General features: G+C 32.5%; 1 protein-coding gene across 1 annotated transcript; it reads right to left on the bottom strand.

The window, feature by feature from the left end:
- Positions 1–918: 918 nt before the first annotated feature.
- Positions 919–26,358, bottom strand: LOC134262628 (uncharacterized). The gene is made up of 9 exons (XM_062745002.1): positions 26,287–26,358; positions 25,959–26,130; positions 3,533–4,774; positions 3,304–3,443; positions 3,003–3,204; positions 2,608–2,712; positions 2,268–2,452; positions 1,981–2,122; positions 919–1,832 (listed from the first exon to the last, which is right to left on the bottom strand). The coding sequence occupies exons 1-9, from the start codon at positions 26,356–26,358 to the stop codon at positions 919–921; spliced, it is 3,174 nt and encodes a 1,057-aa protein (XP_062600986.1).
- Positions 26,359–60,948: the final 34,590 nt, after the last annotated feature.

Here is a 60,948-nt window from a genome sequence, read left to right as displayed (position 1 = left end):
TTATATAACAAAAAAGCTAAACACATTTTAATTTCACACGTTTGTTTCATTTTATAAAATTTTGAAGGTTGCAAAATATCCTTTGTATATTAAATATATTTATTAATATCATTTGTATTTTGTGAATACCTTATGAGAATAAAGCAAACATTTGTAAACATAAAGTAACCCCATTTCAAAGTAATTTTATGATAAGTTGAAAATTTACCTTATCCATATCAGTTTCCTCAGATGTTTTAAAAACAAAATGGACTGCCCCTGGTGTTTCGCAGTTTTCACGAACAATGAGTCCCATTTCTTCCGTATCCAAGTATCTTGGCTGCGATTTCTTCGAGTCCATTAACAAAACCCCCCCCCACTTATTTCCTTGACTGATATCCAGTGTTGTTGGTCAGAGGGTTTGATAATCGTTCTAACGTTCCCGTAAGAATTTCGCAAAGTGTTTCCAACAAGCAGTCCAATATCGGTTGATGTTAGTCCATAAATGCTTTGTGGGTTGAGTGCGATCATTTCGAACCCCTTACTATCCATAGCTGATCGAAGGACTTCCACACTGTAGAACCCTTCTCTGTCACGCATAGGTTCTCCCCTTTGACTAACGCCGTAAGAGGGGTTAAGCAACATGTTCATCCATAGTGTGTCAGCCATTTTATTCAAATCATCAATGATGAAAGATACTGAAAAATCTCGAATTACATTGTTCACCGGACACAAACCGCAAAAGTTTGAAAATCCTTGTATTTCAAAAGGACCATATTTCGTGTGTACTGTTCGCACTTCAGATTTTCGTGTGTTAGATGGTTCTTTAAATAAAACATCTTTTACATATTTTAAATTTGCGACCAATGCATTCTTCTCACTATCTTGCAACTCTTCAATAATGTGTAATCCAGTCTGTAATAAATCACAGAGCTCTCGTCATTGTGGAAGCAGTTCATAAGGACAAACCTTCATCTGCAAAATTTCCATTGCTTCATCTAGAGGGTTTCTTGGTTGTTGTGAAATCGGTGTTATTACAAGCCCACCCGTAGAGGTCTGGATTTCTGGATCATTATAGGCCATATCATTATTGTCTGCAACATCTAAAATGCTTGACACATTGCAAATGACTGGCGAATCTGCGATATCAACTTGACTGATTTCTACTGATATTGGTCCAGAGTTGTAGCTGGAATTTGATGCAACATCAACTCCTCCGCAAACTTGTCCATACATATTCTGATGGAGTGTCCCAAATACTTCAAGTTGTCTCTTCTTAACTAGGGAGTTCTTTTTTTGATTGCGGAGGTGACAAATAAGTCTAAAAACAAATAAATGATTAGTTGGACTCAAGTTGTTCATGAAGTAAATGTCCTTCTTGCAAGAGCTAAAAAGTTGTTCCACAGCTTGAGTGTCAATCAGTCCAGCAATCTCAGACACAAGCGAAGATTTTCTCAGCACCTCTTCCTCTTTCCGACAGTTATCCTGATGAAACCAGTCAAAAAGTGAGAAATGTGACTTAGAACCCGTGATTGGATTACTGCTGGAATCCTCTGTTCTATAATCATCTTCCTTCTCTGCCAAACATGAAATGTTGAACATGCGTTTTTCTTCTGCCTGTTTGATATTTCCTTCTGTGACAGGGGCAATTCTGCCTTCGTTTGGGTGATAAAACGAAGGTATCATTTTGTTCCCATGCTTGGCCATTAAATGGGCAACATCTGAGATGGAAACTGTTGGCCTGTGTTTAAGTCCTCTCTCCATGTCGACATAATCTCTCGGAGATTCACAACGAAGCAAATTTTTAATACAATACACAACTCCGTGTCTACAGCTTCCAACTGCCCAACCGCCTGTAAAAATAAGTTTCGTTTTGTAAGTTGAAAAGTTATGGTTGCTAAATACCGGTATGTTCAACGGAGAGCTGACATGAAGTATTGATACAACAATCCAAAATGATTCAACAAAAATAACTCATAACATCCTCCTGATTTTATTTACCTGTACAGCCAAAAACTTTTTCATATGCCAGATCAAATTGTGATCTGTTTATAGAGAGGTCTCTGAGTTTTAGAATCATGTCGACAGATGAATTCCCTTGCTTCACTCCTAGTTCTCTGCACATCCTTTTAATTGCTGATGTCTAAATCAAAAAGCAATATTGAGAAATTAGAAATTTCATTATTTTCATGTTTTTTTCACGCTTTACAAAATTGTGATTTTTTTTATTCATAAAAAAACTCGCAGTGGGTCCAAGGTAGTTAACAAAATGTATGATAAAAAAAAACCTTTTCGTGCATCAGTAAATGAAAAAGGGTTTCTTCTGGTATACATTCATCTATGTCATCATGAGCATACGGTGGGCATTTTTTAAACTCGGTGTTGTACACAACATCGTCTTTTCTAGTATATTTCCCAATCCATGGACTCCAGAAACCATAATTGGGTATTACCTCATCCTGTTTTGCAAGATCTGAAATTAAGAATCATTTAAATGCTGTAGAAAGCAAGGAATTATATACGAAATTAATTTCTTATTTTATTTTATAAATTACAAATGTATAAATCAAACATATCAATGACTAAAACTTTGTATGTATTAAAACTAGTACAGATTTTCTTTCTAACCCTTTTCTATCCCTCGTTTCACAATACAGCTCTCTACTTGTTGCCAGAAGTTTTTCATATTCACTGTCTCATTGACTTCCTCATTAGGTAGTGGCAAATCTGACACTAAAGACAAAAATATGGGGTTTTATTAATTTTTTTTGCTTAAATTAAAACCACGGTTCATATAAAGTGTACATAAGGTTTCCACCCAAATGAGAAAAAAAAATAATGTTTGCTGACCCACTGTTTTGTAATTAATTATATATCTTTCTTTTTTTCTGATTTCTGTATACATTAAAATGTTTTTATTCAATATACAATGTCTAATGCAATAGGATTTTTTCCCTTTTAACTACACATATATAAGCATATACCATGGATATTAAAATTCAAATGACTTAAAGTGTACTAACCTACATGCCTAAATGATGCCTTTCGAAAAGTGTCCCAAATGATAATTGCTGGAGAGTATCCACAAAGTACGCAATGGAATTCGTACTCTCTGTCAGTCATTGCTTCAAAATGTAGATAAGCTTTTTCAATTTCCATCACATTCAGATTTGTTCCTATCATCTCTTGTAGAATGGCTAGCGTACGACCCATAGCAACATGGTTCTTAAAAAGGTAAGTTTTTGTTACAATATATAACATAATGGAATATTTTAATTTCATATCATTGCCTTGGTACATCATTTCATTAACATTTTTACTTACTAGTAAACCATCTCTTATAAAAAGACAAACGTCTAATCCTAGGAACAAACTATCATTATAGTTATGGATTCCATTACTCCATTCTTGATATCGGTATTTCGTATTACAGCGAGGACAAATTTTGTGGTAGACAGCAACATCTGTAATTATTAATCATTAAAATTAGCTTTACGCCAAATTTTGTCGTAAAATAAAACAATATTTTTCAATTAAATTATAATAAATTTACCTGGAATGATCTTGTTTAAATGTACTATTTTTGATTTGTGTTTCGCCAGTTCAGATGCCAACCCACCATTGCAGCGGTGACACATATCTTCTGATGGATAAAGTTTTCGACTGGAGGAACCGATCAAATCATTTTGTTGACTGGTTTCTTCGTATACCTCTTTTGGTATCAGTTCTGGGATTTTTTTAGTAGCAAAAATGTACTCAAATATGCGAAGCTGATTTTGGTTGCTGTTCGAAGACTCTTCATCAGGCTGCTCTGGAGTTTGGCATGAAGACATGAGATGTTGTACTTCTTGGCTAGCAAACCATTTTCCTACTGCCTTATGAATACAGTACTTGCTTTGCTCAGAGCACTGACATGTAAATGATTTCTGTTGTTTGTCGATGGTCACCACCGTTCTCCCTGTCTTGCACCAATATCGTTTTTGACCCGTTACAATCGATAAATAGATATATCTGTCAGACTGCAAATTTGGAGAAGGAAGCTCAACTAAAAATGGTGATTCATCGTTCGTTGTCTCCATAAATCTTCGCAACTGGTCGCATCTCTCTTTTGTCATGAAATTTTCTTTTTGAATTTTTGTAAGGGACTCCTCTCTGAGATCGATAGATTTTCCCTTTACGGCGTATGATGTAGATCTTACATGAGGGCATTCGAAAGCAGGATTCCCTCCTCTACTAGCCGTGTCCTTCATATCGATACATGTGTTGTTATCACAAAAGGAGTCTTGATGGACACCACTCGTCCTCTTGATAACGTGGACAGGATGTGGTGGTCCACTAAGATTTCTCGTCCTCTTGATAACGTGGACAGGATGTGGTGGTCCACTAAGATTTATGGCAGAACAAAATATTCCTCTCTCAGAATCAACCAAGACTGTAAAGTTGTGCCTGTTTTCAGTGATCTCATCTTTTTTCTTGTTGTGGATTTTTACATGTTTTTTCAACCAACGCGGGTGGCACAGCTTCTTGCAAATTGGACAAGGTTTTTTTGTAAAGGAATTTTTAGCCTGTTGTTGTTTTGTGGTTCTAGAGTAGGAATGTTCAGATTGGCCATTTTGGCTGTCTTGGGCAACATCGGCTTCTACATTCGGGCCACTATCATCTCGTTCCGTCTCCGAACATTTCGCTATATGTAATTTTGCATTTTCTTTCTTTTTGATAATCTTCTTACAGCTTGGGCAATGGAAATGGCCACCTGATGCTCCGTGGTTTTGATGACAAATCACGACAAATTTTCCTAAGATAATATTCTTAATATGTTGATGACAGATTTTCGAAAAAAAAAAACATATATGTTGGGTAATTTTTTTCCTTAATAGCCATACAAGATAAAAGAGAATGTTTTAAAGAAAAAACAAAGTTCTATCATTTGAAAATTCGTATAGGATAGGATGCGCGATTTTGAAATATTGAGATTTCTAATTCTCAAATTGTTCATTTTGACATTAAGAAGTTCAAACTTGAAGGACATTGTTTTTCATTTGTCTTTATCGTCCAAAATATTAAAATATTTCCAGTTGAACAGCGTATATCGATATGATTGAAACAGTCGTAATAAATAACAAGACCAAATTAAGTTATAATGGGGGTGTAGCTATAACGTAACACTGAAAACGGAACGGAACAGTATTGTAAAATGATACCATATACAAATAAAATGGATTGGATATGAATCAGACACAAATATTAGCTTTCTTAAAAAGGCTGTCTAACGTGAGCAGAATATTATTAAATTAATAACTTGAAAAGTTCGACTTATATGACTGATTAAAAAAAGATTTCTATGTAGTGCCCTCCCCCCTAAAATTTTTGGTTACAGTGCATCCCTTCCCCGTGAAATTTCTTCAGATTGACCTTTCTTCAAATATTAGATAAAACCAAGCTTAATTAAATTTTGAAATTAAAAGTTATACATCACATTTTACAAATACAAATCTAAACATTATTTCGCAAACAGTAGGGGGGGGGGGTCTGATTCTTTTTAAAATACATTGTAATAAACTTATTTTAATCTTTTCATATAAATGCAAAAAAAAAAAAACGTTTATCAACTAGTACCATCATCTTTTTCTTCAAATTTTAAAACTATGATTGATCAAATCAAACGTCTGCAAAGCTAGGCATATGTGTGATTTTAAAGGTATAAATGTCGTTTGTATTGAAAATAAACATCATGAATCTCTAAAAGACATATCGGTGAACTTGAAAACAAAAAAGTGTCCACAAATCTCGAATCTTTTAATTCTTAAAACGATTTTAATTTTATTGATTTTAAGGTAATGTTACGGAAGTTAATTATTGATCAAGTCTTATTATTTTTAAATTACCCTAAATTTAAAATTAAATTAAAATTTCGGTAAAAATATCGTTATAGAAGTTACAGAACTTACTTTACAAGGAATACACATGTGGAATGTGAAAGTCATAGCTCCACTAAATCAAAAGTTATGGGCAAGGTTAAAGTTTTTGTGACGGACAGACGGACATACGAATGAGATTTAATGTCCCCACGCTTTCGCGAAAGCGGGGGACAAAAACAAAATATAAAGTTCCGTGGGGGCCGTTCCGTGGTCACTTTCAGATAAGTTTCAGTTTCTTTTTAAAATCTGCATTCTTTTCGAGATTGTTTTTAAAACAGAATGGTTACGGAAGTTAATCGATTTCTTGCGACATGCAATGATTTCGCATGAAAGAAGATCCATGCATTTCGGTTTAATTCCTTTCTACATTGGATAACAATATTTTTTTTTACATTCATAACAATCTGTTTTGAACTCTTATACAGCTGAGAATTTTAACTTAAAAAATATAAACCTGCTAAAAGGTCTCACGGTTGTTGCGAAAGATCTAGAACTACTAGTATTCTATAATTTTATTACAACTCATGTTTTATATTCATGTGTATTCATGTGTACTTGTATATAAAAAGTATATATGTATCTTCCGTTCCGTTTTCCTACTCTTTTCTATGTTAGGAATTTTCGTGAATAAAAGACTGGGCATGACCAAGTGAAGTGATGTAATCTGATATCATATTCTATCCATTTTCCGTTCCACTATTTAGCAAAATCTAAATACATGGACATGTAATCATATCTTATCGCTGCGTTCAGTACAAAAATATTCCCTAAATTAATATCAAAAAAATAATTACCATCTTTTGTTTCCAATCTTGTTCGCCAATGGACTTGTAAATGCTGTTTAACTTTGGATACTTGGCGGGGCTTATATTTGCTGACTGGGCATAGGGGACAGTGGTATGACAAATAATCACAGCATTCTGAACATCTTCTGGTTTTCTCTTCTAATTCCTCGTAAGATCTATATACAGGCACATCCATATCCCTAAAATGAATGAATCGTACATGGAAACATTATGAAAAGCACACCACTATTCAGTATCAGTGTCCATTTATAACTACATGTATGTTTTCATTTCTAATTTTTCTCTCTGTGATAACTCTTTGAAAGTTAGCGGAGTTAATTTCTTGATAATTGTACCGGAATGTAAATTAGGCAGGTCAATAGGTCATGAGCTAAGGAGCCTAATATGAATGCAAATCTCGTGCGCATCTGTCTCCGAGTCTGAGGCTAAGGAGACCAAATATGCATGAAAATCTTATGCAGCTCCCGTCGTGTTTGACGTCAGTGGGCGAGGACTATTGAAATTGACATGGAAATCCTCATGTAATTCAAATCCTTGTCTACATGTTTGGAGTCTAAATTTACAATTTTATTTTAAACAAAATGGAAATATAAGGAATCACTGTCTAGTTAATATAGTATACCAGGGGCATCAATAGTAGTGGGAAACATTTGATAATTTATTCATAACGGGTTTCGCCCATTATGCAAATTATCCAATGTTTCCCACTATTGTTAATGCCCTGGCATACTATACTCACTAGAGAGTGATTCCTTAAATAATCTTTTCTCGAGAGTAAGAAGAAATTCCGAGATGAGAACTATTTAAATTCTTTACAGGGATTATCAAAAATCAGAATTTTTTTGCCTAGCTAGAATTTCTTGGTGGTTCGAATACATAAACTTTTATCCCCTCTCTCAGAAGAATTATTTCGCCTGTTGTTAGAGGCATGCATCTCCTGGTATTCATCTCATTACCATGGAGTCGAAACCTGTATTATTTTAAAATATTACATATCAAATTACATATGAGAATCATAATTTTCTAATATCGTGCAGTTTCACTAACATATCGAAGACGTATGTTATACGTAAACGAACTGAATTGGGTTTCAATAAACGTGATAGTCGATATACAAGCAGTGTGGCAAAGCACATTGAAAAAATTACGCACCTTGAAATAAAAAAAATTCTACGTGCCTTAAAATTAGGACGAACTCAAAGCTGAGAAAATCAATTTGTATTAATCATATTTTTCGAAAAACTTGTTAATTTACATGTACTTATTTAACTTCATTGGAAACAGGAAGAGTAGTAACAAAGCAGTCAGGGGCACTCTTAAGATATCGAACTACTAGTATCCAACCCATATTAGCCTCAGATTCAATGAAATTGAATGCAGAGCGAAAATGAATGAGCTGAATGTACTTCATATATCTAGACATATTTTTTTTATGTTTTAGTATTGGTAAATATAAGAGTGGAATGTGGCGTAGTTTAAGTCCTTGACCTGTCCTTGAATAGTTATCCCCCTTTGATTTTACTAAATAAAAATCGATTATTAAAAAACCTATTTGGTAGTATGTACATGTAAATGAGGAAATGCGTGAACAAAATATGTATCCCTTAGTTTGAATAGTGACAAAGTCCATGTTTTTGCTGTAGGAAACACTAAATATGAGCCTCGTCGGATAGAAATCGACCTTATGGCAAAATTTATCGAATTTGAGATTTTTGTGTTTTTTAATGGTCCATGTAAAAATATTACAAAAACTGAAAACGGAATCAAAATATCTTCATTTAAAACAAAGTTATTACATTTTGAAATTGGTATGTTTGCAAAATTAACTCTGAGCATATCGTGGTTTTTTTACGATTCAATTGTGACGTCATGGTTTATTCTACGTTGTTTGCTAGGGCACCTGTCAACGCGTAGCAATCCAAGCGGCCATCATGTCTAAGTTAAATGAATTGCTTAATAAATGACAAAAACAGATGATCATGATGTACAATCCCAAAAAACTGTGTTAACTGTATTTTAAATCCTTTAAAAAGCAAATACTCGACACCCCCCCCCCCCCCCCGATCTTTAATTTCTACTTTTCTGTCTTTCGTACCCAAGATTATTAATTTCTACTTTTCTGTCTTTCGTACCGACAGCTTTGTCTCTGTGAACAACTGAACTTCCAATAAACAAAATATAGATCTACACCATGCTGCTTTTACGTTTGATAAAGCCTGTATCTTCAAAGCATGCAAGTTAGTTAACACACTATGTTTGATTTTACGAAATCACCATGTAAAGGAAAAGGGAACCAGTGAGATCGAGTCGAAATTTACAGGGATTCGAATTCGATCTCAGAAATACCTAGTTTCTTACAGAAAATGCATGAACCATGCAGCCAATAAAATCACAACTTAAATCATGCTACAATAATTATTCTAAAGTTAAATTTAAAAAAAAATCCCATCCATCGGTATATATATAGTGATTACGTGAGATCAAACATGGTGTGATACTAGCTATGTGTCTAAAAGTAAGCTCATTTTATTAGGACCCCCCCCCTAAAACCGTTTCTACTGCAGCCACATTCACCTTCAAAAAGCTAGTTCATATATACACCCTCTTTTCCTCAACATCATTCTCGCTTGGTTGTAAATGGACGGATAGCTCGACAAAAAAATTATTGACTAAGTCTTTACTAGTAAAGAACCAATCGTCTTTTATCCATAATGTAGAAAAATAAATAGGTTAATAGAATATCATGTTAAACAATATACCTGTACAAATTATTGATTGGTTGAATTTTGCTTAACGCCGAGTTGGTAAGATTTCAGAAATTATCAGCGGGAAATTTTTATCTGTTGCATGCAAAATACATGTAGTTGATAACCTTAATATAGGGAACTATTTAATGTTCCATCCGACGGACTATAATTTCAAATACATTGTATATGTTAACCGTTAATAAAGATTTCTCTCTGTGTTCATCAACAAAATATCTCATAATGTACAAAATTTTACTTTAAAAATCAATTTGATGTAAATAATCTAAAATTCTCTTAAATCTAATATTGTAAAATAAAATAATAATCATGTCAACCCCAACTAATTGTAGAAGAATAAGATTTATAGTTACATGTAGCGGAAAGTCATGGGGAACATAGGGAGGTCAACATTACCGCTACAGTGATTGCCAATAAATTCAACTCATTACCGCTACATTTTTTCAGATTTTCGACCGATCATTCCCGCTACATTTTTCCGGCTTAAAACAATTCATTACCGCTACATATTGAATCAGCCAAAAATAACTCATTACCGCTACATATCGATTTAGCCAGGTATGGTTCGGTATATGAGTTCTAACCAACGGAATTCACTCACTATCTAATCAGAATAAGTATATATAAATAACTCTGCAGTCGAAATTTAATTATTTACTTAGCGTCATCTGAACCTTATGGCCACAATTGAGAAGTTTGTTACAAATATACAACAATATGTCAAGCAAAAGTCTTTCAAGGCTTTACCGATAGTGTAAAAACATTTGACAAAACTTAGGGTTTTTATCTATGAACAGTGCTTGATTTTATAATTTTATAATTTTAATTTTAAAACATCCTGCTCAAAGTCCCCGTGGTGAGCAGGGGAAACGGGTCTTATGCATATATATAAGTTGTACTGTAGACGCATAAGTGGCTGGCTAACGAAAGAGGTGATGTAGCGGTAATGTATACTTTTTATGTAGCGGTAATGTAACGTTTTTTGTAGCGGTAATGACTATGTAGCGGTAATGAAAATTTCGAAAATGTAGCGATAATGATACGCACCCGAAACGTATAGACATTGGCTGAAATTCTCGACTCAATAAGTATGCATGCATTATTTTTGGGCAATTTACGGAAGTCAGATGATTTTTTTTCTTCATAGCATATAGTTTATCATTACAGATACCCAAGGATGATCTCACTTAAAAAAAATAAATAATGCTATAAATTAGAAAGTTGGATCCAGCTTGGGTGCGTAGGATTCTAAAATTAATAAATATATAGCCAGCGAGGTAGCTTTATATACAGGTATGCTGACTATAAAAGAAGCCCCCCCCCCCCCCCCCAAAAAAAAATAACTCTCCATTAGAGAAAAATAATATGTATGAAGGCATGCGGCGTACGCATTGATAACATTCTGCTATCCGGTTCCTAACCCAGTCCAAAACAACACTTATAAAATAATAGACATTTTATAATTACTTGTTTTATGATTTTGTGAATAATAAAAATCAAATAAAAAATTGAGATTGATAATTAAGTTATCTGTTATGGGTATCCATCCTCTCTTTAAAAAAAGAGAATTGTAGAAGAATTTTATAATGTAGAGAACGTTTTGATGTTATAATTGAAAAACTTAGTACAAAACGAAACCATATTCCTATTATTCACGAACAGGTGAAATCCTGCTCAAGATGATTTTTGCAGAAAAGTTTGGTATTAACGGGGTTCAAAATACTTAACATTATGCTAAATATTTAAGAACACCTTTCACAAGACTATTGATTTTTTTTTTTTTTTTTTTTTTTTTTTACATCCGACTTTAGAGTACTTTTTTGGTTTACAACTCTTTAAAATATTAATGACGTAGAAGGATTTGTTTTACAAACCGGGCCCATCTTCTTACTTTTTTGCCAGCCAAGTTAAAGAAATTAAAAAAAAAATCATAGATTATCCATCGTCGGTATTTTTTATAAACTTGCAAAATAAGGAATGAAATATTTAAGAAAATTTAACTTAAAATCTGGTAATGGAAGAGAGACATAATTAAAGGTAGAGAGAAAAAAAACATCTTTTTTTTTTTAAAGGAAATGATCCCCCGTGTTGAGCCTCTTTTTGCGTCAAAGGGAAGCAACTTGCACAATTTATCGTATCCAGTCGCTTCGGACGCGTGTTTCCGTTTGAGAATTACTGATATATGTAGAAATTGCCTTAAACAATACCAGTATTACTTGTTTCTTTATATCTCTTAATATTGTAGTAAGAAAAATGCGTTTTAGAAGTTGTTGAATCGTGGCCTTTGTGCATTTTGTACTGAATCGATATGCCTAGCTGTTTGTTTTGTTTTGGTTTGTGGGTTAATTTCTGTGATAAATTTGAAAATACACGTAAATTTATTCAAAGACATGAAACTTTAAATTATATCTAATATAATATTGCGAATTTAATCGTGAATGAATGAATACACGTGCACACGATGATAGTAAATGAAGTTCACAGACCAAGATATTACTGCATCAGTAAGGTTACATGTGCGATTTTCTGTGACAGATTACGTCTCCTCTGGCTAAAATTTATACTCTTAACTATAATAAAAAATATATTCTGTACTTCCTCAGTAAATCACCATGCCAGTTTTCCTTCGCTATATGTCTACCAACTTATTATTTATCTGGTGTAAGATATGGCCTTACGTCTTCTGCTGTTTGAAAAAAAAATAAGTGTATATAGATCGGACTCGGCATTCCTCTGGCTTATGTTTACATTGATCCATGATAACAATAAAAAATAAGGCTCTATGAAGGGGAATACATTTAAAATTTGTTTATTTTATTAGTACATGTTTAAATTGATCCGATTTTTTGAAGAAAAAATCTTTGAACTGCAGTTGACGATGTCTTAAACATTTCTTAACGTGAAAACCATGTGCAGTAAAAATACCGGGAAATCTTTCTCAACTTTATTCGCTTTTTTCTCATTATGACGTTGCATACGATAAGGTCGATTTCTATCCGACGAGGCTCATATATTTCCGAAGGAAACATGAAAAAGTTTCTGTAAAGTGATGGACAGTCTTTAAGATGAAAAACTTTAATCAGTTTTCTCTTTCTGTTTGATACTTGCGTTAATCTGTATTGCTTATAAAGCAGAAAGGCAATATCCAATCATGCAAGATACCTCGTTCAAACAAGAATGTGAAGGAAAAGTGACATCTTTGTCCTTTACGTATTTTTTTAATTGAAAAAAAGGAAATAACTTTCAAATGCTAATTAATTTACATTCAAACTGAATATTAGCGTTATCTTATTAATAATAGAAGCCAATTTAATATATTTAACAATATTTTAATCGATTGAGTCCCTGTCATAGACATGATGGGATTCTATAATCCGTTTCCAGTTACACAAAACATTTTAGATCAAGTAGAATACAAGACTTAGTGTGAGGATGTCTTTAAAAAGTGCGGTTTATTTGATCAGAAATCATTGTCTTATGTATCTTTCTAACACTTAAGTAAACATTCGTTATTAATATTGCATGAAATAATTGTACTGAATATATTTTGTTGAAATTAACGCAGTTTCTATAACAAAACATAAGATCTTTTTTTAAAAAGAAGGGGGGGGGGGTAATATTCCTGATTAATTTTGCATTGTCAATTTAGATACCTGTAGCTTTCCTTTCACACACAAATTAGTATTTCTTTGAATATCAATAATTGATCTTTGAAAAAGAACATTACCAGCAAGTAAAATAAACGACTTATATACCCCCCTCTTTTCACTTTAATCGCAAGTTTAAAAAAAATTTGACTTGAGAAAACTCTACGATCGGGCGAAAATGTATGAGGAGGGATGTCTCTTTTATAAAATATAACTTTCAGCTGTAGGGTATGCCGGTGTAACGTTGAATATTGACCCGAGTTGAAAATTGACCCGGGGGTCATTTTTCAACGTTGAATATTGAACCGGGGTCATTTTTCAACGTTGAATATTGAGACTAAAAGTCGTTGAATTTATACCGGGGTCATTTTTCAACAGCTTGATAATTTTTTTTCTTACACCTGATGACGTCAACTAGTTGAAAATTGACCCTGTTGAATATTGACCCCACCTCAAAGTTTGAACATTTTTTTTTAGCTGGGAAGTTGTTTAACGGGATTTATCAGTATCAATTTATTAATATTTCGGTTTCAATTTTTTCCGTTTTGAAGAATAATAGAAATAAACATACAGTATCAACCCGTGTATATATGTACATTTTGATCAGTGCACGGTTTCAGTTATCTTTGCAGGGGCGTAGCAACAGGGGGGGGGGGGGGTGGCAGGGGGGCCTGCCCCCCCCCCCCACTTTTTTTCTCAACCTTACCTATACTATAGCAAATGTTAACTGAAAACCTGGTTGGCCCCCCAGTTTTAGTGATGTGTCGATAACGAAGTATTAGAATTGGTACTGAAAGTAGTTGACACTGAAAAAAGTTAGCCTCTACCCCCCTCCCCCCTCCCCCCACGAAATAGGATTTTCGACTTTGGGCAACTTTTAAGTTTTTCCCTTTTTTTTTGCTTGTCAAATTTTTCAGGTAAGTAAAAAAAAAAATTTTCTCCGGCTGCCCCCCCCCCTTTCAAAAACGATGCTACGCCACTGCTTCAAGCATGACAACTTTATTTTTGAAAATTCTTTCCAAAATCCATGGCATCCATAAATAACTACAAAACAACAAATAGATACGACGGCGTATGCCTGCCATTTTAACAATGTAGATTTTTTTTTTAAAATCGTTTGAACGATTTAAGAAAACGTTTGTACAATTTAATAAACTGTTTGTACAATTTGTTTGTTAAATCGTTTGTACAATTTATTAAATCGTTCATACGATTTATCAAAATAGTTTGTACGTTTTTTATAAATCGTTTGAACAATTTAGGAAACCGTTTTTACGATTTAAGAAAACGTTTGTACGATTTTGAAAAATTATAGTTTGTACGATTTGATAAATTGTACAAACTATTTAATAAACTGAACAAACGATTTAATAAACAAATTGTACAAACGATTAATTAAATTGTACAAACAATTTACTAAATTGTACAAACAATCTTTAAATCGTACAAACGACTTATTTAATCGTAAAAACGACTTATTAAATCGTACAAATGACTTATTAAATTGTACTTGTAAACGACTTATTAAATTGAACAAACGACTTATTAAATTGTACAAACGATTTATTAAATTGTACAAACAATTTGTTAAATCGTACAAACGTTTTTTAAAATCGTTCAAACGATTTTTTTAAAAAAAATTCTACATTGTTAAAATGACACGAATACGCCGTCGTACGTGCCTATTCGATGTCATTAATATTTAAAACAATCGGTTGCTAGTCGCTAATTTTGTCATTCCTATTCGATAATTTTATCTTTTTTAATCGATGATTATTTGGTTTATATGCAATAAAGTTTTGTTCGAAAACATGCTACCATCATTTCTATTCGAAAAAAATACAATTCCTATTCGTTAAACTTCTCATCTTATTACATAATTTTATCTCTAAGACCTCCTATGCGATGTTTTTTAATTCTTTTTCAATAATTGCCATGATTGCATTCTGGGAAATATGACAAATTAAACTAGAATTGGTTGTAAACTCAATTAAATAGGAATGTAAAGTTTAACAGTATTATCGAATATAAATCATTTTATCACATAGATTGACAAAACAAAATTTGAAAATATTGGGAATAAGGCAGAAGTTTTCTCTCTTCAAGACTTAGAGACTAGAGATCAGCATAAATTAAACTGTTGTTATTTAATATTAAATAAATGTGTTTCGTTTTATACATTGATGGAGTAATTATAGAGGATTTAGTTATTCAGAATACTAATTTATTTAATTGATTATGTCTTGTATCAATTTTTGACAAAGATATCCAATATGTTTTAATATAAAGTACATTTTGATCCTAATTCAAGACTTAAAGGCATTGATACGTCTCACCAATTACGGAACATGAAAAAATATTAATACAAGTTGTAGTAATTTTTTTTTTCAGAAACAGCAAGTCATACTCTGTATTATCTTTAATTGAGAAATCAATACTATTTCTGTTTTACAAAAAATTATCTCCAGGCAGGGAGGGGGAAGGGGGGGGGGGGTGATGTCACTCACTTTAATGAAATTTTCTAAAAGGACTCCTGCAATATAGTAAACTATATGATCACAAGAAAAAAACATGAAGTCAATATGCATTTCAGATTCTATAAATAGTAACTCAAGTCTTTATGCTGTTATATACTTAATCATGTGATCAAGTTTGAGCCAATCAGAGAGCTTAGAATTAAAGGTGATATCACCTTTTCATGCTAAATAGATGCTATCACCTATTTGAATAAGTGGTATCACCTATTCGAAAAGGTGATATTACCTATTTGAGTTTCTTATATCAGTCATTAATGAATGCTCCCTATAATATATATTATACTACACTGGAACCAAGAAAATTCGGACTACCCAGTTTTCATGCATTTTCTACGATTTTCTTGTTGTATACATGATATATAAGTGAAATAAATTAATTTGTAAGCAAAAAAAAAAAAAAAAAAAAACTACACCTGTTCGACGGGAAAAGGTGATATCACCCAATCGAATAAGTGATATCACCAATTCGAATAAGTGATATCACCGTTTCGAATTGGTGATATCACAAATTCAAATCAAATAGGTGATATCATCTATTGGAACAGGTGATATCACTTATTCAAATAGGGGATACTACTTTTTGCAGTAAGTACCAAAACGGGGCCTCATACCTATGAATTAAATCACAGTAGTGAAAACCCAATCATAAATATGTGTTTTTGAGCTGTTGAATTTTGAACCGGTTTCATGATCAAAATTCCACGACCCGGCTCAGTTTTCAACGGATTAATATTAGGGTCTAAATTCAACACCTTCGGTCTCAGTATTCAACGTTGAAAAATGACCCCCGGGTCAATTTTCAACCCGGGTCAATATTCAACGTTACACCGGTCCATTGAATTCGAAAACTAAGCATCTTTTTCTAGGATTGTCACTCCACTATATGGTGAATAAATGAAATAATATAATTTGTGAAAAAAATGTCAAAAAAAAAAAAAAACTGGGGTTGAATATTTAGGGGGGGGGGCTGTCCATAAGTACCCGTGGTAGCTCCGTAAAATCAAATATCATATTGTGCCAACTCAATGCTCTTTCTTGGAAAAGAAATTATGATTCTAATTTAACATATGTACAAATGAATGATCAATAACTAGAACCCGGTAAACCATGATTAAAAATTTCTAAAATGTATATATTAATCAAAAAGATAGAGAAATGAAATAGGTGATCTATACCTTCTGAGTTGTTTCTGAATAATCCATAAGAAATTAAAATAAACTGAAAGTAAAATGAATTCTTGAAAAAAAAAACAAGGTGTGTCCAGCAACTATTAAAACAAAAAGTAATTTAACTGAGGCTACTCAAGTCAAGATAAGATTTCAGTATACACTTCAATCTGATTGGATAATTAGTTAATTGGATTAACACTGGCTATTGCATACACAGTACGTGTCCCCGTCATGCCAGGTTGCAAATTCCATCTGTTATTGTGTAACTATTTACAGGTACCAGATGCCAGCAATAAATGCCCCCCCCCCCCCCCCCACCTGCAAGTCTGGTGGCTAATTTCAAGACCTTATTCATTATCGTTATCAACAATAAGTATATAATTATAACAATAGTATCTCATTACAAAAATTGCTACCAAAAATTAAATGTTTTTATTTAAAACAAAAAAGTCTGTTTTATACAAAGAACCATTCCATGGTGATTGAAAAATTATTTTGATAACAGCGCTAAATAGTAGATTATCTCTAATTCAGCTCATGAAAAAAAGGACAGACGGTATTTTCCATTGAAATCGGACTTTCAAGCATCACCATGTTTTTTAATAGTATTGGATATGATTAAAATGAATGTTCCTTATATCTTTTCTTATATTTTACGCAAATAAATTTAACACACATACATTTAAAAAAAAAAGCAATGCTTGAGTTTTAAATGCTTTGAAAATTGTGAAAAAAAATAAGTTTTACTAAAATTATATAGTTACATGTATCTCTACTTTTTTTCCCAAATACGTAATATTTTATGAAAATTCATACAGTGTTTGTAAATATCTATATATAGTAATACAATTATTAGTAATCATTCGAATATGTTACTTTTTAAAAATGTACTTGGAGGTATATAGCCGGGCGAACAATGCTGTCGTTTGCAGTTCTTTAAACTACCATTGTTTTTATTATATATGAAATAAATAAAATTAAAAAGTAAAATTTTAATTTCAGAGCTTGATGTTTGATTCCCCACACCTCTATAGATATGATACATATATATATATATGAGGCTCGGATGGCTTGTCCAGTGTGGATCTGCGCCTGATATACCCTGGTATACTGCCGAGTATCTATTTAGTAATTACCGAGTTGAATGAGATTACATGTATTTGACTTCATTAGATTCAAACCAAATGCGCGTAAAAAAGATCTGTCAAAGCTGATTCGTGGTGTTAAAAAAGTCGAAAGAATATATTAAGTGAGACAAAACATCTTCTGAGAAGTTGGTTAAAGAAAGAGTTCAATGCATAAACACACCGTTTTCTTCATATATCTTATTATGCAAAATTTTCAAATAACGATTCAATTTATTTATAAATATACATGTACATCCAGCACTTTTCTTCTACATCAGTATCATAAAGATCAGGACATCTTAAAGAAAATTTGTTTGATCTCTCTCGACTTCGGATTAAAAGATAGGGAGGATTAAGGGGGATTTTTATTTTACTGAAATGAATGTAAAATCGCTATATATCAATAATTAGATGCAAAACGTTCGGAATGAGTGAAGAAATAATAATTATGGCCTCCTAGAGGATGATTAGGTTTGAATAGAACCGTTTTGGACAGTTGGTCGGGAAAAGTCAAACAGACATTTTTTAATATAACCTAAATTATGAAAGAATAAGAATGCAAATGATACTTACCTAAAGATATTGCCAACAAACAAAGACTAGGCCTTGTCATGCATCTTGACTAAGAGTTGTAAGGCACACTTGAAGTTCTCGAAGAGAATGTTTCAAATACGATAACGAGACGTTCTTTGAAATTGGTGTATTTTTACTTCACCGCTAGATTTTGATACTTTTTTTCTAACTTTGATAAAGCGAAAACTGACAAAAACAACGAAACATCAGTAAATGGGGTATGAGATACAAGAAACGCGCTCAAAACAAGAAACGAATGATATTTAGCATAAAATAATTATTGACCTTAAAATGTCAAGAGATCGAGGAACTCAGCTTGCAGTGCTTTTGATTTCGTCTGATGCAGAGTGAAATGCAACTTATGTCTAACTTAGGTCAGATTTATTAACCTGCACAACAATCTTACATAGAAAAGTCATAAAAATAAATTAATACACAACTGTTACCAAAAAAGAAGTGCTTACTCAGTTTTTCCTTAAAATAATAAACTTAACGTCAAAGTAAAGTTTAGAATCTTATTTAGGTTTTTCTACGAAACATAGAAGTCGTATATTGTACATGTACAGTCAAGGATGTTGTTTATAAAGCACAGGTACAGTCAGGGATGTTGTATATAAAGCACAGGTACCGTCAGGGATGTAGTATAAAGTGTTTATATTCCAAAGGTACAGTAAGGGATGTAGTATAAAATGTGTATATTAAAAAGGTACAGTCAGGGATGTTGTTTATAAAACACAGGTACATTCAGGGATGTAGTATAAAGTGTGTATATTGCACAGGTACAGTCAGGGATGTTGTATATAAAGCACAGGTACCGTCAGGGATGTAGTATAAAATGTGTATATTGCACAGGTACAGTCAGGGATGTTGTTTATAAAGGACAGGTACAGTCAGGGATGTTGTTTATAAAGCACAGGTACAGTCAGGGATGTAGTATAAAGTGTGTATATTGCACAGGTACAGTCAGGGATGTTGTATATAAAGCACAGGTACAGTCAGGGATGTTGTTTATAAAGCACAGGTACATTCAGGGATGTAGTATAAAGTGTGTATATTGCACAGGTACAGTCAGGGATGTTGTATATAAAGCACAGGTACAGTCAGGGATGTCGTTTATAAAGCACAGGTACAGTCGGGGATGTTGTTTATAAAGCACAGGTACAGTCAGGGATGTAGTATAAAGTGTATATTGCACAGGTACAGTCAGGGATGTTGTTTATAAAAGACAGGTACAGTCAGGGATGTTGTTTATAAAGGACAGGTACAGTCAGGGATGTTGTTTATAAAGCACAGGTACAGTCAGGGATGTAGTATAAAATGTGTATATTGCACAGGTACAGTCAGGGATGCTGTATATAAAGCACAGGTACAGTCAGAGTGTAGTATAAAGTGTGTATATTGCACAGGTACAGTCAGGGGTGTTGTTCATAAAACACAGGTACACTCAGGAATGTTGTTTATAAAGCACAGGTACAGTCGGGGATGTTGTTTTTAAAGCACAGGTACAGTCAGGGATGTTGTATAAAGTGTGTATATTGCACAGGTACAGTCAGGGATGTAGTATAAAGTATGTATATTACACAGGTACAGTCAGGGATGTTGTTTATAAAACACAGGTGCAGTCAGGGATGTTGTTTATAAGGTACAGGTACAGTCAGGGATGTTGTTTATAAAGCACAGGTACAGTCGGTATGTTGTTTATAAAGCACAGGTACAGTCAGGGATGTAGTATTAAGTATATATATTACACAGGTACAGTCAGGGATGTTGTTTATAAAGCACAGGTACAGTCAGGGATGTTGTTTATAAAGCACAGGTACAGTCGGGGATGTTGTTTATAAAGCACAGGTACAGTCAGGGATGTAGTATAAAGTGTGTATATTGCACAGGTACAGTCAGGGATGTAGTACAAGGTATGTATATTACACAGGTACAGTCAGGGATGTTGTTTATAAACCACAGGTACAGTCAGGGATGTAGTATAAAGTGTGTATATTGCACAGGTACAGTCAGGGATGTTGTATATAAAGCACAGGTACCGTCAGGGATGTAGTATAAAATGTGTATATTGCACAGTTACGGTCAGGGATGTTGTTTATAAAGCACTGGTACAGTCAGGGATGTAGTATAAAGTGTGTATATTGCACAGGTACAGTCAGGGATGTTGTTTATAAAGCACAGGTACAGTCAGGGATGTTGTTTATAAAGCACAGGTACAGTCAGGGATGTAGTATAAAGTGTGTATATTGCACAGGTACAGTCAGGGATGTTGATTATAAAACACAGGTACAGTCAGGGATGTTGTTTATAAAGCACAGGTACAGTCAGGGATGTAGTATAAAGTGTGTATATTGCACAGGTACAGTCAGGGATGTTGTATATAAAGCACAGGTACCGTCAGGGATGTAGTATAAAATGTGTATATTGCACAGGTACAGTCAGGGATGTTGTTTATAAAAGACAGGTACAGTCAGGGACGTTGTTAACTTTATAAAGCACAGGTACAGTCAGGTATGTTGTTTATAAAAGACAGGTACAGTCAGGTATGTTGTTTATAAAAGACAGGTACAGTCAGGGATGTTGTTTATAAAAGACAGGTACAGTCAGGGATGTTGTTTATAAAGCACAGGTACAGTCAGGGATGTTGTTTATAAAAGACAGGTACAGTCAGGGATGTTGTTTATAAAACACAGGTACAGTCGGGGATGTTGTTTATAAAGCACAGGTACAGTCAGGGATGTAGTATAAAGTGTATATTGCACAGGTACAGTCAGGGATGTTGTTTATAAAAGACAGGTACAGTCAGGGATGTTATTTATAAAAGCACGGGTACAGTCAGGGATTTTGTTTATAAAGCACAGGTACACTCAGGGATGTTTTTTTTTTCTCTCTTTTATTAAAAGTATATGCAATATACAACATAGTTGATATAAAGTGTAACATACATCACAATCAATGTTTTTTTTATGTTCATATCAGAGAAGTTATAATACTTCTATATAGAAGAAAAATATATAAATATATTATACGTATCATAGGTATATAACAAGCATTTTGTTTCTTTTATAACATTCACAAATTTATATGTTCAATTTTATGCAATTATTTTAAGAGCACGTATAAACATAGAAAGTATAATACATAGGAAGAAATAAATAAATATTGAATCCGGGTAGCAAAGGGAGTCCTATTCAACACCAGCACTGTCCATAATGAGGACCCCTAGCTACCACACATGAAGACTGGTTTCTTCATGTGTTGGATATGTCTACACCATAATTTTTTTTTTCATAAACAATTTGCTAAGTCATTGTACATGTTGTTTCTTATTTTACCAGTTTTTTTCACAACAGAATTTTGTAAAACAAGCCAATTTTTAGCATAAGATTTCAAATTTTCTTCTGACATTTTTTCATTATTGAATCGACACTTCATTTTATATTTATAGATTGTAAAACAAATAAATGATATAAGATTATTCAAAATACATGTTTTCTCTGATAAATCACCAAAAAATCCCAACATAATACGTTTCCATGAAACGTTAAATCTTAAAAATATACTAATTTTCCTCCACAAATAGGTTGTAATTATACAAGAAAATAAAAGATGTTCACTATCTTCTGATACATTGCATAACTCACACAATGGTGATACATCCTTATTCCATTTACTTACACTTATATTAGTATTTAACAGACAATTAATCAGTTTATAATTGAATTCTGCAATCTTTTTGTCATACATTTTACAAATTTTTGAAATGTATATATTCTTCCATAATGATTTATCTTCTATGTTGAAATACTTATTCTCATATATTGAATTCTGAAATTTGGATTAAACTAAGACCGAATAATAAAAATCACTTTTTAAAGATTTGATCGATTTAAAACAATTATTTCTAAACAAAAACGAGTCATTATTATGAATGTTAATATAATTGGCATAAGAACAATCAAGCCTTGATTTAAAAGGTCTTAATGTCTTTTTTAGAATAATATATTCACAGTAAATATTGTTTTTACATTTTAATTTATCCCAAAAGTAATCTATTGCATGTATTTCACCGTTTTCATCAAAAAGATCTTTTACATATAATATACCACTCTTGATACATTGTTCAAAACATAGTGTTTTAGAATCATATCGGAATAAATTATTATGCCAGATAAATTGGGATAAAAATTCTTCCTTCAGAATTCTGTTGTTTTGTTTGTTTGTTTTTTTTTTTTTTACACTTATTAAACATTGAAAATACTTCCACATAAAATTGTGGGAAATTAGTCATTTCCCAGAATTTTGTATCATTTAAATTGCAACTCGTTGTTTTAATGATATCATTTATAGATAAATTACTATTTTCCAATAGACTATTTAAAGTAAAGTGTGTGATTGTATCTTTATCCAATATTCTTCTTACCCACGAAGCTTTCACAGCAGAAAATTTACTTTCAATATCAACGATTCATATTCCTCCTTCTTCAATTTTACCAATTAATGTATTTCGTTTAATTCTCTCTCTTTTTTTCCACAGAAAGTTAAAAATGATTTTTGAAACTCTTTTAAAGAATTCTTTATCTGGATTAGGTAAAATAAACGCATTATAAACAAGCTTTGATACCGCTAAAGTATTTATTATTGTACATTTTCCAAATATTGTTAAGTTGCGTTTTCGCCAAACACTTAAGATTTTTTCAAGTTTTTCAAGTTTACTTAGCCAGTTTTTTTCATAACACACGTCTTTATTAGGACCTAAATATATTCCAAGAGATTTAACACTTTCTGTTGCAATTTTTACACCGTATAGGTCGTTATTATTGCAATACTCATCAATTAAGGAACCAGTTAAGATGCATTCAGTTTTAGATAAATTAAGTTTCGGACCAGCAACTTCACTAAAATGGTGAATAATATTAAGAGTGGTTGCCAATGAATTGGTGTCTTTTAATGCATTTGTGCAGTCATCAGCATGTTGGACTATCTTAATATTTTTTTAGGCATTCTCATTAAATGATAGGCCATGTATATTTTCATTATTTCTAATTTGGATAGCAAGTATTTCTAATACGAAAATAAAGAGAAGCGCAGATACCGGACATCCTTGACGTATTCCCCTTTTCATTGAGCAAGATTTTGAAATCCAGCCGTTATTTTTAATTTTGAACGTAGGATTGATATAAAGAGTTTTTATCATATCAATGAAGTTTTCTCCAAAGTTGAATTTGCGTAATGTTTTAAACATGAAGTTATACTCAACAGAGTCAAATGCTTTTTCGAAATCTAAGAATAACAATATGCCATCAAGATCGTGATTCATACAGTGCTCGTATATATCAAGTATCAGTCTCGCATTTTCTCCAATATATCTTCCTTTAATATATGCACTTTGTTCTTTTCCTATCATTTTTTTTAGCAATAGGCTGTAATCGTAAAGCTAAAATTTGTGCGAAAATTTTATAATCCACATTTGTGAGACTTATTGGTCTGTAACTTTTTAATTTATCTTTTTCACCTTTCTTGTAAATAAGGGAGAGTATTGCGTCTCGTTGTGAGAATGGTAGAATTCCGATCTCAATACTTTTGATTAAACATGAGAAATATATATCTTTAATATCATTCCAAAATATTTTATAAAATTCTGCTGGAAGTCCATCAGAACCAGGAGATTTATTATTTTTCATATGATGAATGGCTTCCTTACACTCAGACATGGTCGGTAATTTATCGCAATTATTTCTATCATTTTCATTCACTTTAGGACATTCAATATTTTCAAGGTATTTTTCAATATCTTGATCACAGATTTTTTTTACTCTTATATAATGCATTATAAAAATCGACTAAAGCTTTTATAATATCTCCATTTTCCATAAAGACAATATCGTCGTCATTAGTAACTTTATTAATCGTATTGTCGCCCTGTTGCTTTTTCTCTAAATTTAAGAAATATGCAGTACTTTTTTCGCCCTTTTCCATCCAGATAGCTCTTGATCTTATGTAAGCCCCTTTACATTTTTGTGCATATAATTCATCAATTTCATTTTCAAGCTGTCTTTTATATCTCATATTTATATGCGAGTAAGGTTTATTTTCCAATATTTTAATTTGATTCTCAATGAAATCAATTCGCTTTCTTTTGGATACAGCATTTTCTTTAGAATAGGATATTGTGAAATTTTTCATTGATTTTTTCAAGCATTCCCATTTAGAAACCGGATCAGGATCATGAATTCTAGATATTTCTTGTTTAATAAAGTTTCTCATTTCATTGCAAAATTTTTCTTTGTTGAGAAGTGATGTATTCATTTTCCAATAACCACTCCCTCTGATATTTTCTGCGGTACAAAAATCAAAGTATAAACCTAAATGGTCACTAAATCTTGTCCCGTCATAATTAGGAGCTTTTCTTAATAAAATTATAGCAGAAACTTTCTGACATAAATACGTAGTCAATTCTAAATTTTGGATTATTTTCCCCATCACACCACGTGTACCCCTGTTCGTTATTTTTATCACTAAAGGACCAACAGTCGATCAAATTTAATGATTTCACAAAGTTTCTAAGAGCCTTTACATTTCTATTATTTTCAATGATATCTATCTGACAGTTAAAATCTCCACAAACTATTAAGTTATCTAAGCTTTTAGCATATTTATTTACCCATTTCAACATTTTATTTAGAAATATAATTTTGTCATTTTCTTTATTTGGCACATAAAAATTGGCCAAACTTAAAATTTGTTCAGATAATTTAACATTTACCAATAATTTTCTACCGTCAATTGAAGAATGTTTATCTAGTATTTCAATATCAAGATTTTCTTTAAACAAAATAGATACACCTCTACTATATACTGAATCAGAAAAACTATGAATTTTATACCCATACCAACGTGAATTATAAATTACTTCATTTGCTTCAATAAAATGCGTTTCTTGCAAGAAAATTATATCAAATTTTGCATCCTTAATCCATTCAAACAACAAAATTCTTTTACCATAAGTATTTAAACCACGAGCATTTATAGAATAGAATGTTAGTGAGTTTGTACTCATTTACATAAAGCTATATTTGCTAAATTACCCCTGGTCCTTTACATTTCTCTTCCTGTTTGAGTTTCTCCTGGCCTCCCGAATGAAGCCGTCCAGATTTGTTTGATTTTCGTCTGGGTTCTTGTTTTTCGGAAGTGAGCTACTTCTGAGTCTTTTTGTAAGTTTTGATGTTATCTTACCCAAAATTTGTCCTAGCCTGTTTTCACCCGGCCATTTTTCCGGTTTTGTATGGAGGGTAGCATCTGGATATAGCCCGGTTCCCCAGAATATATCGTTAGTTGCTTCGGCGAATAGAGTTTACGCATCTGAATTTTCCAGTTTCTCGCGAAGTTCCGGTACCTGAGTACGGTAGCTTTAGCATGTATGATCTCCTCCATTACCGTTTCTTTTTGATCTTGCCTTTTCTGGGATCTTCGCTTTATCTCCTATTCTCTTAGCCTCAAGAGCTGTGGGAGCAATGCGGATATTTTCGGTAGCGTTGAAGTCTCCAGATCGAATAGCTTTCGTAAGCTGGTAGGCGTGCTCAGCCGATTTGTGGGTTTCCCCGAAGACCTTAACATCACAGGGAAAGAAGTTGGATAGGGGGTTTTCTTTTCCTTGAAACACCACTAATCCATCAGCAGGTTCGCTATAGTGCTCACAATCTTTTGATCCCGGCTTATGTCCGGTTTGTTAATTTGCATACACGACATGCGATTTCTTTTGTACAGTCTTTGGCCCTGTGTCCTGTGTCCCAACAATTGTAGCATTGCACCTGAGATTCACCCTTTTCTTGTCCATAACGATACAGTCTACACTTGATATCTGCACATTTTACAAATCTGGGCAAGGATTTTCCTGGTTCCAGAGGCTTAATGTAAAGAAACCGGTTGCCATTAAGCACGCTTGTCATGCGGTGTGTCGTAGGATGTCTGATTTTTTCGTACTTAATGTCACTTTTCAATTCTACTTGGAAACTGTCTAGCATTTCCAGAATAGCGCTGTCATCAACAGATAATGGCAAGCCGCTGATTGTGACCTTAAGAATTGGATCATTCGGGCTATTTGCCCCTGTAGTATAGGGATTTGAGTCATATACCTGTATAGAAAGGTTACGAAGCTCGAATCCTTCAATTGTCAATTTTGTCCTACTCTCTATACACTTTAGATACACACGCCAAAGGTCTCTATCACGCTGAATACAGTGGATGTTATCTCCGATCTTATGATGAATCGCCTCATATAGACCAAAATCAGTAACTCTGATCAGACTGTAGATCCTTGTTCTTCAGATAAATTGGTTTGAGCATTATGTTTGAAACGTCTGAAGTCATGATTGTTGACAAAAGGCTTACCTGAGAAGTTCTCACTCGTGAACTCCGCGACACGGTAAACAATTGTATACACACATACAGTATGCAGAATTTCACAATCACATCGGAAAATCTCATAGAAATTGGCTGAATTTGATTATCAACACCTCTTATGCTGTTTAGTACACAAAATAAGGTTTTAAAATCCCACAAATAGCTATATAGAATTGTCAAAAACCGGAGCAGGTAAAAAGAGCGTCCATCTACCTGACCGTCACGTGACTTTTTTCTACAGTATATTGCACAGGTACAGTCAGGGATGTTGTTTATAAAAGACAGGTACAGTCAGGGATGTTGTTAACTTTATAAAGCACAGGTACAGTCAGGTATGTTGTTTATAAAAGACAGGTACAGTCAGGTATGTTGTTTATAAAAGACAGGTACAGTCAGGGATGTTGTTTATAAAAGACAGGTACAGTCAGGTATGTTGTTTATAAAAGACAGGTACAGTCAGGGATGTTGTTTATAAAGCACAGGTACAGTCAGGGATGTTGTTTATAAAGCACAGGTACAGTCAGGGATGTTGTTTATAATACACAAGTACAGTCAGTGATGTAGAATAAAGTGTGTACAAGTCAATTTCTGAATTATCAGCTCTAAAAATTATTTGATTTTCAAGAAATGGCAATCTTTTTTTTTTAACTAATAATATAATAATATTAAACAAAATATTCAGTAAATTCATTTTTTTTTTCAAATAAATATTTATTTTCATTGAATTAATTTTTATCCTTTCTGTTAATAACACATAGGTTAAAATGGGTAAACTCAAGTAAATAATAACAACCAGAAATTAGACTATAATTATTATCAAAACATGTTTCACACCTATTGTTCTATACCTAATTATCAAATCCGCCTGACTTCGGCCTCACCGTGTGCTCCCGTTTTGCACACGTTTGATAATTAGGTATAGAGCAATAAATATGAAATGTGTTTTAATAACAATTATAGTCTGATTTCTGGTCCAGATTTAAAGGTATTTTATTTGCATATTTATTCTAAAAAGGAAGAATAACTTGAATATATATGAATATTTATTAGAAAATTTAATTATCGAATATTTTAATTTCTATTCAGTATCAATTATTATATTTAGAAAAATGAATGTCATTTCTTGAAAAAGAAATAATTTTAAAACTGATGCATGCAACTCGGTCAATATATATATAGTATTATGGAGAAAACTATGGGCGGTGGAAAGGGTAAAAAAGACGTTTATGCAAAACTGACAACTAATTTTATAAACATAATGAAATACAAAACAGACAACCTTAAAAACAAAATCAACAGACTCGTTTGCAAAATCAACAGACTCCGATGCGAAACCAACAATCACCAATGCAAAACCAACGATTATTCACTGAATTGTCGCTAGATGGCGCGCAAGAAAACATATTTTACCTGAATTAACGCTAGATGTCGCGCAAGTTTTTCTACGTCATCATTATTTTTGTACTATCATAGGAATGTAAATGGATCAGGGCCACAATTATAGGAGTGAAGGTCAAAAGCCTGAAAAGTAGCACATAAAGGAAATTTGCATGCCTCCCTTTCAATGATAAAAATAAAAACATGCTCACGTTTGTGAAACTTTCTGGGTATAGAATAAAAGTTTAATGTCAAAAGTTTACAATGATATGCATCAAGGTGCACTTCAAGCATAAATTAAGCACAGAAATATGTACGGTATTGAAATGAGAGGTCATTTGGTTTGTTTACATATTTTAAGCCAAGCGAGAGCTATTCGGAGGTCAAGACGTCAGAAGTTTATTAATAACCAGGGATTTCCACATTGAACACCCCCATTTTTATGTGAATATTTATCTGACACTCTGTCATGTGTTAAAAAATATTTTGGAAATGAATCTTTTTTTAAAAAGTTACAAAGAAAACAAAACACATGTTTATACTATATAAGTCTATATATATGTACATGTAATTGTAGTCCGGGTCTAAATCCCGCGAAATTGTCTATCAACATCCATTTTGCAAACCTCGGATAATAGCATCATGTCGGACTTTTAAAATTCAAACATATTAGAGGCAGCAAGACAAACGACTATTACAAGAAACCAGTAGCAGATATTGTTTTTTTTCCCCAAGAGAAAATTTTTGAGAGAAAAAAAAACCCCTTACACTCTTAAAAAAAGTTCATATAAAATTATTTTATTGTGTTCATGCATTACTATGGTGGCATATTTCTGCCCCTTGTGTGCAAGTTATTTTTCTATCAAATATGTCGACATGCAAGATAAATATGTTGACATGCAAGATAGTTATGTCAACATGCAACATAAATATGTTGACATGCAAGAAAATTGCAATCAAATAAATATTATAAAAAATCTCAAATATCGCCCACATGTGACATCCAACATGCTAGATACTTCTTATTTATGTTAACGTGCAAGATAAATATGTTGACATGCAACTTATTTATGTCGACATGCAACTTATTTATGTCGACATGCAACTTATTTATGTCGACATGCAACTTATTTATGTTGCATGCAGCTTAGTTATGTTGACATGCAACTTAGTTATGTTGACATGCAAGATAAATATGTTCACATGCAACTTAGTTATGTTGACATGCAAGATAAATATGTTCACATGCAACTTATAAGTTGCATGTCAACATATTTATCTCGCATGTCAACATAACCAAGTTGCATGTCGACATAAATAAGTTGCATGTTAACATATCTAAGTTGCATGTCGACATAAATAAGTTGCATGTCAACATAAATAAGTTGCATGTTAACATATCTAAGTTACCTGTCAACATATTTATCTTGCATGTTAACATAAATAAGTAGCATTTAGTATGTTGGATGTCACATGTGGGCAATATTTGAGATTTTTGAAGATTGTTTTATAATTTTTATTTCATTGCAATTTTCTTGCATGTCAACATATTTATGTTGCATGTTGTCGTAGCTATGTTGCATGTCAACATATCTATCTTGCATGTCGACACATTTGATGGAAAAATAACTTGCACACAAAGGGCAGAAATATGCCACCATACATTACACAATTTGTTGATACATGAAAATTCACTTGGCAAGTTGTACTTTTATCATTTTTGCTTTTCTTTGTACGACTTATAGTGAAGTCTATCAAATTTATTTTAGAATAAGTTAACTTAGGAAGCAATCTGATTAAAATCAGATCCTTTGATCCGCTCTCATTAATCGCTACTTGTTTAGCGATCTATGTGCGCGGATCAAAGGATCTGCGCACGTGAAAAAAGTATATGGGCTGGATTGTTTTTATTGGGGTGGACCCCCCCCCCCCCCGCCGAAAAATAGGATCTGCGCCTGTACATATATGAATTATATAGGACAGAAAAGATAAATGGTCTAAGGAACAGGATAATCAAGGTTGGTATACTTTTTGCGCAAGGGAGATGATGATATATATATATTTTTTTTTGGGGGGGGGGGGTATCGACATATCATTATCAATAACTCATGAAGTTTCAGTCAAAGTCTCATAAGATTTTGGTAATTTGTTGATTAAACATAAATTAAAATGTTTGATGATAAATCTGGAAAACATATTCGAAAGGATAGTTTTAATTTTATTCAAAATTAGTTTTATTATGCATTTCTTTTTCCTCTCAGTATAGATGAAACCGTAAAAGAAATTCAGGGGCGGATCCAGCAATTAGTTTTCGAAAGGTCGATGCCCCAGCACTCATGCATAGAATCACAACAGGACCACTTGAAGTCCGTAACTACATATATTTATAAGAGAGGGGGCTCCAAAAACAGTTGACAAGCAAAAACCAAAAAAAAAAAAAACCTTTGCACCACACTCTAAAGTCCTTCTTTGGGGGTAGAGGGGGCTTTCTGTAAATTTTCTCTTCGCACTGCATTATATACTTTCACGTATTGCTTGAATCTGCGTATTTTCCGGCAATAAAAACTGTGGAGGGAGCTTCCAAATCAAAATATTAATTAAAACTACAGCAAAAGATTACTCTCAGAATAAATAAATCCCCTCTATCAGAATTTTTTTTGCATGTTACTTGTGAGTGGTCGGAACTCTTAGCCGGAGTTGGGAAGGTACACGGAGGAAGGTACGCGAAAATCTACAGATATACAGAGCAGAGCGGACAAAGATTTTCCATTTTTTCAAAATATTAGACTTATTCTGTATTTATACAGAAATTTTTCTCTCTATGTACAAAAATAAAAGGGGGTTCCAACCACCGGAACCCCCCCCTCTAGATCCTTCAATGAAATTTACCCTATAAGGCTACAAGGATGAGACTTAATTGTACTCCTGTACAAGATGTGGTGGCATCTTTGCTATGGTATGCGCAGTAGACCTTGTCCCATGTGCATTTTGCCTAATTTCTCCGAGTCCGAAAACAGTATCGCCCAAACCTGGAGTAATCGCTGTCCTACATTCCTTCACTTTATTTTTAAGCCCCCCCCCCCCCCCCCCCAAAAAAAAAAAAACAAACAAAAAACATGGATACACACATGTTGCCTTAATTTTTTTCTTTATAAATATTTTAAAGTACTCAAGCCATTCCCTTAAACATACACAGGGTCAATCTAATAGATAAAAATGGGTATAAAATGTAATATATACCGCTAGTATATGATCCCTTATACAAATAATTTCGATACAGATAATATATTCTTTAATACATTCCGAGGATTACCAATTGGATCCTGATATATAATTTCGCGTGATTTACGTTCCTATGATAGTACAAAAATAATGATGACGTAGAAAAACTTGCGCGCCATCTAGCGCTAATTCAGGTAATACATATTTTTTGCGCGCCATCTAGCGACAATTCAGTGAATAATCGTTGGTTTTGCAATGGTGATTGTTGGTTTCGCATCGGAGTCTGTTGATTTTGCAAACGAGTCTGTTGATTTTGTTTTTAAGGTTGTCTGTTTTGTATTTCATTATGTTTATAAAATTAGTTGTTAGTTTTGCATAAACGTCTTTTTTACCCTTTCCGCCGCCCATAGAAAACCCCTCTGTTTTTCAGTGTTTGACGCCATTGGTATGGCCAATGAAATGGTGTGAAATCAATAGTTTTGTGACATATCGAATTACTTTCTAAAATAAAATCGAAGATAAAAAATTAATTCCAACATGTATTTGAACATCCTTTATTATTTTACTTTGTTTATTAAATAATCGTTCATTTTCTAATTATAATACATGTACAACATATGTAATTTGTAATTCATCATATTAGTTATTCAGCTTGTAAAATATTGAAATATACCCCCCCCGGAAAAGAAAAAACGAAAAAATTGGTATAGCTCATATTGTTCACTGATTACAGTTTTAATTATTTAATTTTAAATCTGTAAAAGTTTTGGATCCTTCCCTCGACGCTGCTGATCTCCGTTGTCTTGATATCACTGGGTATTTTTATTTGCTTTGACTGAATCTGGACAGTGTAAATATTGTAACTGGGGAAAATACACTAGGCTGGCATAGTAGGTCGTGGATGTTGTTAATCAAGCGCGACTGAGTCAGCCATTGTATATAAACAATACATATACGGCACAGGTACAGTCGCAGATGTTGTTAATTGGATAATCAAGCACAAGTACAGTCATAAATATACGCTGTAGTAGGCCTATATGATACTATTTCGAGATCCATACAATGGATTCAGTCATGGTATTCATCAATCCAGTTATCGTCACCGTTTAGCGATTGCAGCCTTCCATAAAGTAGATTTCATGTTTTCATAAATAAACAATTCGTACTTAAAAGCAGTAAAACAAATATGAGAAGTGTTTTAATAAGTTGAACAATCCGGAAAATCTTGCTCTCGCATTCCGTTTTTGATATTAGTGAACAGGTACAGTCATGGATGTCCGGTACCAGCAGTGCCGAGTACACTCGCGGATGTAAGCTGACAGACACTTATGGTTTGAGGACGAAATGTGCTTTATTTTGTGTTGACGGAAGAGTTGGCGGCCCAAGTACATCAATCGATCCCGGTATTTCGTCAGGTCCTCATTGATCTGTATAGAAGCAATTGCTGGTGTTTCTGAGAAGAAATGTGAGTTCTTAGAACAAGATTTACAACTTCCCTCAACAAACTTTGCCTAGAAATGAAGATACATGTATATTAAAGTTGTCAAGATAAAATTAACACCATTTTTTGCCTGAAATTCACATATTTTGACCAATATTTCAAAATTAACATCACTGACCCCAACTTTTTCTTTCATTATTTTAAACTACTCAATACTTGTGACTGATCAGCACTAAACTCCTAAAAAGCTTGATATAAGAAAATATTTTATTGCCTATTTAGTTTTTTAATACCCTAAATATGTTTTTTTTAGTGCAGAAAGGTCACACAATAATAAACGCGCATTAATTTGCAAGATTTGTTCAATGATAAATATTATTGAAACTATTTTATGTAAAATAAGATTAAATTTATTAACGTAGTAACATCTGATAAAATAAAATTAGAGATAAAGTAATAAAACAAAGAGTTAAAATTTAAGTGCAAAAAGGTCAACTTAATTGTACCATAGACCAGTAAGATGCACACTGACCCCCTATTTTCTCTGCGATTTTGAGTCATACTTTATGAGTACTTATCCAAAATATACTTCCCAAAAATCCTTTATTTAACAAATTGGACGAGTGACTTACCTTAATGTTCAAGAACAACAGAATGTTTTTGATTCAGACTTCTCTTTTTAAGACTAAAGTATTATATATATTTCAGGTATATATAAGGTAGAATCCAGAAAAGTTTGGTGGTACATTTCTTAATATAGATGCATTCTATCTTAAGTACAAGTAAATATCTGTGTTATTTTTTGAGATAGAAATAAAAAGAATTTATTTATCAACTGGAAATAACTATAGTTATGCATAAAGGGATTCGATAGAGAACTGTTACACAAGTACCCCCGTAATTGACCTTCTTGATGAGTGATGAGCTTTTCAATTAACCTGCCAACTACTAGATGTTTTTACAAGAATTAAGACTTTGACTGGGCGAGCAGGGATAGTTCAATAGGCTGCATTTCATTTCCGGAATTTTTAGTAATTACCAACTTTTCATTTCCGACATTTTTAGTTTTCATTTCCGACATTTTTTTGTTTTCATTTCCGACATTTTACCTGAAGTAACAGATTTGAAGACTTTACCTCTGAAAAATTTAAAAGAATACATATAATAAATAAATCATTAAAATCCAATTTCTGAGTTTTTGTAAATTTATCAATGAAACAACTGTGGCAAAATGTAGGCAACTACCTGAATTAAAGTTTGAGAGAATGACTCAATGTTTACTGAATTACTCTGCGCAGATGTAAAGCAGAAAAAATAAAGTTCTGTGTAGAGTAGTGTAATAAATGTGCTATCAACCGGAGTAAAAACTGGATTAGAGTACATCAAGTGTCTTGGACATAAGTTTGGTGCTGTCACTGACATTTATTTTAGTGCACATTAAATGAGCTGAAAAAGTTTCACGTTCATTGAATTCTTTAACCTAGACTTAATGCTACATGTATGCATATATGTATATAATAAATAGATTTTTAAAAATAAATTTTTAATCAATATTTTGCAATAATACTTTTAAAACTTCATTTTCGCTGACTAGGAAAACGTTAAATTGCCGCATAGGTAAATTCCGGAAATGAAAACAAAATTATGTCGGAAATGAAATAAAATGCTATGCAGATTTCCGAAAACGAAATGCAGCGGTTCAGGCTAATAATTGTTATAACCCAAGCTGACCCAACTTTAGTATACCAATGTTTTATTACTAATTAATTCACACACCTTTTTATGTACACAGAAAATCAAACAAAGTGATTTTTAGAATACAATAAAGGAATATATGTTATTAAAAAAACCTGTTTATTCAAAAATATTTTTATAGGGAAAACAATTTCACATAATTGTTAATTGATTGACCCCCCCCCCCAAAAAAAAAAAATCAAACTTTAAAATGATCCTGAAGTAATTTTCTTCCAGTTTAATTATATATATCAAGTCAAAATGTAGAATAAGTATTTGAAATTACTACTGAATAAAGCTAAGAACTGATAGAATTTACTCATTGTCTGGACAATGGACCTGATTATAAGCATTTCTGGAAGCATTAGAAGAAGACGCCTAACTAAAAATAGCTAATAATTGTAATCAAAAAGTAATCATGATTACAGGACTTTTTAGAGTAATCGATTAAATTACGATTACTTGTTATCAGAAAAATGGTAGATTACTGATTACTCATGATTACTTAGCAAACTGTAATCGATTACAGCTGATTACGATTACCCCATCCCTGTTCCCCAACTTCGTTTGAACATAATTAAATAACGCTGAAAGTCGGGGTTGTGTATATGTATCTAAGGCAAACATTTTTTTGACTAAAAAAACTTCAAAAATGAAGAAAACAGCCCAGTCACAAATATATAAAAGAAACCCAAACCCACCCACCCCCAAAAAAACCACATTCTTCATATATATACTAGTATGGTACTAATTCCAAAAAGGGGAGATCAACACCCCCCCCCCCCTTTACATCCTCTAACTAAAAAACAAATATGTATTAATTGTGAGGTTCGCGATCGTTCTTGAACTGTTTTACAAAACCTTTCATTTTGAAAAATCCGGTTTTCAAGTTGGACATTTTAAGTTATTCATGTTGTGAATAACTAAATAAGCATGAAAACGAACTATATTTACTAATATTCAGAATTAACATAAACAAATGTACTTCTTTTTAAATAAATATTACGCGAAATATTGCGATTGTAAGCTAAACTTAAGTTAAAGCATGTAACTTTGAAATCTAAGATATTTTTAAAAATATTTTATTCTAAGAATATGACTGAATTACTGAATTATTGAGTGTGCATTGATTACATTAGAGTCGGAAGCAAATTGAAAGTGAGGGGTGGGAGTGGGGGCTAATTGAAAAAGAAAAAAATTCAAATCTGAAAAAAAAATTTTCAAGAAAAAGAAAATTTGGCCATTGTCCAAACTAGTAGACCAAACTCAAAATCCTATTGGGGGTGGGGGGATGGGGGGGGGTGTTAGGATCCAATTTCTATTTTTTAAAGCACTACCAGTTACACTAAAAGTTTTTTTCCGTTATCAGAGAGTAACTTAATAGGTTTCCAATCAACCATGGCGCGTAACAACGTCACATCAAGATTGGGCTTTTCATCATGCTACCTCGGCTACTGTCAAGTCATTATCACTGAAACCGATATTTTTACAACAGACAATCATACTCATATTTTCACCCTAATACTGACAGAAACTCTCTCCTGTAATTTGGTACGCAAACTTGGCAACTTTACGTCTATTTTACTAGATCACATGCGCACGTAGGCGCCGTATGCGTAACGTTTTTAGCATGTTCACGCTGAGAAAATGTAGCCAGTGTTTGTCGAGACTTCCTTACAAACATTCACGTGTAACAAATCAGCTAAATTCTGTAAATTCTATCCTAAATCGAAAATTTGGGGATTTATTGGGCGGGGGAATTTGTTGACTTTGGAATACTACAGCTACTCTCAACCATTTAGACTATCGTCGGAAGGCTTGAATGATAATCCTATGAGAAAGATAAATCCTCTGGTGAACTCAATGCACAAGAAAATCAAGGCTGTTACTGATGCGCAAGGGAGATGATGAGAATTTTTATTTTAATTTTGGGGGGTATCGACATAACAATTTCAATAACTCAGGAATTATAAGTCAAAGTCACACAAGATTTCGGTTACTTGTTGTTTAAAGTTAGATTAAATTGTTTGATAACAATACTGGAAAACATAATTATTGGAAATAAAAGTTTTAATTTTATTCAAAAGTTTATTATGCGTTTCTTTTTCCTTTCAGTATATCTCAATTGATTCGATACGCAAGGGCATGCTCTACGTACGAATAAAATCATAAACGAGGTAAATTATTGACAAACAAGTGGATGAAACAAGAATATCAACAGTCTCGTTTACAGTAAATGTCATCATTTCGTAAGTTCTATGACCAATAAAACAATTTATCATTGAGTCAAATACTGACGGACATTTTTCATATTAATTGTTAGTCCATTATTTATTATTTTCCCGTCATTTCCTGATCATGACAAGTAGCACACAGTGGGTGTGACACCTGATCCCTCCTCCAATATTTTGGAGGCCCTTGTTTCCTCTGCTCCTATTTTGTATTGTTTTATCGACTTTTGATCTGGAATGTAGTTCGTATGTTTTATCTCCATATGTTGTATCGCTGTATTATTACACGTCCATAAAAGATACAATGAAAAGGTGCAAATGAAACGATATAATCTAATTTCTAAAAAAAAAAAAAAAACCAAATTAAAATTGATAACTCATTACAGCACTATATATATGCAATATCATCAAGTCGCTCATGTGGCGCAGTGAATAGAACGTCTGCTTTATCTGCTTTAGAGTCGCAAAGTACGGATCTGGGGCCCGTTTTACAAAAGAACTTACGACTAAATCAAAAACTTCAGATTGTTGTAAAATTCTGCAAAATTATTAATTTTCTTTGAAATTGTCTGTGTAAAAATATCTTATCACATTCTTTATAAAAAACTTAAAATAATTTTCGATATAACGTTAATTAAAAAGTTATAAGTATAGTTCAGCTTGGTCTTAAGTCGTAAGTCCTTTTGTAAAACGGTCCCCTGATCTTTACTTCGCGTCCACTGTGTGACGTGGAGACCGGTCCTTCGGATTAGACCGTATAAACAGAATTTCCGTGTCGCAATAGGTGATGGCACGAAAAGATCACTCATTGCTCAATGGTCGGAAAGTGTCGAGTATAGAACAAAATTTGCATGGCGTCTCCATATGAGATGAGTTAAAAATATAGAGAGAGACGTTACAAATAAAACAATACCATCAACTAGTAACAGTATTTTCAGTACTTTAATTTTTCATTGTGACCCAACAGTACCCATGTGAGTGATGATATAAAAAAATTGATTTGTCACTACCTGACAATAATTCCAAATGAGTTTCAACTTTCCTGGCCCATTGGCTCTTGAGAAGAAGATTTTTAAAAAATCACTGTAAAAAATGCGCTTAGAAAATAAACACTTCCATTACGTGTTTTGACCTAAACATGTATAAAATTGTGTTTACGGCTTGACACTTAGATCTAAACGTGTGTTATATCTAAACGATGTTAGAGTTAACACATGTTTAGATATAAGTGTTTAGAAATTGAACACTTTTCTGTGAAGTGCAGAGTTATCTTCCCGGAAATGACGCATATATATATTCGAATGATAAATAGAGCGGTTATCGAAACAAAGGAAATCCCAATGTTAGCTAAAGAAGATGGATTTAAAGGAAGTGAATGCCAATCAAAGTGATAACCATGAAGAGATTGTGAAATGCATTTAAACTGCAACATTACCGTGATAAAAGGTATGTTAACTATTATTTTTACTTTACATAAATTGACCAAGATGGGCTACGTAAATAGACATGCGTTTGCACATGTAGTTGTAGATCAAGATTACCTTCGGTTATATTTTGCATTCCTGAAATCTAGAAAGGAGTACATTATATACTAGAATATCAATAATATCTATAACAGTATCAATACTAAATAGTGGTTATTTATACGAGGTTCAATAAAAGTAGCACAATAATAGCTATCAAACATGTAAAAAAAAAAGTTCATACAAATCCAGCCAGTGAGGAGCATATTTTGATAAAATTTGAATTTCTTTCTTACAGGATATGGTCCACATCGAACTTGAAAGCAAAAATACAACGTATCAGAGAAACTGTTGCCATCTCCAAGTCCACAATGACATGCCATCGTTCTTACATTTTTCAACACTTCTTACTTTCTAGGGGAAACTGAGTTTTGTGAAGTCTGTCGTTCGTTATAGCTTTGAACAACCTAAAAATATTCTCAAATAATGACAGTGGATTACCTACTGACGATCACAGTTGGAAACAAATTATGCGTGTGTTGCTCGGTGAAAAATTGCTGGAAGTTAAACTTGATACGAGACATGAGGAATAACTGCTTGCTAATCTGGTTAGATTTAAAACCAGCGTGTAAAAATATAATGTATATTTAATTTAAAATTCTTCAAAAAAAATCCATGTTTGAATGTTCATTGAATAAAATTTAAAATGTAAACAATTGTTATTTTTTCAGTTTCCTTGCAGGTAGACAACGAAAACATCCAAGTGTTTAATTTGTAAACATGTATCATAACATGATTTGTAAAGTGTTTAAAGTCTAAACATGTAAGTGTTTAGGCTCTAAACACTTTCCGTTACACGTAATGAAATTCAATGTGTTTAGAATTTCAACGCATAAAAAAAAGTGTGACAAGAAAGTGCTTAGGAAAGTGTCTATCATCTAAACACATTTTTTACAGTGATGTCATTCATTTTCAATATTTTGTATTTTTTCCCATCGGAGTAGGGAGTTATCCTTCATATTTTATTCACTTAAGGAATCTCTGTGCCAAGTTTGGTTGAAATTAACCCTGTAGTTCCGGAGGAGAAGATGAAATGGTGAAAAATTTACAACGACAAGGCTAACAACGATGACAACGACCACGACAGACAACGGACAAATTTTGATCAGAAAAGCTCACTTGAACCTTTAGCTCAGGTGAGCTTAATAGTGTGGGTTGGGGGAGGGGAGGGGGGCATTAAAAGACTATACTCAGAAAAAGTGCCCTCTCTCGTGATCTACGGGCCTGTATATTGTGTCACAATTTTAATAAGTAGAATTAATTTGTTGCAAAGAAAGTGCACACCTTTAGGCTTTTAACTGAGACATGAATAAATACTGTAATCTTTTAAAATAATGTTTTTTACACTCTTATTTTTATTATACTTTTTACCGTTTTTTTCAGCGGAAATTAAACCGAACTGATCTACACGTATATCATTATCTCCCCTCTAGGCTTCCATATTTTTTTTCTAATTTCAATCTATATATAGATGTGGCAATTCCTATGAAGACTTGTTTTTTGACATGTCTGACCTCTTCACGAAGATTTTGGTATGTTACTAAACTTTATAAAATATCAATATAAGTTTTTAAAAGCTGCAGAGAGAGATTGTCTCATATACGTCTGATTAATCACTTGAAATCTATGATAAGCTATTTTCGGTTTATAATATTGTGTTCAGGTTTAAGTTCATTTATTCACTCAAAACCATGTAAATTTATGGTACATGAAGACAATGAAAAATTATTACATCATATAAAAGTAAGATCGGATCGAGGTACAAGTACATGATATACTTAAATTCAGAAAAATGAGTTTGAAAGAGGAAAAAAAAAGAATAAAAAAAGATAAATACATGGGGAATAAATAAGGGAAAAAGTCACGGAGGACAGTTACTTAATCATATGTTTTTATTATAAAAGTTTTGTCAGTGTTTTAGCATCTTGATTTGTCATCAATTGAGATTTGTCATAAATTGGGAATATGTAAGTATATTTGGTGTAGGAAGTATTTAATAAAATACATTTTCCTAATGTTTGACAATGCTGTGCATTCAAGTATAGAATTCATCGGCAACATGTTTTCTGTCACAAAGTGTACATAATCTTACTTTTAATGGTATTCCCAGTCATCTTCCGAGCTCAACTGTAAACAGTGATAAGAAGTACGACATTTTACAAGTAATGTGTAAAATGCACAAAACAGTTGCATTAAAAAGTATGTAAAATTATTTTGATAAGACATTGATTGTTTGTCATAAGTGCAATTCAATTGATAACGTTAATCTTTTATCATTGATACACACCATTTGTATTGATGTATAAGTTTATTGTTCTATTTAAACTGTATAATTATATTTAAAGCGTATAGCTAAAAAAGTAGTTAAATGGCAACATTATTCCATTCCATTCATTGTTGAGTATGCGCCCTAAATAATTACTGGCACGAAAAATTTTTGTGGATGATAATCTATTTAAAAATCCAGTTCTAGACGTGTTTTAAATTCAAAGCTTGTTTGACTGGAACTTGTGCACTTGTAATTTGATAATCTTTTTATCTCTAACAATGTATCCTGTATTTCTTGAATTTTCTTTTTATACTCCACATCTTGTTTCTAAACCATATCTTGAATAAGTTATTCTGAGTTCATATTTAATATACTTTTTCTTCGCAAATCCGTATTTTACGCAATGAAACCTGACAGAGAGTTTAGCCAACATGTTTTCTTGCTGTGACCACATATTGAAAGTCATGGAAACTAACTATTGGTAGGGTAACTTTAAATTTTGATGGAATTTTATTTAAATATTATGAAAGCATGTAAAAAGTTTTTTTTCTTGTACAATCTGATTAAATTGAGATCCCTTGGTCAAGTCACTTAGATCGCTACACGTTAGCAGCTCACATGATTTGGCTTTAATCAGATTGATTTGTCTTACTCCGATACAATCACAATAATAATTTTATATACACATATACATTCTACATGTAATAGATAAACAGAACCGAAAAGGTTCTTTCTCTCTGTAATTTCTCTTCTCTTTTATTAAAAAAGATTACATCAGTTCTATATCAAAACACCAATACCATAAAGGTTATTTTATATCTTTTAGTGTTAAACAAACCATTTTCAATTATAAGCAAATACTGAATAATGAATAAAAAGGTTAAGGTATCAAAATGAGATCGATCTCAAACATCTGGGGCTCGTTTCTCAAAAAGTCGTAGATTTGGGCCTAAGTTAGTCCGACTAAGAAAGTTACGCCAAATTTAAGTCGGGCCTACATGTAAATCGCGTTTCAGAAAGCGGCGTACGACTGGGTCTAAGACTAAGACCTCTCCTCTAGGTACTAAGCATGCGCAGATCGTATTTTATTTGGTTTAGAGACTACAATGCCATGTGGCGGATCAAATCTAAATTTCAAACTTAGACCTACTAAAGCACATGAAGCACGAGCGCACTTGCATGCTTTCCCTTTTTACCGTCTATCAAACAGATATATTATGCATTCCCATCTGCATTTTCAAGGTCAAAGCTATAACATATAGTAGCGGATTCAGAAATCGGGGGCTGATTGGGGTCGGGTACTAGGCGCCCACAGCCACACTAAACAAAACTGATTGAGTAAATCTTTTATTATAAATTTGGACACAGCCTCCCTCTCAAACTATATCCGCAAGTGTTATATTGGATATCTACATTAAAAACAAAAATGATGTACATACATGATTATACATACATGTACTTGCGAAAATTTGGAATAAAAAGTAATCTTCCTATGAGCAAAAGCCATATATGGCTAGGGGCTGGTACAGGCTCGAAGCAAAAGTTTTGAAAGTCGGGAGAAGGGGGGGGGGACAACCAGTATCTGAGGGAAATTTTTCTGTATTTAAAATAACTTACGCAGATAGAGAGTGAAGGGACAGAGCCCACGACCAACAGGCGTACTGTCAAAATTTTATCAGTTATGAAATCGTAATCATAAAAAAAAATTATTAAAACATGGATAAGAGATTTTTTTTTTAAATGATCAGTTGTCTTTAAGACATATATGGATTTCTTTGGGTCCGTTTTTGTTAAAATGTAGACGTCAATAGACTTAAATAAAATTTATTTTTTGTAAAACTGAATAAAATTTATATATTTCTTTTATCTTTTTATTGATATATTGATTTAAGTAACATGCAGAGATAAAAAGGTTTTTTTAAAAGTGTTTGCGATGCCTTGAACAAGAAAGAAATTGACATATCATGTGAAACATTTTCTGAATGGGGGCCTAAAATGATCCATACCATATATAATTCTTTATAATTTCAATCAATTTATTCAATATGAATTAGATATATATTGGCAATCAAGGTGATACATGTACCTGCATTTATGATACATGTATTACAATTTGGACATACAGTTTTACATTGATATCGTTATGATAATTTACAAAGGCCATGTAGAAATAAAATACATATGTATATTCACCATTTGCATTTAAACACGCATTTACAATTTGAATGGAAATATTTTAGAAATTTATAAAAATTACTAGATTTATTGCCTATAATATGGTTCACAAGAGTTCGATTTAAAACTATCAAGCTTTTACAAGCCATTAAGAAAAAACGATTAACCCATGGCCATCTACACTTCTCACCTCTCGACAATGATTGAACAGTCTTATGATCAGAATACTTTAAGTATAATACTTCAAAATTTTACAAATTCAAAATTTTATGTTTTATTAATATTATATTTGAATACATGCATTAAAGCATTGACTCGCGGTTAATCGTACGGCATAGTTACCGAATATTTCTCATTATCTAAAATATATTTTTAAAAATGGATATTGTTTGAAAATTTATTGAAACATTATCCATTCCAAAACAAAAAAAAAATTATCCGGGACCTGGCATCGTTTTTAAAAAGTGAGTGGGGATAGGAGGGGGGGGGGTAAGTAATTGAGTGACCAAAATATTCATCTGAGGAGAGAAATGCATAAAGTGGGCATCAGCCCCTAAATTATACACCTTTTAAAACAGAAAACGCAATATTGCAATAAACGGGGTGCTTGCACACACACCCTCCCCCCACACAACGCGTGCCTACATTTTTAAAAAATAAAATCTGTCACTTCTTAAATTCCAACCCAACTAAAATTAAAAGTTCTTCATTACAAATTTTTAGTTCATCCCACCTGCATCCTCGATGGATTTTACTACCTTTCTTTATATTATTATATGTTGTTTATTAATTTTCATGATTTTTCGCATATCATATAATTATGTGCATGAATATGAATAGTTATTATATCGAATATGTATAAAATAATATTTTTTTTACTCTTCATGGTTAAAACACTTGCCCTTTTCCGAAGTTGTGTACAGACTAAGAACTTACGCCTACTCATGAACAGGCCTAGATTTTAACCAAAATTTAGTCTCGACTAAGTCTACGCCTTTTTGTGAAACGCATCTTAGTCCGACTTCCGGGTTTAGTCCCTGATTTAGTCCGGACTAAGCTTACGCCTGGTCGTAGGCCTTTTTGAGAAACGAGCCCCTGTTGACAACAGTATTTTCAAAAGGAAGACCAGGGGCTCGTTTCTCAAAAAGGCCTACGACCAGGCGCAAGCTTAGTCCGGACTAAATGAGTGACTACACCCGAGAATCGGACTAAGTTGCGTTTCACAAAAAGGCGGATACTTAGTCGAGACTAAATTTTGGCTTAAATCTAGGCCTGCCCATGAGTAGGCGTAAGTTCTTAGTCTGTACACAACTTGGAATAAAAGCAAATGTTTTAATCATAAAGAGGCAAAAGAACAATTATTTTTTACGTATACGATATAAAACCTAAAATTCTTAAAAATTCTTATAGCATGCTGTATTATGAAGGAAAATAAAAAGTTAGTTTAATCCATTGAAGACTTTTCCGCAAAAGGTGGTATGAACTAGAAATTTTTAAGTAAGAATTTTGAATATAAGTTGGGTAAGATTTTTTTTAAAAGGTGCCAGAATTTCTTCGTAGAGGGTTAAGGGGGGGGGGGGGTCAACCCTACCGTTTTTATTGCAGTTATGTGTTTTCTGCATAAATAAAGCTGTGCAATTTATGGACTGACTTCAACTTTCAGCATTTCTCTTTTCGGCTGAATATTTGGATCACCAAATTCACTGTACTCACCACCACCCTCATCCCCTTCCCCATTAACTTTTTAAAAACGATGCTACATGCTGTAGGTCCTGTAATTTTTTGTTGTTTGAAATGGATAATGTTTCAATAAAATACTCAAACAATATCCATTTTTATACTAGTATTTTAAATAACGAAAAAAAAAATTCAGTAACTATGCCATCAACCGAGTGTATGTACTTTAACGTGAGTTAATGTATCTTTGATTCTCTCTTTTAATTGCATGTAATTAAATATATTAATAGAACATAACAATTTAAATTTGTTAAATGTTCCAGTATTATAATTAAAGTATTCAGTCCATAATACTGTTCATTCCTATTTCACTGGAGTCACTATAGGAAGGTGAGATGTGTAGATGAGTCTATTATTTTTTCGTAAAGAGGCTTTTGATTAATTGTCAATCTATATCACGTATCTCGGAGGAAGTTTGCCTAAAAAGGTTTTTTTTGATAGATTTTTGAACAGAAAAATAATTTATATTATATTTGAAATAAAACTACTCATATAATAATGGTGATAATAAAGTGTTGTAAAATTTTTTATTGTGAATGTACATTGTAAATCGCGACTTTTTAATATCTTTAAGTCTAGATTACATCTTTAATAAACGTTCTTCATCTATAAAAAAATAATAATGTATGAACATATCCTCAATAGAAATTGAAATGGAATGGATAGATTTAAGGAAAAGATTGTGATGTTGAAATTAGTACATTTCCCGATCTAAATGAATCTGGTTTGAAAATATTGAAATGGAAAATTCAAATGGAGAAATTTATAAAAATTACAAGATTTCTTGTCTGTAATATGGTTCACAAGAATTATAGATTTAAACCTAATTTAGCTTTTGCAAGCCATCATTGATTCTGCAATTGCTATATATAGGTACGTATTTTTAAATGGACTATGTAAATTATTATATCGATATCAATGTAATTCTATGTGTCCAAAATACTAGTATTGTAAATACACACAGTAGGTATATACATGTATCAACTGAAATGCCAGTATGTCTAATTCGTAATTAATAAATGGATTGATAATTATAAAATTACGACAACTGATAATTTTTCTTCAAAATTCTCTTATCCATGTTTTAATGATTATCATTATCATGATATATATGATTTCAAAATTGTTAAATTTTCACAGTGCACCTATGGGTCGCGGGCTCCGGTCTTTCACTCTCTCTGCGTAAAGTATTTTAACTACAGAAAAACTTACCTGAGATACTGGTCCCCGCCCCCCCCCCCCCCCACACTACTTTCAAATATATTGCTACGAGCCTGTTTCAACCCCATGCCATATAATTTATAGCTTTTAGTCATAAGAAAACTTCTTTTTATTCCAGATTTTGACAAGTACGTATAAAACCGGGTACACGTTTGTATTTTTCTATAGTATATATTTCACTTTTTAAATTAATCTGAGCATACCAAAATACATATAACTATTTAATATAAAAGTTGTGGTTGTAGAGGGGGAGGGGGTTGTGTCCAAAATAATAACAAAAGATTTGCTAAATCAATATTTTTGTGTGAGTGTGGGCCCCTAACCCGACCCCAATCTGCCCCTTTTGTCGAGATTTCTGAATTCGCTAATACTAGCTAGTATGTAATGCTTTAATCTTGAAAATGCAGATAGATTCGCATATTATATTTGTTTGAAAGCCGATGAAAAGCCAGGGAAAATTCGTGCTTTTTGTGCTTCTTTTTTTTAAAACAGGTTTAAGTGTGATCCGCCGCATGTTATTGTACTCTCTAAACCAAATAAAATACGATCTGCGCATGCTTAGTACCTAGCGGAAAGGTCTAAGTCTTGGGCCAAGTCTTACAACGTTTTCTGAAACGTGATTTAGGCCCGACTAAATTTTGGCGTAACTTTCTTAGTCGGACTAACTTAGGCCCAAATTTACGACTTTTTGAGAAACGAGCCCCAGAAGTTGCATTATATTGTACATCAAATAGAGAGACCAACAGTCTCCTTATATTGTTGATATAAATACAATATATTAAGGTCACCTTATATTGTAATTCAAGAAGGAAACCAGGGGCTCGTTTCTCAATAAGTCGTAGATTTGGGCCTAACTTAATCCGACTAAGAAAGTTACGCCAAATTTTAGTCGGGCCTAAATCGCGTTTCAAAAAGCGGCGTAAGACTGGGTCTAAGACTAAGACCTCTCATCTAGGTACTAAGCATGCGCAGATCGTATTTTATTTGGTTTAGAGACTACAATGACATGTGGCGGATCAAATTGATATCAAACTTACACTTAAAAACAGGGGCTCGTTTCTCAAAAAGTCGTAGATTTGGGCCTAAGTTAGTCCGACTAAGAAAGTTACGCCAAAATTTAGTCGGGCCTAAATCACGTTTCAGAAAACGGCGTAAGACTGGGCCTAAGACTAAGACCTTTCCGCTAGGTACTAAGTATGCACAGATCGTATTTTATTTAGTTTAGAGAGTACAATAACATGCGGCAGATCACACTTTAACCTGATTATAAAAAGTAAAGCACAAAAAGCACGAATTTTCCCTGGCTTTTCATCGTCTTTCAAACAAATATAATACATGGATCTATCTGTATTTTCAAGGTCAAAGCATTTACATACTAGCTAGAATAAGGGGATTCAGAAATCTTGACAAAAGGGCCAGATTGGGGTTGGGTTAGGGGCCCACAGTCACACAAAAAATTGATTGAGCAAATTATTATTTTGGACACAACCCCCTCCCCCTCTACAACCACAACTTTTATATTAAATACATGTAGTTATATGCATTTTGGTATGCACAGATAAATTTTAAAAGTGAAATATATACTATAGAAAAATATAAACGTGTATTCCCGGTATTATAGGTACTTGCGAAAATTTGGAATGAAAAGAAATTTTCCTATGAGTAAAAGCCATAACTTATATGGCATGGGGTTGGAACAGACTCGTAGCAATATATTTGAAAGTCGTGGGGGTGCAACTAGTATCTCAGGGAAGTTTTTCTCTAGTTAAAATACTTTACGCAGGGAGATTGAAGGACCGGAGCCCCCGACCCATAGGCGCACTGTGAAAATTTAACAATTTTGAAATCATATCATAATGATAATCATTGAAACATGGATAAGAGAATTTTGAAGAAATATTATCAGTTGTCTTCATTTTATAATATCAATCCATTTATTCATTACGAATTAGACATACTGGCATTTCAGTTGATACATGTATATACCTACTGTGTATATTTATAATATTAGTATTGTATTTTGGACACATAGTATTACATTGATATCGATATAATAATTTACATGGTCCATGTAAAAATACGTACCTATATATAGCAATTGCAGTATCAACGATGGCTTGCAAAAGCTAAATTAGTTTTAAATTTATAATTCTTGTGAAACATATTACAGACAAGAAATCTAGTAATTTTTTTTAATTTCTCCATTTGAATTTTCCATTTCAATATTTTCAAATCAGATTCATTTAGATCGGGAAAGGTACTAATTTCAACATCACCATCTTTTCCTTAAATATATCAATTCCTTTTCATTTTTTGATAAAGATATGTTCATAACTTCATACATTATTATTTTTTTTCTATAGATGAAGAATTTTTATTGAAGATGTAATATAGACTTAAAGATATTAAAAAGTCGCGATTTACATTAACAATAAAAGCATTTTACAGCACTTTATTATCATAATTATTATATGAGTAGTGTTAATATAATATAAATCAAAAAATCTATCAAAAAAAACCTTTTTAGGCAAACTTCGTCCGAGAAACGTGATAGATTGACAATGAATCAAAAGCATCTTTACGAAAACATAATATACTCATCTACATGCACATCTCACCCCCCGATAGTGACTCCAGTGAAATAGGAATGAAGAGTATTATTGACAGAATACTTTAATTATAATACTGGAACATTTTACAAATTTAAATTTTTAAATTCTTTTAATATAATATTTAATTACATGCAATTAAAGGGGAGAATCAAAGATACATTAACTTACGTTAAAGTACATAAACTCGGCTGATGGCATAGTTACCGAATAATTTTTTTCATTATCTAAAATACTGGTATAAAAATGGATATTGTTTGAGTATTTTATTGAAACATTATCTATTTCAAACAACAAAAAAATATCCAGGACCCACATACAACATGTAGCATCGTTTTTAAAAAGTTAATGGGGAAGGGGATGGGAGTGGTGGTGAGCATGGTGAGTACAGTTAATTTGGTGATCAAAATATTCAGCTAAAAAGAGAAATGCTGATGAAAGTTGAAGTCAGTCCATAATTTACATAGATTTATTTATACAGAAAACACATAACTGCAATAAAAACGGTAGGGTTGACCCCCCCAACCCTCAACGAAGAAATTTTGGCACTTCTTTAAAAAATCTTACCCAACTTGTATTCAAAATTCTTAGCTAAAAATTTCTAGTTCATGCCACCTTTTGCCGAAAAAGTCAGCATCTTCGATGGATTTAACTACCTTTCTAATTTCCCTCATAATACAGTATGCTGGTTCAGAATTTTCACGATTTTCGGCATATCATATAATTATGTACATGTATTTGAATAGATATTGTATTGTATACGTATAAAATAATAATTCTTTTAACTCTTTGTGATTAAAACACATGCCTTTTTACCAATGTGTATACAGACTAAGCACTTACGCCTACTCACGAGTAGGCCTAGATTTAAACCCAAATTTAGTCTCGACTAAGTTTCCGCCTTTTTGTGAAACGCAACTTAGTCCGACTTCCGGGTTTAGTCCCTGATTTAGTCCGGACTAAGCTTACGACTGGTCGTAGGCCTTTTTGAGAAACGAGCCCCAGGATTTAAAGCACGGGAAATACGAGCACGCTTGCGTCTTTTCGTTGTTCGAGGTTTTTCAAACGGATATATTACGCAAACCCACCTGTATTTTCAAGGTCAAAGCATTAACAAAGTAGCGGATTTGGAAATTTGGAAAAAAAAGACAGATTCGGGTTTGGTAAAGGGTCCACAGCCACACCTAAAAATTGATTGAGTAAATCTTTCATTATTTTTTTGGACACAGGCCTCCTATCCCGCCGCCTCTACATCCACAATTGTTTTATCAAATAATTAATTGTACTTTGGTATGATCAGATAAATTTTAAACGTGATATCTGTATATTAGAAAAAGAAACATAAACGTGTACACGATAGTGATACTAGTATTTTTATACACATTTGTACATATTAAGCAGCAATTTTGAAAGGCAGGGTAGGGGGCAAACAGTATCCAGAGGAAATTTTTCTCTAGAGTGAAGGGGCGGAGGTCCCGGTCCCACGGTGTACTACTGTGGAAAAATTAATTTTAATTTGTGAAAAATAATGACTTTTAAATTATATCAGAATAATAATAATTATAAAAACATGGATGAGATTTTTGAAAAATGTATCAGTTGTCTTAAATTTATATTTTCAATCTTTTTTTTAAAAATATACCTGTATTCATAATATTGCACTTTGGACATACAGTATTACATTTTTGTAGATGTGATAATTTACACAGTCCATATAGAAATACGTAAAAATCACTTGCATTATAGCACACACATTCTCAATTCAATAATGGCTTGCAAAAGTTTCATTAGTTTTAAATCGAATTCTTGTCAACCACATTACAGCAAGAAATCTAGTATTTTTTATAAATTACTGAAATATTTCTATTTGAATATTTTCAAATTAGATTTATTTAGATCGGAAAAGGTACAAATTTCAACATCAACATACTTTCCTTAAATCTAGCCATTCCTTTTCAATTTCAATGAAATATGTTCATCCAATATTTTTTTAGATGCAGGATATTCCTTGAAGATGTAATCTAGACTTTACTTAACAATTTCCATACTCGTACATGTAAATAGTTTATGAATATTTTTGAATTTCATTTACAATAAAACATTTTTAACATACTATTGAGTAGTTTTGTTTCAAATGTTTTATCTGTCATCAATCTATCAAAAGAGCCCCTTTAACCAAAAAAAAAAAAAAAAAAACTCGTCTGAGAACAGGCACGTAGCAACAGTGGTGCTACCCAACCCTTTTTTCCAACATTACTTTTACTATTGAAAATGTTCATTGAAAAGCTGGTTGCCCCCCCCCCCCCCCCCCACATTTTACTACAGTCAAGTGATATCAGGGAAATGTAGCATTGTATGCAAGAAAATTGGTACTGAAAGAAATTGGCATTGAAAAAGAAGTTGGCCTCTGACCCAACCATCCCCATCCCCCCTCACCTCCCCAAAATAGAAATTTCGAGTTTGGGAAATTTCCTTTTCTTTTTGAGGTAAGTAAATAAGAAATTCTCTTACGCCCCCTTTTCAAAAACGATGTACGTCACTGGAGAAACATATGCATTGATTGTAAATTAAATAAAAATACCTTCAAGAAAAAAATGATATTCCCATCGTTACATCTCACCTCCTGACAGTGATTGAACAGACTTATGAGCAGAATGCTTTAAGTATAATACTGGAACATTTTACAAATTCATATTTTTATTTCTATTAACATATATTTAGTTACATGCAATTCAAGGGGGGGGGGGGGGAAATTAAAGATGCATAAATTTTAGTTAAGTTGCATTAACTTGATTGATGGCAAGTTACCGTTTATTTCTTATGATCTAAAATATATTTTGAAAAATGAATATTGTTTAAAGATTTTATTGAAACATTATCCATTAAAAAAATATCCGAGATCTAGCATTGTTTTTAAAATGTAAATGGGGGTGGGGGTTGGGGGGTAAGTTATTGAGTTACCTATGTAGAATTACTGAAAGTTATCAGCCCATAAACAATACAGCTTTTTTAAAAAAGAAAACATATTACTGCATTAAATAATGGAAGGGTTGCAGCCCCCACCCCACTAATGGCCACTTCGCGTGCCTGCAATTTTTTTTTTATTTTGACACTTCTTAACCAACTTGAATTCCAAATTCTTGAATACATATTTCTTGTTTATCTCACAGTTTGCGGAAAAAGTCTGCATTCTCGATAGATTTAACTACCTTTCTATTCTCCTACATAATACACTATATAGTATATTTCACGATTTTTTTTTGCATTATCATATAATTATGTACATGTATATGAATAGGTATTATATCGTATACGTATAAAATAGTTATTCTTTTAACTCTTTATGATTAAAACACTTGCTTTTTTTCAATGTGTTTATAGACTTAGAAGTTACGCCTACTCATGAGCAGGTCTAGATTTAAACGCAAATTTAGTCTCGACTAAGTCTCCGCCTTTTTGTGAAACGCAACTTAGTCTAGTCCGATTTTCGGGTTTAGTCACAGATTTAGTCCGGACTAAGCTTACGACTGGTCGTAGGCCTTTTTGAGAAACTAGCCCCAGAGGTCACTTTATATTATAAAATCAATATAGAGACCAGAAGTCTCCTTATCTTGTAAATTAATATGGTGACCAAATGTATCTTCATATTGTAAATCAATAGACACACCAGGGGCTCGTTTCTCAAAAAGTCGTAGATTTGGGCCTAAGTTAGTCCGACTAAAAAAGTTAAGTCAAAATTTAGACGGGCCTAAATCGATTTTCAGAAAGCGGCGTAACACTGGGTCTAAGACTAAGACCTTTCCTCTAGGTACTAAGCATGCGCAGATCGTATTTTATTTGGTTTAGAGACTACAATGACATGTGGCGGATCAAAATAATATCACACTTCAACCTAAATAAAGGATGTAAAGCACAGGAAGCACGAGCACGCTTGTATGTTTTCCATTTTCACCGTCTTTCAAAGAGATCTATTACGCAAACCCCTCTGTATTTTCAAGTTCTAAGCATTAACATAGTAGCGGATTCAGAAATTTTGAAAAGGGGCATACTAGGGTCGGTTTAGGCACCCACAACAACACATTAAAAAAACTGATTAAGTAAATCTTTTATTATAATTTTGGACACAGCCTCCTCCCCCTCTACATCCACAAGTGTTATAATAGATATCTACCTTAAAACCAAATGATGTACATACATGATTATACATACATGTACTTGCTAAATTTTTAGATAAAAAGTAATTTTCCTATATATGAGTAAAAGACATATATGGCTAGACTGGAATAGGCTCGTAGCAAAAGTTTTGAAAGTCGGGGGAAGGGGTGAAACCAGGATCTGAACAAGTAACAGAGCCCCCGACCAACAGACGTACAGTTAAAAATTTATCAGTTATGAAATCATAATTATCATAAAAAGAAGTATTAAAACAAGGATAAGAGAATGATTTGAAAAAATGATCAGACCTATTTATGGTTTTCCTTGACTCCCATTTTTGTTAAAATATAGACGTAAATACATCGCAATCAAATCACAGGAGTTCGCGTACCTATCAATTTTGCCGAAATTTTCGGTAAGTAAAAAAGATACGTAATACCTATAATAATAACGCGTATTACTTTTTTTTTTAATTTGATGAAAATTTCGTATAATTGATAGGTAAGCGAACTCCTGTGATGAAATATATATATATATATATATATATATATATATATATATATATATATATATATATATATATATATATATATATATATATATATATATATGTCAGCGACGATTTTATATACATGTACGCGCGAGCCTTGAACAAGAAAGAAATTTACACATGTTAAACATTTTCTGAATATGTGCCTAAAATGGCCCAAATCATATACCGGTATAATTCTTTATAAAATTTCAATCAATTTATTTAATATGAATTAGACATATATTGGCAATCTAGGTGATACATGTACCTGCATTTATTATACATGTATTACATTTTTGACATACAGTTTTACATTGATATCGTTATAAGTTACATAGGCCATGTAGAAATTGAACATAATTATGTATATACACCGTTTGCATTATAACACACGCATTCTCAATTTTAATGGAAATATTTTAGAAAGAGCTAAATCCACGAATGTGCTAAATCGGCCTAATGATTTTAGGAAAAATAAAATGAGGGAAAGAAGAAAATTATTTACGGAAATATTATCCTTATGTATTAGCTGCAGATCTGTAGCTATCCGGAAAAATATATATTGATAGACCGGATATCCGCTCTATCAATATATATTTTTCCGGATAGCTACAGATCTGCAGCTACCTTATGTATCAAACTTGAATAGTTCACGCCAAAATTTTCATTTGATGACGTCATATTTGTGCAGAAAACGTCTAAACACGTGAACTTTGCCACTTTTTATTAAAATTTCGCATTTTTTCGTCTTTGATTCAAATTTTTGCTGTGGCCACACCCTTTGAACAAAATAAAATTCACATCATTAAAAAGAAAATTAAAAAATGAACAAATAGAGTGTTATTTTATTTTGTTCGAGGGATGTGGCCACATCGAAATATTTAATTTTCGTTTGATTCAAATCTCTTCGCACCGACCACCAAAGTGGAATAATGGGGGTTTACCCATATTAATTAAAAAGAAACAAGATTCTATGTTGCTTTTGTAAATTTTAATTAGTTTTTAAATGCAAATAAACCATTTATTACACGTTATTTTGTGTTGTGGTGCAAAAAAAGTATGAAAGTCTGTCGGAGTCTCTATAGCCTAAGCATGACTGCATGAAGATGCAATACTGGTGACTCATTTTTTTTAGTCAAGCGCAGCTGATCTAGGTTTAAATTATCATTGATTATGCTAAAATATTTTTAAAAAATGGATACTTTTCCCCCCAAATCTTATTTATTTTACAAACATGTTTTATCTCCCGATCCCGTCTCCTCGTCTCCATGGTCACTATGTAATCAAAGGGAGATCACCCGAGAAACTTTATTGTCACCAAGTCGGAATTAATCCTAGAATATATTTTTAACATAAACAATTACATCGGTAGCAACTACCAGGATGTATATATATAAACTGGAAATAATTGTTTTACCCCTTTACAAAACACAAATTGTGTATGTCGTGAAGTCTGCATCGATTGGCGTCATAAATGATAAAAATTATTTAGGGCCTACGTTTGGCTGAGTCAAGATACTTGTAAGAGCACAAAGCCGCAAGCCCTATCCAAAACGAACATGCATTTCAGAAACTGCTGTTGGCATTTCAAGAAGACCGCTTAATTTCAAAAAGATTATTATTAAAAATATTTTCCGATCCGAGAGTTTATAACATATAATGTAGGCCTAACGAAGTATCAATTGAACCTAGAAAATTCGAGTTGAAAATTCTAATAGATCTATTGAAATAAACAATTTGCGAAAATATACTGATTTTTGATCGCGTGTAATTTTTGTGATGGGCCTTTATTAGACTAATATAATGTACATTGTAAAAACGAATAACTTACTACATGTACCGAGATAGTGACAGCTCTTCATGGTTGCCTTCATGCCAGATGAATAAAAAGTCAAAGGGAGGCTACTTGTTTAATATCTCTTTTTATATTGAGAACTTACTCCTCTCAAATGTAACCTGTTCAACTTCAGGTCTAAGGGAAAGAGGGCAGCCAAGATTAGCAAGTCAGGTTATAGTAGAGTACATTCTAATGGGAGATAGAGCCTGGACATAAAATGAGAAGCTAAGAGAGAGCAAGGTCTTCTAACGAAAAAAAAAATTAGCCTGAGGGTAATGGGTAGGGGGGGGGGTCCCCACAATATCACTCATATTAAATGACGTATGACAAATCATCACTGATGTGTGACAAATAACAATGCAGATAACTTTAGTACTTGTTTATAAGACAATATGCAATGAACATGCCAATAAAGATTTACAGGGATACAGTGATATTTAAAAAGAAATTAATAATTGAATTGCACTTTCATTTATTTTCAAAACATCAGATATTCATTAATTTAGGATTTCATCAAAGTTGTTGCATGAACTGCTCCCCAAGAACAAAACTTATTAAGTGTCAGGATATGAATTACAGTGCCGAAACGTCTCATATATAGTAATAGGTTTTCTGAAAAGAAGTCCTAGATAAATTAGTTTCAAATGACACAACGATTTTCTTTTTCACCCCGCATATATTTTGAAAGAACATCGGCGTCAGATGACAGATATTAGCACGTGAAGTTAGTTTCGTTTAATATATCTCTACTGAATTTTCCCTATATAAAATTAAATGATTAGATCTGAACAATTAAATAGAAATCGCTGTGAATCAGCTAATCCTCGTGCGTTAGTTTTTGAGCTAATCTCTTCGTCGAAAGCTAGTCATGCTAATCCTTCGTGCGCGTTATTATTTTTTTAGCGAATCCCTCCGTCGAAAGCAAGTCATGCTAATTCGCGGTTATCCGTAATCCTTTAGTTTTTCAATAAATATAAATATTGATTTTATTCAGTTATTAGAAAATTGATCAGTTATATAATCTGTAAATAAATATTCTTTTTTTTTAAAGGTGACCCCCACCCCCCCTATTTCAACACGCACATGTTGCAGTGTATTTAAAGAAGGGGAAGTGTATATTTTTAAAATAAAAAGTGGTACTGAGTGAGAGAAGTTTGATAAAATTTTTCACTTTGATTATATAATGTTTTTATCATTCATTGGTGGATTTATTTCAATTAAGTAAATTACATTAAATAATTGGTTTACGTGCCATTTCCGGTTTATTCATCTTCTCAAGCCCTTAGCTAGCAAAGATGGTGGTTATCTTGTTTTTAAACTTTTATAATTTTAATACTTTGGAAATCTTGTGTTTTCGTTTTGTTCTTCTTCTTTTTTTTAACGAAAAGGCTAGTTTTTGCGGCCGATTTGATGCTTTGCAGGCACGTAGGAACAAAGGGGGGGGGCACTTTTTTCCCAACATTACCTATACTATTGAAAATGTTTATTGAAAGGTTGGCAGCCCCCCTTACTTCTAACCATAGTGAAATGATATCAGGGAAATGTAGTATTGTTTGCAAAACAATTGGTAGTAAAAGAAAGTTGACATTGAAAAAAGTTGCCCCCCCTCCCTTCCCCACGAAATAGGATTTTCGAGTTTGAGAAAATTTCCTTTTTTTTTTGCTTGTCAACTTTTACAGGTAAGTGAAAAAAATGCTCTAGCCGCCCCATAAAAAAATGATGCTACCTGCTTGCTTTGCATCAATTTTGTTTAAAAGTCTACTAGTGTGGTTTCTTTCCTAAAAATATATGCTGCTTCTTGCATTACATGTAAAAACTGTGTACATATCAAATGTTCAGGAAATGCCATAAATTAAGGAAGTGTAGCGAAATCTTTAAATGACAATATAATAAATGATGATTTAACTACAAACATATTCATTTTTAATTAAGCATTTTTTTTTTGCTTCATGTATTCGTTATTAAAGAACACTTGTCTGATCTCTGTCAAAATCTTTATTTTTTAAGTCTGTATGCTGTAGGACCATATAATAACACATTTAAGGGTATATAAATCCGTTTCCTCCATGGCTACCATAGTATATATTTTACTACAAAAAATTCAGTTTTACTCAGATATGATAGATTTACACTTTGTGTGGGTGTTCAACTTAAGCTGTCCCTTATTTTCATTTAAAAGGTGTTAGGCCTACATGTATCCACGGTTTTTCCACTCAACCATTATTTACAAATATATAACCAATAGTTCTCATTTCTTTATATTACATTTTTTAAATTTACAAGTTACAATTTAATAAAAAATCCATTTTTCAGAACTTCTTAAAAAATTATAGAAACATCGTCCTGAAATTTTAAAATTTTAGGAACGTCCTATATTGTCCTATATTTTATTCCATAAACGTATAATTATGTGTTAATTTCGTACAGAACGTCAACGTCACGGTGTTGAAGCATATAACGTCAATGTAATGACGTGACAGCATTGATTAGGAAAACAATGCTAAATTGAAACAGCTGTAAAAAGAAAACCAGAAAAGATATTCTTAAAAACTAAAATGTTTTACAACACACAAATCTTCGGGTATAACGCCAGGAAGATTCACTTATTTTGATGACTAGGCGGATTTTTGCACTTCGTGAACTTAGCTCTTTATAAGAATAACTAGACTTTTTGCCGGTAATATGGTCCACAAGAATTCGATTTAAAATTACGCAAGCCATTAAGAAAAAACGATTAACTCATCTACACTTCTCACATCTCGACAATGAGTGAACAGTCTGATGAACAGAATAATAATACTCTAACATTTTACAAATTCAATTTTTTATGTTTTATTAATATCATATTTAAATACATACAATAAAAGGGGAAAATTAAAGAAGCATTGACTTGGTTTTTTAAAAAGTGAATGTGGATGGGGGAGGGGAGGAGGTTAAGTAATTGAGTGACCAAAATATTCACGGAGAAAAGAAATGCTGAAAGTGGGAGTCAGCCCAAAAATTATACACCTTTTTAAACAGAAAACGCATTATTACAATAAAAAAAACGGGAGGGTTGTAAACCCCTCTTCTCCCACAACGCGTGTCTACATTTTTAAAAAATAAAATCTCACACTTCATAAATTTCTACCCAACTGGAATTCAAAATTCTTAATTACAAATTTTTAGTTCATCCCACCTTTTACGGAGACTAGCACGAAGATTTGCATTTCATTAAAGAGCGTATCGTTACGCCTGACTAAATTTAGGCCAAAATTTTACGTCTACTCATGGGTAGGCGTAACTTAGGGCGTAAAGTTAAAATAAAGCCTTTTTATTAATTTTCAACAACTTACAGAGTTCTAAAGAATAAGTACGGTTCTAATAAGAATTTAAAATACAAACAATGCATTATTTAATTATACATATTATGAAGAGTGGGGTGGGGTGGGGGTGTTTTTACAACTACTTGGGGACGTAGTTGATTTGAGTAATAACGTACTTAATATTTTAATAAATTTCTGCTGAGAAGAAAAGCTTGTCTTATTAGAGATTTCTTCGATCACCATTTCTTACGATTTGACAATGCATTCATACACATTTGATTGTGGTATTGTATGTATAAGGTATTGTAAATCAATATACATATGTAACTATATTTCTACACCCCGCTTGAATAGCGGGAGGTTACATGTATATACTATATAGTAATCGGGATGTCCATCCATCCGTCTTTTACGCTTTGGGGGTATCCATCTCTATCCACAACTCCTCTTATACGACTGATTGAAATTTGATGAAACTTTCACAGAATTTTTACTATATTGCCATTGTGCCTTATTGTACTTTTTGATCCGACACATATTTTGGGTTTCCCACAGCAAAACATGGACACTGCCACTATATTCATATGGGAGGCGGGGGGGGGGGTATCTTTTATTGAACTCATTGCTTACGGTACCTTTAGTTGTATTTTCTGTTTCATTCACCAAAAAGAGACCCATTAAAATTGTCTATTCTGAAAAAAAAAATACTTTCCCAGAAACATATTTTCTGAAAAACAAAAATTAAAAAAAAAAAAAAAAAAAAAAAAAAAAAAAAAAAAAAATAGAATTCAAAAGCACACTAATCCTTTTTCTGGTAATTTTCTACATTTAAGAAAAAAATTCAAAAAAATTACCCATCTTCAAACCAAATAGTTTTTTGTCATGTTTGAAGTGTCCGTTTCTTATTTACTTCTCTTCCACATGCGTGGATCTAGAGGGGGTCGGAGAGAGAGGGTTCAGAACCTTCCGAATTTGCAGATTATAATTAACATTGAATTTACTGAGTACTGAGTTTAGGGCGAAAGTAATTATTTTTCTAGGTATCTGGGACAAGTGAAGTTCCCGGCGAATCTAAGACGGAACCCAGGGTGGGGTGGGGTCTCATAAACAATAAATTTTCATGATTTTGTCTAAAAGAGTAAATCTTACATAGTACAAGATAATCTGAGCGCATATAAAGCACATATAAGATGAAAATATACATGTTTTTGATTCCTTTATAACTTAACATTTTTAATGAAAACAAAATAAAGAGTAGCTGTGACTTAATTTTAAAGACAGAGACCACACAAGCAGAATTTTTGTAAGATTATCTTTGTAGTCATTTTTCCGAATCTCTCTCTCTCTCTCTCCGCACTTTTAGAACGGTACATTACATTTAATCAGCAGATAGTAAAGAATTTTTTCTATAACTGCACGACCTAGAGTCTAGTATTTTGTAATTATATTATGAACCTTTGTGTCATTTTGATAAACAATAACAATATCATAATGAATCATTTGAATTGACAAAAATTTAATAAATTTAGAGAGGATTATCTCATATGTACCTTAGTAGTAAATGTGTAAATTTATTTTTTGACTAAAAATGTATACATATGTAAATCGTTTGCATTTTGTATTCATTATTTTTGCTTGCATATACATTTCTTATGAAAATTTTTAAATCTTATTCTGTCTCAAACTTAATTATTAGTATTTATCAGTAGAATCAATATTATCGAATCATGAAATTTATTATCAAAGGCGAAGTCATTAACCTGTTTTAATTTCAGGAAGAAGGGGGTGGGGGTGGCTGTAATTAAAATTCCAAAATAAATAGTTTTGCTTGATTCCGAAATACATGTACACATGTACATGCACGGTCCTTTTCTTCCTTTCAATTTATATGACTTTTATTATTGAAATGTAAAAAACTAAAATTGATTTCTTATAAGAAACATGTCTCCTACATGACACTGTAAACCCATGCATGTTTCAGTCAGTGCAAGCATTCATTAATTTATAATTTGTGTTATTCTGTACTTCGACGTGCTACAAATTACAGTTTATACATTTTTGTACGCATTGGGCAATATTTATGTTTTTGCGCCTGCGCAATGCAACGTTGTCAAGGACTTAGTCCTGTGACTAAGCGTATCTTTTATGACTAGACTTACGCCACTAGGTGAAACGCAAATTACGCCCGACTAAATTTTGGCGTAAGCCCCGGAAGTACGCCTAAGTTAAGGCTTAAATTTACGACTTTTGATGAAACGGGCCCCAGGCCCAGATTTAAACCAAAATTTTGTCTTGACTAAGTCTCCGCCTTTTTGTGAAAATAATATGCATAGAATTAAGGGTTTTAAATACCGTAGTTTTAAACAAAACTTCAAAAATGAGATTTTTGACGCAGTTTATATATATGCGATGATTTTATATACGTGCGAGCCTTGAACAAGAAAGAAATTTACACATGTAAAACATTTTCTGAATATGTGCCTAAAATGGCCCATACCACATACCGGTATAATTCTTTATAAAATTTCAATTTATTTGATATGAATTAGACATATATTGGCAAACTAGGTGATGTAGGTACCTGCATTTATGATACATGTAAGTTACATTTTGTACACATGTATACAGTTTTACATTGATATCGTTATGATAATTT

Source organism: Saccostrea cucullata, unplaced genomic scaffold, assembly GCF_032062105.1.
Source record: "Saccostrea cucullata isolate Sc308-1 unplaced genomic scaffold, CSIRO_AGI_Scuc_v1 ctg831, whole genome shotgun sequence".
Taxonomy (NCBI): domain Eukaryota; kingdom Metazoa; phylum Mollusca; class Bivalvia; order Ostreida; family Ostreidae; genus Saccostrea; species Saccostrea cuccullata.
Note: the sequence above shows the minus strand (reverse complement) of the source record. Positions and strands in the feature narration are given on the sequence as shown.

Coding starts and splice junctions, on each gene's coding strand:
- LOC134262628 (XM_062745002.1), bottom strand. CDS start 26,358: ATGGACAAGAAAAGGGTGAATCTCAGGTGCAATGCTACAATTGTTGGG. Junction 3,444..3,532: donor TTTAAACAAGATCATTCCAG/GTAAATTTATTA, acceptor TAATAATTACAG/ATGTTGCTGTCTACCACAAA. Junction 2,713..3,002: donor GGCATCATTTAGGCATGTAG/GTTAGTACACTT, acceptor TTTTGTCTTTAG/TGTCAGATTTGCCACTACCT.